Below are 71434 nucleotides of genomic sequence, written 5' to 3'. Positions count from 1 at the left end.
TACAAATGGCTCCGTATTGATGAAAGTGCTAGCTAGTATGCTGCTGGTAAAGTCTCTAATTGGTTGTAAACTTGTAATGAAGACCTGGGCTTAAACCTGGCAATTGGGTTGGTTGGATCAAGACAATTCCTTGTTGATTCGGTTTGGATTAATAATGCTGAACCCTAGCCCTAAATTTTAGGTCAGTTGGTTCACAGGGCGAACAAGTTTGACCAAATCAGTGGGTTTTTATCAAAAACATAGGGTTCTAATTGAACCATTCGGATCAATTGCAAGTTGAAAACATTAGTTAGAAAATGGGTGACCCAGTGGGTTCCTCGTGACCTGACCCAACATTTTTCTGAGTTGGGTTGGGTTTGGTCATTTTCCATTTCAGGTTGCTACCCTGCTTTTTGGGTAGGATAGGATCAGATTCATGGGTTGGATCAACTTTTTGCAGGTTTACTTGGGATTGAGCCTATTACAGACTGGAGGGGTTTGGGGGGTTGGGTAAGGGTTTATCCCTTATTATGGTGACAGGATTTGAAAGCTTAAGCCATGCACACACTCTGCAAGCATAAGCATTCAATTGCAATTAGATTCTGTATTTTTTTTTTTTTTGCTTTCTAGAAATGCAGGCTCGCTGTTGTGTAGCGCATTACAAAAAAAGGGATGAAGGGAACATTTATGATATTCGTATGGCAAATAGAATTGGAAAGGCAATTCAGAAATTTAGATGCATTTCAAGAGAGTTTGGAAATGCATGGATATAGTGAAATGATTTGGATAGGAGAAATTATGTTATGGAATTTCTTAAATCTCATATATCTTTTGATAGCAAAAGAAACAGAATTTATTGAAACTAAAAAAGATTTTTTTTGTGAAGATCTTTTTGAAAATAAAATTATTAGATCTGCAAACGGTAGCAGAGCCAGTAATTAAAAGCTTATATAAAACCCACAACTGCATCAATAACAAATTGGTATTACCGTATTACATTAATATAAATTCTTTTGATACTAATTTTTTTTTTCAAAATTTACTAGTTGAATAATGACCTGTTCAATATATGAATGAGAGAGAGAGAGAGAGAAATTAGGGTTTCTTTCTTTCTCAATTGTTTTTATATAACAAAATTAAATTGACCTATTTAGACATTATGGACAAATATTGTAGAAACAAGTAATTAAAAACATGTAGCATTAAAATAGAATTATGATATGTGATTTTAATAATAATAGGAGCACAAACGAAGATGAACTCAAGATTTGAGATCAAGAGATAATGCCATGTGACCTTTTCTGATATATAGGAGTGTAGACATCAAAATTTTCATGGGTTTCATTTGGGCGCTACCCCCATAAACTTAAATTCGCTCATGGGATTCACTATAAAGTCAAGTTAAAGTTCAAATTCAAATTCAATGTGAATTATAAATCTCATTGGTTTATGAAAATAATTCAAATAGAACCCATCTCATTTCCTAAAGATGGAAATCTAGTCAATAATTAAAAATTATTCTCTCTGGTTTTCTAGATCACTTTCCAATAAAACATGTTTCAACCCCTTATCAACATGATTTGACACTACACATCTCATACATGGCAGGTCCCACTATTATGGTGGGTCCCATTTTCATGGTGAGATGTGTGGTGCCAGATCATGTTGGTAGGGGGTTGGAATGTGTTTTATTGGTAGGAGATCCCAATCTGCATGTCCCATTTCTGACCTTAAACTCAAGTACTTTGCCTTGAATATCACGGAGGGCTAGAAATCTTAATACCATTCCCATCATTGTAGGAAATAGGGATCCCTGATTTTGCCCCACCCTGCCCTACCCCAGTACGCCTGTCATAACCGGGGCCTGCTTCGTGGGGACATGCCATCTCTACCTCCGTAATCACAAAGGCAGTAAGGTTATGTTTGGTTGTACTGGTTTCACCTTTCCCTACATTTTCCTTCAAACCAAAACATAGCATAAATTTAACACTTAGATGAGTGTAAAGGATCCCATACGACCTCAGATATTGGTATACGTGTATGGAAAGCATGGAGGCATTGACTAGATAAAATAAGGGTAAATTTCTTAAACTATCATTATGGTTTAGCTAATTGACTAACTCTGCCTCTACTGTTTACATGTTGTCTTAAGGTATCCTTACTATATTTGACAATTGTCTAAAACCTCCCTTGCTATTAATTTTTTGACACACTCTATTCACATGTGACATCATATGATTGGTATTTTTAAAATTCCTAAAATACCCTTCTTATTAAATTGTTCATCATCCTCAACCTTGAGACTAATAGTAGAGTAACGGTGAGTTTTCCATCATGTTCTTCAACAGCTACCAAAGCATAGCTGATGAAGGGTGATTTGGCCCGACCTCATAATCAGGCGACACATGTACGTGACTCGACATGAGCAGATCGGCACGTGGACATGACAACGTAGATGACAACTTAGCAAGTATCAGCTCGCTATGGAGTGAGTTTGGGTACGATAATGTCCTGAGCTGAAGGTACTTTGGGACGAGTTCATCCCAGTTCACGAATTAAGATGATAAAGTTTGTGGCAGTCTAGACCTAGGCAAGTGAGCCGCCTCAGAGACGGCTCACCTTGGCAAAACCACCTTGGCACGTCACCAACAGTTCATCACAAGTAGCTCGCCACCAGGTAGCTCACTACAAGGCTGCTCGTTATCGAGTAGCCTAGTGTCCGCGAGAAGCTTTCTTTCTGACAACCGTACCTGCCAAACCCGAAGGTTGCTCCCACGTCTCTTGTCTAACGGCATAGTATCTGACAACTCTGAGGACTGCACTCATTGTCTCTCGTCTAGCGGTGGCGTGCCTGCCAACCTCGGAGGATGTCTCCTGCCTGGCGGGACTATACCCTACAACAGTCGCATTAGCTCACTTGCTCCCCAGTCCTGACGATAACAACCAATCGCTCCGAGGCGTTACCTAACAACAGATCGTCGTGGTAGAGATTTGGGATCAACCCCTCCAAACCTGCCAGAATGTTAGTATATAAAGACTTCAACCCCCCAGGGGCCAAGGTATCGCATATTCACCACTCTCTAGCTTTCTCATCTTCTTGCAAAGTCGTTCTCTTCTAGCTTGCAATCGAGTACTAACTTAAGCATCGGAGTGTTCCCGCCGGGTAAGCAACCCCGGGTTCCTTCGTCTCTTTTCAGGAAGGTATCTCTTGCCCATCGCCATCTAGAAGCATAGTCACTTCCAGCTAGGAGTGGTTGGATTGCGCATCATCAATTGGCGTCGTTTGTGGGAATCATTTCAAAAAGCCTTCTCTACCGAACTTTCACCAACATTAATGGCGTCTTCTAGCAACGCCGGGCAGAACAATGGAACGAACACTTTTGGGGGGCACTCTCAGGCTCCTGTCGTGCGTATCGGCCAGTTTACTGTACCTCTCAGCACCTTCGGGGTCCCCATGCTAGACCTACCCCAGGTCGCCGAGGCGGTGAACACCCCATTCCCTTCTGCGGTGAACACTACCTTCGCTGAACCCTCCATGGTTCCTCCCGCCGTGGGGCAAAACCAGATGGGTGACCTAGTGCAGTGCGTGCGGGCCATTCAGGCCCAGATGTAACAAGTCCAGCAGCTTCAACACTACCAGCAGCAAGTCCTATGTCGTTTCTAATGATGCACGATTCGGTCACTCCTAGTTGGCGCTCATGTGCCTCCTGGAAGATACCCGAGAAGAAGGAAATTCCCGGAGGGAGTTACCCGACGGGAACACTTCGATGATTAAGTTATTACTTGGTAGGAGAAGCAAGGAGGAAGATGAAGACAAAGAGTGAGATAGCACGTGTACCGTAGATGAATCCCCCTCCCATCTTGATGCTAAACTCCTTATAGTAGAAATTTGTTACCTCTCCCCATCGTCCTCTGACAGGGCGGGTATAACCGTCACTACAAACCTGCCGCAACCGTTATTGGCAGGGCTGAGGTGGCACGCGCGGGCCATCACTGCTGGGTACGTGTCTTTCAGGTGTAGGACACCTTCTAAAGGTGGCAGTCACGATGCTGCCTGACGAGGGACACGACCGCTGCCACCAGATTTGTCTAGTATGGCAGTTGGGCAGGAGATCTTTCTGCCTTTCCTCATGTGACTCGCCGAGCTGCCACAAACTGGGGTGCTTTAGGGCAGATGGGTCCCTTCCTCAAAGCACCGAGGTGCTCCTTCCCAGGTGGGTAAAAGCTTGGTGTCCCTTAGGGGAGAGCCCAAGCTCTTCGAGCTGGGCGGGGGACCGACTCACCGAAGTATTAGCCCTCGACGAGTTGACTGTCTTTGACTTGGCATTTCCTCCATACCGAGTCGAGATCGTGCTGCTAGGTTGGACTGTTCACCAAGCCAGGTCATGCGCACGTGTCCTAGGTTCACGGGGTTGAGCCAAATCATCCTCCATCAATTGCCCCCCACTCCCCGTGCTGGGGACGGGGGCCCCAGTGCAGGGAGTTCATGGTTCATTGGGCGGATTTGGCTCAGTTGCTCACACTGTCGTGCTAGGCGGTTCAATGGCTGGATCGGTCGAGCATTTGGTTCTTTACAAAAAAAAAGCTTGGTGTCCCTTAGGGGAGAGCCCAAGCTCTTCGAGCTGGGCGGGGGACCGACTCACCGAGGTATTAGCCCTCGACGAGTTGACTGTCTTTGACTTGGCATTTCCTCCATACCGAGTCGAGATCGTGCTGCTAGGCTGGACTGTTCACCAAGCCAGGTCATGCGCACGTGTCCTAGGTTCACGGGGTTGAGCCAAATCATCCTCCATCAATTGCCCCCCACTCCCCATGCTGGGGACGGGGGCCCCAGTGCAGGGAGTTCATGGTTCATTGGGCGGATTTGGCTCAGTTGCTCACACTGTCGTGCTAGGCGGTTCAATGGCTGGATCGGTCGAGCATTTGGTTCTTTACAAAAAAAAAGCCCACGTCTCGTGCAACTCACGCGCGGACGTCAAGCATTTTATGCTGCGCGGATGCCAAAAAACACGCTAAATTAAATTCACGTTGGGAGCCCCACAGCCGGTTTCTTTGAGGTTCATTGGATTTATCCAATCCTGACTGTTGGTCGCTGGGTCCCGCGTCTATAAATAGTGGGGTTCTGGCATTCTTTTTGATGCTAAGTAGCTTTCGCTTTGAGCTCGCATCTGAAGTCTCCAGCTCGGGTCTTTTCAGTTCATTTTCGCCTATTTTAGGTGAGTCTCCGAGTCTTTCCTTTTCTTTCTTCTTTTCTTAGCCCGTCCTTATGTCTAGCGAGAGTAGCTTCCCGGATGAGCCCGTGGTGGGCACTTCGAGTTATGGTGACCCTTCCCCGGCCCGACGTGTCTGCGAAGCACGGGCAGCTTTGGGTAAGTTGGCGTCCACCTCCGTTCGAGGTCGGGTGTCGGACTAGTTCAGTCCCTCTACTTTGACACCGGAGAGGCTTCGAGACCTCATCCAGCAATTCATCGGCGGGCTTCGTCTCCCTTTTCACCCCCTCATCTCCAAGGTGTTAAGGCGTTTCAATATTACGCTAGATCAGCTCCACCCCAACTCCATTCGGAATTTAGTAGGGACCATTTCTCTTTGCCATGAAAAGCGGTTCTCTTTGGACGTGGACATACTCTGCTCCATACTGCTGATAAAAAAGAGTGCATCTAGCGCTCCCCCTAAGCACGGGCAGGTCTACTACTTATATCCTCGCCCAGGTTTTAAGCTACTGCATAAGTTCCCGAGCAAGGTCCCAGCTTGGAAGCGGGACTACTTTGTGGTCCGGGCCAGAACAAGATGGCCCTTCCTTACCAACTGGAGGGTGGCTACCCAGGCAGCATCGCCCTCAACCAGAAGACGTGGAAGGCTTTCCACTTGTGGGCTCAGGCTGAGCTCGATCATCGGGAATACATCACCGAAGAGAAGCTCGCTCAGGCCAGTTTGAGCTCGGGTAGGTCTATTTCTGTCTTTTGGCGTTTTGTTTTTATTTGCTTGTTGTTTTTGGATTTACTAATGCCAACTTTGTTGTAGGCCCCATGGACGAAGAAGAGAGAATCACGGCTACCCAGCTCGTTAACCAAATGAAGAGGAGGAAGAAGCGGACCGCGAAGAAGGTTGCCAAAAGGGCTCGTGTGGAGTCATCGAGGGCTCCCTCCCCCGAACCCGATCATTCCCGGGCTCCTACCCCTGAGACCGAACTCAACAGTGCCCCTCCGGTGATAGATCTGGAGGGTGACTTTCCACCCCAAAGACCTGAGGCTGTGAGGGGGTTGGAGAACGAGCCAGCTGGGGCGGCCGTCGAGGCTACAGAGGGGTCGGCTCAGCATACTGTAGATGTGGCGGCATGTAGCTCGGGGACCGAAAAGGAGGAGTCCATCTTGGATCCTGAGGTCAGACTCGACCAAAGCAAGAGGGGTGTCATTAATGTAGAAGTCATGAGCTGGGCCGAACTCTCCCCAGGTCAGCTCAGAGGTCGCACGGCAACCCACATCATGGTGGTAAGTTCTTTTTTTTTTTTTGCTGACTAGTTTCCTTCTGTTAAGCGAACACTGACGTGCACGCTTTAACTTTCCAGTCTGATAAACACCTGAGGCGCGCTTTGGCTGCTGAGGAGTCATCCCGTGTGGCCCATGCCGAGCTGAAGGCAACACAGGACAAGGTCCATCAATTGGAGAGTGTTGCCTCCGCCCAGAAAGATTTGAACGACACCTTGGCACTAGAGAGGGAGGAACTGGCCCGGGAATGAGACAGGTTGAAGGCAGAGGTGAACGAGCTCCGAGTTGGTCAGGAAGCCCTAAAGCTCGAGGTGGAAAGCCTCAAAATGGCCCAGAAGGATTCACAGCTCGAGATGCAGGCCCTCAATGGAACCAAGGAGGCCCTAGAGCACGAGGTGGAGTCTCTCAAGGCCGATATCGAGGAGAAGACGGAAATCTTTCACGATGCTCTGGAACAAACCAAGGTTTAGTCCGTTATTGACTACGTAAAGTCCTTGAGGTTCGACAACGTAATGTCGAAGGCCTACCGTAGGGGGTTCAAGCTTGGCCGATGGTGGATAAGGCATACCTACCCCGATCTGGATATAAGTGCCTTCACTTCTTTCAACATCACAGATGACATGGCATGCCAGGCCGCGGATGACCCAGACTCTGAAGACGACGGCAGCAACAAGGAGGCTGACGCCACCAATCTGACTAATTCTTCTGAGGGAACCCCTGAAGAAACCCCGAGTAAGGTCGATGAGCCTCCCAAGTAGTCAGGCGCTCCTTGTATCCTAGGCCTGCAAGCTCGATTTCCCTCTCTTTTGTATTGAATGCATTTATGTAGTGTAATAGAGGTTATATAATGAAGAACATTTTTCGCCAAATACTTGCGTAATTTTCTTTTACTTGCCGAAGTGGTTGTCTTACTCTGAACTGTTAGGCTACTAGGCTGATTACCCGGAGTGTGGGTTCCTCAACCATCGTGGTCCCGAACTGTATTCCAACACTTAGTAGGGGTAGCCTTGTGTACACGGAGGTCAGTGACATAGTAGGGTACATGCCCGACCTGTCTGCACCCGGGTTAAGTTGGCATTGGTTGTCTCTTATGGGTTTAACTTGTTGCATGCCAGGACGGGCTATCCGCCACAGGGTTCCTGGCCGAAGTGCCTGTGCCTTAGGTATTACAAGCATTTAGCCTATGCCGATGAGACAACTAGATATTGTATGTTGCCGAGGTCTTTTCATTATCTCGGCGTTCTAGCCCTTAGGCTGGAGGAGTGGATCGTGGTCCACTCTCGGAGTCTGCCCATGCCCTAGAGGCGGCTGGGTCCTGTTGTGCCGAGCTCATGTCAGCTCGGCGTTCTTTGCCCTTAGGCTCTGGGGGTGACTTATAGTCTACTTTTGAGGTTTGCCCATGCCTCAAAGGTGATCGGGTCTTATTGTTCCGAGGTCATGTTACCTCGGCATTTTTGCCCTTGGGCTTTGGGAGCGGCTCGTGGCCTACTCGGTTGCTACAGATAGTATTGTCTTAAGTTGACAATATTCCATGCCCGAGGTAGTTCTTTCCTTTCGAGGGTCTCGAGCTTATATGTTCCTTCCCAGAGCACTCGCTTCACTCGGTAGGGACCTTCCCAGTTGGACCCGAGCTTGCCAACACCGGGCTCAGGTACCATAACTTTACGAAGGACTAGGTCGCCGTCGCGGAGGTTCCGCCTCTTGACCCTGGCGTTATAGTACCGAGCTACTCTCTGTTGGTAGGTTGCGGTCCTGATGTACACGAGGTCCCTTACTTCATCGAGTAGATCAAGGTTGGTGCGCAGCTCATCTTCATTCGTTTGATCACTGTATGCTTCTAGTCGCAGTGTAGGCACTTCGATCTCTGTAGGGATTACTACTTCGGTGTCGTAGGTGAGATTGAAGGGTGTTTCTCCCGTAGCGGTCTTCTCCGTGGTTCGGTATGCCCAAAGAACATTGGGTAGTTCATCTGCCCACAATCCTTTAGCTCGGTCCAATCGTGCCTTTAATCCGCGGAGGATGGCTCTGTTCGTTACCTTTGCTTGACCGTTTGCCTGAGGGTGTGCGACTAAATTAAAGTTCTGTTGGATTCCCATGTCTTGGCACCAGTCTTGGAATTTGATGTCTTCGAACTGTTTGCCATTGTCAGAAATCAATACCCGAGGTAATTCGAAGTGGCATATGATGTTTTTCCAAAAGAAGTTTTGGACATTTCGGGCTGTTATCGTTACGAGGGGTTTGGCTTCTACCCACTTGGTAAAATAGTCCACTGCTACCACTAAGAACTTCCTTCCACCCGTTGCTGGCGGGAATGGCCCGAGTAAATTGATGCCCCACTGTGCAAAGGGCCACGGACTAGTGAGATACTTGAGGTCGGCAGCGGGTTGGTGGTGAATATTGGCATGTCTCTGGCATTTGTCACATTTTCTAATGAGTTCAATGGCATTTGCCTTCTGCCCCTCAAGTGTTCGCCGCACTGACCCTCATGAGTGTCGCGGAGTATGAGCTCGGCTTTGGTAGGTCGCAAGCAACACAGGTAGGAGAGCGTATAGGATCTCATGTACAGTCGCTCGTCTATCATGACGTATTTGGTTGTCTGGCACTACACCCTTCTGGCTGCATTGCGATATGCAGGGAGGGTCCCATGTAGCAAGAAGCTCACGAGTGGGTCAATCCAGCTCGGCTCTGCTTGAACGACGGGAGCGACCTCCTCTGCCCCCCCGAGAATGCTAGGCTGAGATAGGTCCTCCATGTACACGGTTCTCATGGTGATGTTGCTAGTGCTGGCTAACCTGGACAGGGCATCGGCCTCAGCGTTCTCCGACCTAGGGATTTTTCTGATGAAGTGTGACTGGAAGTTGAGCAGGGCCTCTCTGACTTTGGCTAAGTAGGCGACCATGGTCGGATCGCGAGCTTCATATTCGCAGGGACCTGGTTGACCACGAGCTGGGAGTCGCTGTAGATAATAATGTGCTTGGCTTTTACTTCTCTGGCTAAGGCTAGTCCAGCTATCAATGCCTCGTACTCTGCTTCATTGTTAGACGACGCGAACTCGTAGCGTAGTGCGTACTCCAGTTTCATGCCACTTGGGCTGGGTAGAACCATTTCGGCTCTGCTGCCCAGTTGGTTTGAGGAGCCATCTACGTGAAGGATCCAGGGCTCTTCATCCCAGCTCGAGGTTGGCCGAGCTAGGAGAGATGCCACACTGGCTGCTACCTCACGGGGTTCGGACCCGATCGACCTGGAAGCTTCGGGCTAACCTGAGTTGGGAGCCTTGTGCTCAACCGACCTGGGGACTTCGGAGCTGAATGTGCATTCGGCTATGAAATCTGCTAAGGCTTGGGCCTTAATGGAAGTTCACGGCTTATACTGGAGGTCGTACTCGCTGAGCTCAACGGCCCACTTCATCAACCAACCAGAGACCTCGGGCTTAAGCAATACTTGCCTCAAAGTTTTGTTGGTGAGGATGATAACAATATGAGCCTAGAAGTATGGTCGGAGCTTCCGAGTTGCGATTATCAATGCAAATGCTAGCTTTTCCATCTCCGGGTATCTCGTTTCTGCTCCCTACAATACTTTACTAACATAATAGATGGATCGTTGGACCCGATCTACTTCCTTTATTAGTATCGAACTGACCATTTCATCGCTCGTCGAGAGGTATAGTTCTAAAACATCACCCTCCTCGGGCCGGGTTAAGGTTGACACACTAGCAAGGTATTTCTTGAGCTCGTCGAACGCGAGTTGACAGTCTTGGGTCCATTCGAACCCTTTGCTTTTAATTGCCTTAAAGAACGGCAGACAATGGTCCGCCGATTTAGACATGAAGCGACTCAGGGCGGCTATGCGGCCATTCAACCTCTGAACCTCATTCAGCTTCCGAGGTGGTCTCATATCTAAAATGGCTTTAATCTTATCCGGGTTGGCTTCGATGCCGCGCCGGCTAACGATGTATCCTAGGAACTTGCCCGAGGTCACACCAAACACACATTTGTTTGGGTTCAGTCTCATATTAAAATTACGCAGAATTTCAAAAACAGAATGCAAATCTTGTATTAATTCATGTGAGAATTGAGTTTTGACGACCATGTCGTCTACGTAACATTTTACTTTCCTGTCGATTAACGGCGCAAACAACTTATTTACAAGCCTTTGAAAGGTTGCCTCTGCGTTTTTCAACCCGAGGGGCATAACCTTGTAACAGTATAGGCCAAATTTCGTGATGAATGCAGTCTTTTCTTCGTCCGTCGGGTTCATCTTGATTTGGTTATAGCCCGAATAGGCGTCTAAGAAACTCAGCAACTCGTGCCCTGATGTGGCATCCACCAAATGGTCAATTCTGGGGAGCGGGAAGTAGTCTTTCGGGCAAGCTCAGTTTAGGTCAGTGTAGTCAACGCACATGCGTCACTTGTCGTTATCCTTCTTTACCAGAACGGGGTTGGCTACCCAGGACGGGTAATGGAATTCTCTTATGAAGTCAGCTGCGAGGAGCTTCTCGACTTCCTCATCGATCGCTTTCCACCGCTCCGGGGCTAGGCTGCGTTTCTTCTACCTAACGGGCCTAACTACAGGATCAGTATTCAGCTTGTGAGTTATGAGTTTGGGGTCTATACCGGGCATCTCTGCCGCAGACCATGCAAACATATCTAAATTTTGAAATAAGAAGCTTACCAGTTCAGATCACAAAGGTTTCTGGATGGAAGCGCCGATTCGAAGCGTCCAAGCTGGGTTTGCCGCTGAGGTCGGGACTACGACAGTTTCTTCTATGGGCGCGACTCATTTTTTTGCCTTGCTCCATAGGTCGCTCCAGTTCGAGGTCGTCGGCTACCTCGGTGACATAGCACTAGCGGGACTCGAGTTGGCCGCCCCGTGCTACCCCCACACCGAAGTCTGTAAGGAACTTCATAGCCATATGGTAGGTGGATACCACCACCCGCAAGACATGGGTGATCGGTCGACCTATTATGGCATTCTAGGGGGAGGGGGTCGCGACCACCAGGAAGTCGTGTTTGAATCTGACCACACAAGGCCATGTGTCGACTTCCACAGGTACTGTTACTTTCCCAAGGGGCCGGACTTCTTCTCCACTGAACCCCACCAAAGGAGTGTTTGTAGGCTTCAGGTCACCTCTCTACAACTGAAGATGGTCAAACGCAATTTTGAAGAGGATGTCGATTGAGCTGCTTGAGTCAACGAGTATGTGCCTGACCTCGAAGTCATTGATTCTTAGCTTTATTACGAACGCGTCATCATGGGGGTAGTGGACTCTTCACGCATCATCTTCTGTGAAGAAAATCGGTTCTTCTGTTCTTGGCCGCTTTGGGGGGTTCTGCTCCTCCCGGGTGGCCTCACAAACCGACGTCCAAGCTGCCGCTGAAGTGCAACCCACAACGATCAAAGCCCCCAATATCATGTGGATTGTTCTCCGAACTAGTCTCTCCTCCGGAGGCTATCTCTGCGGTTGTTCGGCCGGCCTGCTGCTGGACCTGTGCTCCCCTTGCTGACATGTTTTATTACTATTATTATTATTGTTTTGTACAAAGTTTCTCAAATATCCGTGACGGATGAACTCCTTTATCTTGTCGCAGAGGTTTTTACAACTCTTGGTACTGTGACCGTAATCTTTGTGGAAACTGCAATACAGGTTCTTATTTCTTTCATTGGGATTCCCCCTCAAACAGAGTGGCCACTTCACGTATGGGGCGTCCTTGATCGCCATCAGGATTTTGGCCCGCTTCGCATTCAGTGGGGTGTAGTCAGCTCGGTCCGCTACGGGAGCTCAGAACAATTGACTCGGCTTTGCCCCCCGAACTGTATCCTTTTTCTTTCGGCTGTCCCCTTGACTAGAAAGCTCCCCTTCCCTCTTTCTTTTTTCAGGCGCCCCCTCGCCCTTTTGGTTGATCTCCTCTTCAGTGGCTATGAATCTGTCCGCAAGGTTCAGAAACTCGGTTATGGTCGCTGGTTGGTTTACGACCATGTGCCATTTGAACTCTTTGTGTGTCACACCTTTCTTGGTTGCTGCAAGGCGTACAGCGGGGTCCAGGCGCGGTATCTGCATACAAGCATCATTGAACCGCTTGATATAGCATCGGATGAACTCTCCCTCTCTTTGCACTATGCTGATGAGGCTTTCTTCAATTCGCAGGCACCATTTGCTGGTGACGAAGTGGGACGTGAAGGCTTGTGCGAACTGCGCCCAACTTCTTATCGACCCAGGTGCCAAGTTTCGGTACCACGTGCGAGCTGCTCCTCTAAAAGTGGTGGAGAAGCCCATGCACATGCATGACTCACTAGCTCTCGCCAAGTGCATCTATGATTGAAAAGCGTCCACGTGATCGTTTGGGTCGAACGACCCATCGTACTTGTCAAGAGGGGGGAGCTTGAAGTCTTTAGGCATTGGGACTGCCAGGAGCTCGGGAGATAGGGGAGACTGGACTGAAAAGAGGGGTGCCTTGGTTTCGCCTGATCTTACCTCTTCTTTGCCCCCGAGTTCGGGCAAGTCGTGGGTGGCAGATCGGCGAGCTCGGCGGCGACATCTCTGCTTCTTGGCGGGCTCGGCATTGGTGCTGCTCACCTCCGTGCTGTCAGGAATGGTGTGTGCCGGAAGTAGCTCAGGCCGCTAGTGCTGGCTGCAGACAGAGGGATCCTGCTTGGAGTCTGCGGCTAGGATCTCGAACCGGTTCTCTAGGAATAGGGTATCGGGCTTCGAGGGCTGAGGAGACGGGCTCCTAGCGAGCTGGGGTCCTCCTGACCTGACTACCCGCGGTGAGGCCGGAGTGGCTGTTCTTCCGCGTATGCTGCGGGAGGAGGCCTGGCTCCTAGGAGGGTTCTGGGGGCCTCTCATTGGTGAGAAAGGTGCTCCTCCTGGCGGCAAGACCTAGCTTGTTGCGAGGCCAAGTTCCGAGGAGGGAGCTGCGGCTACTAATGCTAAGGTTGGGGTAGCTGAGGGAATTGCTGCTGATACTGGTACTAGGAAACCTGGTGTAGCATGTGCTGTTGATAGATCTAAAACTATTGAAACTGCTGCATTTGAGCCTGCATGGTCTGCATGCACGGCACCAAATCTTCCAGCTAGTTCGGGTTGGCTGCTGGGGGCACAATCGAGGGTTCAATGAAGGTGTTTCCGACTGTGGTTGGGAGTGGAGCAATGACGGGTGCCCTTGCAGGAGGCAAGTTCAAACTAGGGATTCTGTCCGCTGAGAGGGGGACGGTGAACTGTCCGATGCAGACAGTAGGAAGCTGGGGCTGTTCCCTAGAGTTATTCATCTTCGCGCTTCATCCGATATTGCTTGAGGACGCCATGAGCGTTGAGTTTTTGGAGAGTAAAAAGGTGTGAAAGTTTAGAGAAAGGTTTTCCGTAGCGTTTCCCACAAACGATGCCAAATGATGATGCACGATTCCATCACTCCTAGCTGGCGCTCACATGGCTCCTGGAAGATACTTGAGAAGAAGGAAATTCCCAGAGGGAGTTACCCGGCGGGAACACTCCGATGATTAAGTTAGTACTTGGTAGGAGAAGCAAGGAGGAAGATGAAGACTAAGAGTGAGATAGTGCGCGTACCGTAGATGAATCCCCCTCCCGCCTTGATGCTAAACTCCTTATAGCAGAAATCTGTTACCTCTCCCCGTCGTCCTCTGACAGGGCGGGTATAACCATCATTGCCAACCTTCTGCAACCGTTATTGGTAAGGGTGAGGTGGCACGCGCAGGGCCGTCACCGCTGGGTACGTGTCTGTCAGGTGTAGGACACCTTCTAAAGGTTGCAAGCACGATGCTACCTAATGAGGGACACAACTGCTACCACCAGATTTGTCTGGTACGATAGTTGGGCAGGAGATCTTCCTGCCTTCCCTCATGCGGCTCGCCGAGCTACCACAAACTGGGGTGCTTCAGGGCAGATAGGTCCCTGCTCCTGCCTTCCCTCATGAGGCACGCCGAGCTGCCACAAGTTGGGGTGCTTCAGGGCAGATGGTTCCCTGCCTTGAAGCACCTAGGTGCTCCTTCCCAGGTGGGTAAAAGCTTGGTGTCCCTTAGGGGAGAGCCCGGGCTCTCCGAGTTGGGCGGGGGACCGACGCACCAAGGTATTAGCCCTCGGCAAGTTGACTGTCTTTGACTTGGCGTTTCCTCCGTACCGAGTCGGGATCGTGCTGCTAGGCTGGACTGTTCACCGAGCCAAGTCATGCGCACGTGTCCTAGGTTCACGGGGTTGAGCCAAATCGTTCTCCATCAGTTTCTATCTGCAACAGTTCCCAACGCTGTAGCAAAGCCGACAACCAGTCCAGCTGTGGTGCCCAATAACGTCGCAGAACCAACAACCGCTCAACCACCGCCGAAGTAGCCATCCTCGCTAAGGAGAAACATCCCAAGCCTCATCTCGTAACAGGAGAGAGCCAGTAGCTCCTACCGCCTCGCGGCTACAAGGTGAATCAGAAAGTGCTCGCCCCACCAAGGTCGGTCTGTCCCAGTGCATGCAACCGGAAGCCTCACTAACGGGCAACCAATTCGAAGTCTTGGCCGCGAGCTTTAAGCAAGACCCTTCGATTCACAGAAGCTAGTACCAGCCTGATTCTCACCAGGCCACGACCCGGCCTGATAGCACTAAAGCAAGCAACACCAACACGGATTCCACCAAGAAACAATGAAGGCAGCGTCCCAAGGCTCATCGTACGATAATTCCTGAACAGTTCGCGAAGCCAAGTCAACCCGAGCAACCCAAAGGTAAGATGAGAACGAGCTCGAGAGTCACGAAGACCACCCCTCTTCTCTCGGTGCCATCTCCCCTCTCTCTTGATCTCCTGGCAGCTCCCATGCCAAAAGACTTTAAGGTACCTCCTCTAGACAAGTACGACGGGTCGTTTGACCCGAGTGACCATGTAGACTCCTTCCAGTCCCAGATGCACCTCGTTGGGGCCAGTGAAGCCTGCACGTGCGTTGCCTTCTCCACGACCCTCAGAGCAGTGGCGCACACGTGGTACAGAAACTTCCCATCCGGGGCAATATAGAGTTGGGCGCAGTTCATACCAGTATTCACCTTGCACTTTGTTACCTACAAGAAATGTCCGGGGTCGTAGAAAATTGTTCTTGGTATAGTCCAAAAAGCGGGATAGTCCATACGGAGCTACATCAAGCGCTTCAATGACACCTGCCTCTTGATCCCAAACTTGGACTCTACGGTGAGACTCGCTGCAACAAAGAGAGGAGTCACTCATTGGGAGTTTAAGTGGCACATAGCGATGAACAAGCCCAAGGACAACACCGCTTTTCTCAAGCTCGCTGACCAATTCATCGAGACTAAAGAGGAAATGAACCAAAAGGCTGGAGCTCTAGCGGAGAAGAGAATGAGGGACGATGACAAGACGCACCATGGAAGCGGTAAGAGGAAGAAGAGCAAGTCCCCGACCAAGGGAGACAACAAGTCAGGATGGCACCCCCGAACTCCTCCAGTGGAAAGGATGAGCTACACCCCCCTCAACGCGAGGCGAGGGAAAATTTTAATGATGATTAAAGACGCTCTGTTTGTAAGGTGGCCACCTCGGATGAAGGGGGACTCGGCCACTAGGAATAAGAATGTATATTGTCATTTCCATAAGGATCACGGTCACAGTACTGAGAACTGTAAAAGCCTCCACGACAAGATTGCGGAGCTCATCCGTCGTGGATACCTGAAAAATTTTGTACAAAAGAGTAATAAAAACTAGGCAGATCAGCAGGGGGAGCAGAGGAGAGATGCTCCCGAGTCTAGTAATAGACAGACTGATCAGGGACGACCGCCCGAGGAAATACCAGTCCGCGGAGTGATCAACGCATCTACCGGTGGGTCCATCGTCGCGGGCTTCACCTCGGCGGCAGGAAGAACCTCGGTCCGCGAAATGGAACGTGAAGAGCAGAATCCGCTGAAGTGCCCACGGCCCACGGACCCCATATCCTTTACCGAGGATGATGCGCAAGGAGTCCAGTATCCCCAAGATGATGCGTTGGTCATCAGGATGAAGATCAACGACTTTGAAGTTAGACGCGTCTTGGTGGATTTGGGGAGTTCGGCCGACATCCTGTTCAGGAGCACCTTCGACTTTTGCAGCTCAAGGAAAGTGACCTCTAGCCCGCAAGTACCCCTCTAGTGGGTTTAGTGGAGAAGAAGTTAGGCCCCTTGGCCGGGTCTCGTTGCCTGTGGAGATCGAAACTTGTCCTAGCACTGCAAGGTTCGAGCACACCTTCCTAGTAGTAGCGACGCCTTCCCCATACAATGCTATCATAGGACGGCTCATCACCCACGTGCTTCACGTGGTGATATCGACCTACTACGTGACAATGAAGTTCCCCACTGACTTCGGGATAGGGGTAGCCCAGGGCAATCAGATCGAGTCACGGAAGTGTTATGTTGCGGCTCTCAAACAGAAAGCCAAGCTAGCAGAAGGTGTCGAGCTCGAGCGGCCCATAGAGTACCCTGAAGAGCAAGCTATGCCAACCAAGGGAACGGTCCCCGTCCTGACGTCAGAAGAAGTCCCGACCAGGATCCTCTAGATTGGAGCAATGGTAGGAGAACCCCTTCGAACTCAACTGGTAAGTTTTCTACTAAAAAATTTAGACATATTTGCATGGTCCGTGGCGGAAATGCCTGGCATAGACTCGAAAATAATAACTCACAAGCTAAATACTAATCCCTTAGTCAGGCCCATTAGACAAAAGAAACACAACATTGCCCCAGAGCGCTAGAAGATAGTTGATGAGGAGGTCGAAAAACTTCTCGCAACTGATTTTATCAGGGAGGTCCATTACCCGACCTGGGTATCTAACCCCGTTATGGTAAAGAAGGCCAACGGTAAATGGCGCATGTGCGTCGATTATATCAACCTGAATCGGGCTTGTCCAAAGGACTATTTTCTGCTCCCCAAGATTGACCGTCTAGTGGACGCGACCTCAGGGCACAAGTTGCTGAGCTTCTTGGATGTGTACTCAGGCTACAACCAAATCAAGATGAACCCTGCCGATGAAGTTACCGAACTGGGCCTGTACTGTTATAAGGTCATGCCTTTTGGGCTAAAAAATGTCGGGGTGACCTACCAAAGACTTGTGAATCGAATTTTTGAGCCGCTGATCGGCAATAAAGTTGAATGTTATGTAGATGGCATGGTCATCAAAACCCAATTTTTGAACTATTTAATAAGTGACTTGCAATGTGTATTCGAAATCCTGCGCAAGTATAATATGAGACTAAACCCTAACAAATGTGTTTTTGGTGTCACCTTGGGAAATTTCCTAGGTTACATAATTAGCCAACGTGGCATCGAAGCCAACCCTAAAAAAATAAATGTCATCTTGGACATGGAGCCCCTTGCAAGTTGAAAGAGGTCCAGAGGTTGAATGGTTGTATGGCTGCCCTGAGCCGCTTCATGTCCAAATCGGTAGACCGTTGCCTACCCTTTTTCAAGGCAATTAAGAAAATCAAAGGCTTCGAATGGACTGAAGAATTCCAGTTCGCCTTCGATGAACTAAAAAAGTACCTGACTAGCATCCCGGTTTTGACCCGACTCGAGGAGGGTGATGTTTTAAAGTTGTACCTCTCCGCGAGAGACAAGGTGGTCAGCTCGATATTAATAAAGGAAGTAGAACGGGTCCAATGACCTATCTACTACGTAAGCAAAGTTTTGTAGGGAGCCAAAACTAGTACCTAGAGATCGAGAAGTTGGCATATGCGCTAATTACAGCAGCTTGGAAGCTTCGGCCATACTTTCAAGCCCACATAGTCATCGTTCTTACCAACCAACCCCTGAGGCAAGTCCTACTCAAGCCTGAGGTATTCGGAAGACTGACGAAATGGGCTATAGATTTCGGCAAGTATGACATCAGGTACGAGCCCCGAACAACAATTTAAGGCCCAAGCTTTGGCTGACTTTGTGGCAGAATGCACTTTCAACACTACAACACCCGAATTGATGGAAATCAAGCACACAAAGAAAGCCTCAACTAGCACAGAACCAGTCCCAATTAGGACGAGGTCAACTTGGGACGAGGAGCCTTGGATCATTCACGTAGATGGTTCGTCGAATCAACAAGGAAGCGGAGCCGGAGTCATCCTATACAGACCAGGCGAAGCGAAACTGGAGTACGCACTCCGTTTTGAGTTCGCAACATCTAACAACGAGGCAGAATACGAAGCGCTAATAATAGGACTCATGCTAACAAGCGAAGTACAAGCGAAGTGCCTCGTCATCTGCAACGACTTACAGCTCGTGGTCAACCAGGTAACCGGCGATTACATAGCTCACGACCCCACCATGGCCACCTATCTAGCCAAGGCTAGGGAAGCTCTACGCAGTTTCCAATTGTACTTCATCAAACAAATTCCAAGATCTGAGAATGCTAAAGCCAACGCATTGTCCCAATCAGCCAACACGAGTAGCAACTCCATGAGGACCGTGTTTATAGAAAACCTACCTCGGTCTAACATTCTCGGGGGGGCAGAAGAGGTGGCTCCTGTTGCACAAGCAAAGCCGAGCTGGATTGACCCACTCGCGAGCTACCTACTTCACGGGACCTTCCCCGCGGATCGCAACGCAGCCAGAAGGGTAGAGCGACAGGCAACCAAGTACGTCATTATAGATGGATGACTTTACAGAAGGTCCTACACGCTCCCCTACTTGCGCTGCTTACGACCCTTAGAGGTCGAGCTCGTTCTCCGCGATACTCATGAAGGATTGTGCGGTGGACACTTGGGGGGCAGGGCCCTTGCCAAGAAATCCCTATGGCAAGGATATTACTGGCCCACGATGAAAGCATATGCACTCGAGCTCGTCAAGAAATGTGATAAATGCCAGAGGCACGCCAACATCCATCATCAACTCGTTGCCGACTTGAAGTACCTCACCAGCCCCTGACCCTTCACATAATGGGGAATTGACATTCTTGGACCATTCCCACCAGTGACAGGACAGAGGAAATTCCTAGTGGTAGTAGTGGATTACTTTACAAAATGGGTAGAGGCAGAACCCCTACTGACAATCACAGTTTGAACGGTGCAAAATTTTTTCTGGAAGAATGTAGTATACCGCTTCGGACTACCCCGAGTACTCATCTCCGACAATGGCAAGCAGTTCAAAGATATCAAGTTTCATGACTGATGCGCCGAGATGGGGATACAATAGAACTTTACTTCGGTGGCACACCCTCAAGCAAACGGGCAAGCGGAAGTCACGAACAGAGCCATACTCTGTGGACTGAAAGCCTGCTTTGCCCGAGCTAAAGGATTTGGGTAGGTGAGCTGCCCAGCGTACTATGGGCCTATCGAACTACTGTCAAGACCGCCACAGGTGAAACCCCCTTTAATCTCACCTACGGCACGGAGGCAGTAATTCCAGTCGAAATCAAGGTACCTACATTACGCTTGGAATCATACGACAGAGAAGCGAACGATGACGAGCTCCGCACTAACCTCGACCTGATAGAAGAGGTACGGGACCTCGCGTACATCCGGATTGTAGCTTACCAGCAAAAAGTAGCTTGGTACTATAACAACCGGGTCAGGAAGCGACACTTCCGTGTCGGTGACCTAGTCCTTCGAAAAATAGTGGTGCCTGAGCTCGACATAGGTAAGCTCAGACTGATCTGGGAAGGTCCCTACCGAGTAAAACGAGTGCTCAGGGAAGGTACGTATGAGCTCGAAATGTCGGAAGGGGAAGCAAGTACCTCGGGCTTGGAACATCAACAATCTAAGACAATACTACCTGTGACCGATGAACCAAGGGGGCGGACTGAGAGTCGCTCCCAGAAATCCTAGGAGTGGATGAGTTGCTCCCAAAGTCCATGGATTGACGAACTCGTCACTATACAAGTCTCAGTCGCCTCTTCGGCATGGGCACTTAAGTCCCAGTCGCCTACTCGGCATGGGCACCTAAGTCCCAATCGCCTCCTCGACATGGGCACCTAAGTCCCAGATGCCTCTACGGCATGGGCAAAGCCTAGGAGTGGACTCCAAGTCGCTCCCAGAGCCTAAGGGCCAAGGTTCTGAACTGATAAAGACCTTGGCACCGTACAAACCCAAGTCGCTCCCCGAGCCTAAGGGCTACAAACACCGAATTAATGGAAACTCCAACGACGCATAAGACCTCGTTGCCTCGCTACTAGAATCAAGTGTAGATAGCTCGAGCATGAACCCTATGATGTCTATACCACCTCGACAACAATCATAGTCCAAGTTCGTCAGGGGACCAACGTCCAAACAAATGGCTTGTATGTGGATAGCTCGAGGTAAGAAACTTGGAAAATTTTCGCTGAGGTTACCCTTACTCGTTACCAAGCTTGGTAGCCTAATAATTCAGGGTAACTCGCGCGATTCGGAATAACGATCCCTACTTCGGCTACCCCCGCTTGTCGCCAGCTCAGTAGCTCGGGTAACCTATGCATGTGTCACTTAGATTGGAAAAGAATCATTCTAAGCAAAAAACATTTCATTAACAAAGTTTTCAAGCTCTTTTACAAAAAATCGAGCTCAATAGCCCGGGAGAATACATTTACGGCCCAAAAAAGAAGAAAACATAAAGACATCATACGGAGGGATCCACCACTTCCACCTCGTCATCACCCTCCTCTTCTGATGAGTCGGGCTCCTCGTTCGCTGCATCTATTGTCTCCGGAGCCAGGCCCTTCATTGTGATAGTCCTAAGGTCAAGGTCAGGAAACTCCTGCCGAATCAGGTGTCTGTAGAGCTTGAACCCAGAACGGTAAGAGCTCATGCCATACTCGACCTGGAGATCGCAGAACTCCGAGGATGCCTTGAAGCGATCTACAGCCTTGGCCCTTTCCTCCGACCAAGCCTCCTCAACGGTGATGTCAAAGGCCCGAGCTTGCTCTTGGATCATGGCTTTGAGACCCTGAATCTTCTGTTGGAGTTGTGTCCTCTCCTCGGGCATCTTCGCAGACTGCTCCTCCTCCCTCGCGACCATAGCGAAGACCTGCTCCCTGAGCTCGGTGTTCTCCTCGGTCAGTGAAGAGATTCGCCCCTCTTGCTCCTGGATCATCACCTTCTGGGCTTCATTCCCCTTCTTCGCTCGAAGTACTTCACCCCGAGTTAAGCCTAGCTCACGATGGAGCTTTCGTGCCTCCACCTGAGCGTCCCGAGCCCGACTGGACTGGATCGCGGACTGACACGCCAGCGCGTGAAGAGCAGAGTTCACCTGTCAAAGGAAAATTGAGGTAAAAAAAACAGAGAGAGATGAAAAGAGGGGGAAGGAAGAAAAAGAACGAAATACTTACGATCATACAGTGTGTGGTGCCCAGCCCTAGAAGCCGCTCCGGGACTATATCAGCCCACCGCGCGACCTCAATCAGAAAGATCGTGACCTGACTCTTTTGCATTGCGAGCACATGGTTCGTGATATTCTCCTCTCCCGCAGTAGGAGCAAGCTCTGACTCAGGAGCAGGCCCCTTTGAAGTTGGAGTGGGGGCATCCTCAGACTCTTGATGAGCCTCCTCATCACCACCCTCTATGATCTCCACCTCGGGCTCCGCAGGTTGGGCCTCCTCTATGGGGAGCTCGATAGGAACTGGCTCTGCGACCTGGGCCTCGGATGCCCTGGACATTGAAGCTTCGTCCAGACGCGGCCTTTTCGCCGCTCTCTTCTTCCCCTTCCGGAAATTCATCAAGAGACTTCGCACATCGACCTCTGGCATTGTAGTTGCAAAAGACAAAAATAAGGTTAGCGTGAGCTATTAAAACCTTAAAAAAGGAAAAACCCAAAGCAACCTACTAGGACTTAAGCCGGCCTGCACGAGCTTATCTTCAGTGAGGTAGTCCACGCAGATAAGGCCGAGCTCTGCCCAAGACTGAAGTGCCTCCCTCATCTTCAGGTCTAGCCTAACACTAGAATCCTGAATGGCAGCCCTTCAGTGGGTTGGGAAAGGCCATCCCTCAGGGTTGCGGACCACGAAGTAGTCCCGTTTCCAGGCTGGGATCTTATTAAGCAGCCTGTGAAGAAGCTTGTAGCTCGGGCGGGGAGACAGATAGTAAGATCGCCTGTGCGTAGGGGCACCGTGGGAAGCATTCTTTATGGACAAGATCGAGGAAAAGATTTCAAGGGTGATAGGGAGACAATACTCGTGGAAAAGGGAGATAGTCCTTACCACGTTTCAAACAGAGTTCGGATGCAATTGATCTACAGTAACATCAAAAAGCTTAAGGACCTCTATGATTAACGGGTGCAAAGGAAGATGAAGACTAGTCGCAAGCTATTCTTCAAAGATCACGATCTCATTATGGTCGTGCTCCCAAGGGAAGTTACCCTAATGGAGACTGTAGGAAAGCCCCCTCGAGAGGTTGTACCGAAGTACCAGAGCCCGGAGCCTATCCAAGGTCATGGAGGAGAGACCGAAGTTATTTGGCACCCGACCTCGATGAGAAGCGGATGCCAGGTTACTGTAGGCCTCTGGGGGAGACTGACCCTCAGGAAGACCATGGGCTACACCTGAGCTCGAGGAAGCTTCATCTCGACTACTGACCCGGGCAGCAGCACCCACCTCGGCCTCATCCAAAAGGCTATCAAAACTAGACATAACTAAAACCAAACTAAAATGAAAAGCAAATGAAGACTCACCAAAGAAGGGTGACCGGACTGAAGAAATGACACGAACCGGAAAGACCCGAGCTAACAAAGCAAGAGCGCGACCTCAAAATCAAAGGCAAGTAAGTTTGGTGTGAAAAATGAATCTCGACACCCCCTATTTATAGCCACTGTATCAAAGAAGCAATGGTCCAGATCAAAGCAATATGATGACACAAGAAAATTGGCTGCATGACCCTCGAGACCAAAGATAGTTTAGCACGTTCTTTTGGCGTCCACGGGACTTATAGTTCGTGTGACGTCCGCGTGTAAGCCGCACACGATCTGACGGGGCAGCCTAAACTCTGAGCCAAATCAACTCGTCACATCATGAACTCCCCGCACCAGGTCAGGACCCCTAGCTCGGGGAGTGGGGGGCAATTGATGAAGGGTGATTTGGCCCGACCTCATAATCAGGCGACACGTGTACGTAACTCGACATGAGCAGATCGGCACATGGACATGACAACGTAGATGACAACTCAGCAAGTATCAGTTCGCTATGGAGTGAGTTCGGGTACGATAATGTCCCGAGCTGAAGGTACTTCAGGATGAGTTCATCCCAGTTCGCGAATTAAAATGATCAAGTTCGTGGCAGTCTAGACCCAGGCAAGAGAGCTGCCTCGGAGATGGCTCACCTCGGGTAGAACCACCTCGACACATCACCAATAATTCATCACAAGTAGCTCGCTACAAGGCTATTCGTTATCGAGTAGCCCGGTGTCCCACGAGAAGCTTCCTGTCTGACAACCGTACCTTCCAAACCCCGAAGGTTTATCCCATGTCTCTTGTTTGACAGCGCAGTATCTAGCCACTCTAAGAACTGCACTCATTGTCTCTCGTCTAGCGGTGGCGTGCCTGCCAACCTTGGAGGTTGTCTCCTGCCTGGCAGGACCGTACCCTACAATGGCCGCATCAGCCCACCTGCTCCCCAGTCCTAACGATAATAGCCAATCACTCCGAGGCGTTACCTGACAACAGATCGCCGCAATAGAGATTTGGGATCAGCCCCTTCAAACCTGCCTTAATGTTAGTATATAAAGACTTCAACCCCCCAGGGGCCAAGGTATCGCATATTCACCACTCTCTAGCTTCCTCATCTTCTTGCAAAGTCGTTCTCTTCTAGCTTACAACCGAGTATTAACTTAAGCATCGGAGTGTTCCCGCCGGGTAAGCAACCCCGGGTTCCTTCGTCTCTTTTCAGGCTCTTGCCCGTCGCCAGCTAGAAGCATAGTCACTTCCAGCTAGGAGTGGCCGGATTGTGCATCATCAATAGCTATTTGTGCTTGCATTGTAGGCTATTTTGGAGGAAAAAAAGTATACACTGAGGCTCTTTCTTGTGTTGTGTGGTATTCAGGAAACAAATAAACCGGGAAATAGAACCAAAGAATTAAAGCAAGAAACCATCTATGTCTCCCACCTATGTAGCACTCTGTGAATTAGAAGTTTAAAACTTCAAAATTCCAAACGGATTTCAAGTTTTTGGTGTTTTTCAGAAACATTAATTTTATATAATTCTAATAGATAATCAGAGGAAAAAAAGGAGATAAAAAACTGCATTTCTTTATTCTTAACAAAATAAAGATAAGACAATCAAGACTTGACTCAAATTACCTTCCAATTTAGAGGGTTATACCTTATAAACCCAAAACATGAAAAGCTTTATTCTTAACAAAATAAATATATTAGAAAAAAACATGAAAAATAAAGACAAAATCTCTTGACAACCCCCCCCCCCCTTATTTTTCTGATAATTCATAAATAGGAAAGTAGGAAACGGAAAAAAAGACCGAGTTGACAATGACCAATGGCTCAGTCACGATTATTGTCAATCCATTTACCACATACAAGATACAACAAAGATATCATATCATACAAAGAGAAATCCCTAATAAGGGAAACCATCAAATCAAACAATAGGATCCACATTATAACTGATCAAATAATCAAAGGAAAGAATAACCGGGCATTGTTGGGGACATGTTTTTTTTTTATAAGCAAGGATCCATTAGAAACACCAAAATCAAGGATACAAAATCAGACCTCTATTACAAAAGTATGAGTGATTTTTCTGTGGCAGAGGTCTAGAAATAAAAAACTGAGTTTTATTTACATTTGCCCTTGTCGCTATAGCATGAGTAGGGCTAACATCCTTATTGTTTATATATATTAATTTTAGGTCAACAAAAAAAGTAAAGAGATACTTAATGTGCTCTAGCATAGTCTGTTAATTCCATCTAATGTTTTCAATGGTTCCTTTGAGCTTTAACAAAACACCCTTTGCATCTGATAGAAGAGTGGCTTTACTGTTTCCCAACAAAACAAGTCTTCTTAGGCGTCTGATGACTGCCCAGATTTCAACTTCTATGGTGTTAATGGCATGGCATTGTTGTCCTTCTACAATGCAAACATTGCGTGCATAAGACAATTAAGTACAAACCTGTAGAGGCTGAGCAAGTATTTGAGTTTCATGATCCGTCAACTATTGCTAGCGAGTGTGAATTGAAGGAGAACTGATGGGTAGAGAGAGAAGAGTAATTACTAAGATGCTGGGAGTCAAACCGTTAGTATTCCTCTGTATTTGGAACATACTTATCCGCAATGTTTGGACATGTTAAGATATCAAGTTCCCTTGTAACCGGAAATATCTCTTGCACTTCTTCAAATTTTTCTTGAGATTATTAAATTCAAGGTAATTGTTTTTCCCGCCCTCACATGTATTCTTACCTCTTACAGAACTTCATTTCTGTTCCTCTTCTTCTTCTTTCTGAACCAGGAACTTTCAACAAAATCTATGAAGATTTCTCACCGGTGGCAGAAATTCCTTTTCTTGTTTTAGAAGCTCTCGAACACTCAAAATGGTGCAATAGAGCAATCAAAACGATAGTCTAGAAGTTGAAGGATCTGAAGGATCTATGTTTTGGTTTCTCTCTCTCATGTGGATAACAATCCTCACTTCCCCTTTTTCGGTTTTTTTCCTTTGGTTGGGGGAAGTTGCTTTTGGCATATTTTGTTATTGGGAGTTTTTTTGCATCTCTGAAACATCATTGTTGGAGTTGCAATTCGCTTCCTCTTCGTAAATTTTTTCTTCCGCTAGGTTTTATTTAAAAAATTGAGGAATAGTGGAGGGCAAATTTAACATTTTATTTCTTTCTTTTGACACTTAACTGCAATGACAAGTTTCATAGATGATAGGAGTAATTAGAGACAATATGTAAATATTAAGAATAGAGTTAGTCAATTAGTTAAAACTATAAGGGTAGTTTAAAAATTTTGTCCATAAAATTACAAAGGGCCCCTGTACTATGGGGTCAGTGATAAAGACCCCCTGTACTTTGTTTTGTGACAAAGACCCCCCCCGGTGCTATGACCATGAGACAAGACAAAGACTCCCTTCCGTTAGCTTTCTCTTGAAATCCGCCGTTATAATACTTTTTAATCCCCATACTACCCTTATAATAACTATTCGGACAATTGAGAGAAAAACATTGTTCATCTTCCTCGACCTCACGATACACGATCAACAATGGTGGTAATCCCTTCTACCTCAAATTCCTTTACATTTCTCCCTCCCCACCCCCCAATCTCTCTTCTTCCCCTTCCCCTTTCTTCTTCCTGCTTTCCTATGTTCTGTCTATTTTGTCCAAACTGTCTAGTCGTCAGACTCTCCTTGGTCTTCTCTTTCCATCACATAGGTTTAATCGTAACCGGCTTACCATCAAAAATCCGACTATCAAATGCCCCCTGTCAAATGCCCTTGAAGAAGGTAATTCTGTTCCGAGTAAGCAAAAAGGCAAAGAGGTAGAAGATTGGACAGTCATGCTTGTGCTGGATGGTAGCCTCTGCATAGGCAGGAATTTCATTCTAGATAGCACGAGGAGCTCTCATCACTCTCCACTAGCTTTCATCAAGATAATAAATGAACAACGGATAGTAAGGCCCACGCAATCATCATTAAAGCGAATCTTGACCTTTATAATAAGTTTGATAAAGAACAAAATTGCTATAGCCTATAGGTTGATCAACTCTTTTTAGGTTAAATCATAGCAACCAATGGGGGCGGTTCTGAGAAAGCAAGGCCGGAAGACTCGGCACCACAACCACCAATAGCAGAAAGCCAGAAACATGATTTGGTCTTTGTTATGTTTGGACTCTCTAGTGATTTTATCACTGAACTCTGGTGTTCTTCATGATGGGTCTAGTGTTCTTCAATACAAACAAAATACTACTGTCTTGAGAGGTTAATTGTTATGGTGGTCAACCTAATAGAGTCCTTACCATTAAACTCTGATTTGAAACTTGGAAGAAGAAGAAGAAGGAAACTAGAATTGAACTTGTGATTAGTGTGGAAGATGAGAGGTAGGAAGGCTTTATTTTAGTCCTAACTCCTAAGAACTTGGTCAAGCACAAAACAAAGCTTCCTAATCCGAACAAAATAATTTACAGTAGTATGGCCTAATGATTTATGTGCCTAGGAGTTCTAGATATAGAAAAAATGGGTTACTTTATCAAGTTCTAACTTTTCTCATGGTGGAATTGTAGAACTAACAGCTTAGCTTAGGCGATGGAGAGAGAAAACTAAGGAGAGTCTAAAGACTAGATAGTTTGGACAGAACAGATAAAACAGAGGAAAGTGGGAAGAAGAAATGGGAAAGGGAAGAAGAGATATCGGGGGGAGAGAGAAAGAGAGAAATGTGAAGGGATATGAGGTAAAAGGGATTATCGCCATTGATGTTTGTGTATCGTGAGGTCAGAGAAGATATAGAGTAATTTTATTCTAATTGTCTGAATAATAATTATAAGGATAATATGGGGATTAAAAAACATTGCAATAACAAATTTAACATAAAACTAATGGAAGGGGTCTAAATAAAGTAGAGGGGTGTTTGTAATTTACCATAAAATAAAATAAAAAAAGACAACTAAATGAGTACAGCTTTCGCTGCTTAACATGGAAAAAAACTTGCGGGTTAGACTATGATATGAAAAGGATATTATATCGGAAAAATATCTGACCAATAAATTGAAATTAGAAACGTGATAGCGAATCAGGTATTATTTATGAAAATTCATGGGTGGGTTTATTGGTCAAAACACTTGCCATTGTAAAGCAAATTACGTCGTTACCTTGCAATAAAGGAGGCTGCCGCTTCTCTCCGGAGAGTCGTAAGTCGAAAGCCAAACCATCTCTGAACATTGTTTTTTCTCGTTTTAACTCTCATCTCTCCCTCTCGCGCAAAGTCCTAAAATCCCGTAAAACAAGGCAGAAGCCCTAATTTTATAGTTTTGTCCATCTCTGCCTCTCCTCTTCAAGGCCCTAATCCTAACTTTGAAACTTTTATCGTAGATGTCTTCTACGTCGGGGCAGCCTCAGTTCCGGTACACGCAGACCCCGTCGAAGGTTCTGCACCTACGTAACCTTCCATGGGAGTGCACAGAAGAAGAGCTTGTTGAACTCTGTAAGCCCTTCGGCAAGATTGTCAACACCAAATGCAACGTCGGCGCCAATCGGAATCAAGCCTTTGTTGAATTCGTAAGTACTTCTTTTCTATCCTCAAGAGTCCAGATTGGCTTTTCTTCTTACCTCTTGTGCCGTCGATTTCGATGCGCATTGAGATCGTTTTTTGCTTTGGTCTATAGTCCATGAGTTTATTCGATCCGAATTGCCGTCCATCTGGTAGATTCTTCTAATAAAGTATAGAAATTTCTGAACATGGAAGGTTCTTATTCTTGGATCTTTGCTATGATGCGTTTGTATATACTATTTTCAGCCATGGAAATTGCTGAAATGTTGCCTTTGCTTCCATGGCTGCCCTTTACGACGTACAAATAGAATTAAGTCTAATGACTTCGCCAGAATAGGATTGGGTAATTTTCCAACTAAAATACGCAAGGCTGAAATAGATTAATGGTGGAAGCAAGGGTAGAGTGAACTATTGCCAGAAAATAAATGTTGTGAGAATAGGCTTAGCTTGTTAGCCCAGGCAACACAGAAATGCATTTTGGTAGGTTCTGTCCTTAATTGGAAGTTGCTAGTTCATATTTGGTGGTCCTTTACTTTTGAAGATAAGCTAGCTGTTTGGAAGATAAAATGTCGGATAATTAATAGCAAAACGTTAACCCTTACACGTATAAAATCAATAGCGAAGAGAAATAACGTTTCCAACTCTAGTAGGCTCGTGTTATCCTTTGGTTTGTTTGCCAGTTACCAGTTTCAAACCATTTTACTTATTTGCTGTAACCATGTAGAAATCCTTTGTGAAGTATAGACAACAACTTGGGGTGTTTAATTTTATTGCTTTGATTTGATGCTATTTGGATATTTTGTATTTCTGTTTTCTACCTCCTGACCGAATGTACAATCTGGAACTTGTCAAGACTTGAAAGCTTAAGTCCAGAAAGTTTAACATGGAACCTTCTGTCTTTCAGATAAAAAAAACCTTTTTATGTCTTATTAATGCAGGAGGGAGCAGGAATCCCTTTAATATGCCAAAATGTGTTTCTAGAAAAAAGTCAATCGGCTAAATGTATGGTTTGACAAGCGGTCCATGTTCAAGTATCTTGATTACATTGTTGTCAGTGAGTATTTCTTGAAATAATTTCTATGAAAGACATGCATTTTTGTACCCCTTGTTTCTTTCCTTTCTTTTTTCCATCTGTAATGAACTTGTTTTTCCCCAGTTTTCCTTCCTTTCGTTTTCTTTTTGTAAGGCTCAGTTTGGAAGGAGTACAAATACAAATATGTACAGTGCTAATACATATAAAATAATACAAAATACACAGATTTTCACTGTAAATATTGTATTTGTACTCCTTCCAGACTGAGCCTAAATCATTGGAAGACCAATACTTATGTTATTCTCTTCACTGATTAAGTAGTACTATCGTCTCCTCCAACTGCAGCTAATTTTTATTGTATAGTTTTATTGCTAAAAGAAAATATGTAAATAATTTCCTCAACTTTGGATGCACAATGCTATTGTGTCATGTAGAACATGCCTTGTGGTTTGGAATTTTGTTGCTTGTGTTGCTACATGTCTTGTGATTTTAACCTTGCTTGTCCTAAATTGTAATTTTTTTTCTTTTTCTTTTTTGTGTAGAGCTACACATGTTCATAATGTCATATTTTTAGTTTTCCTTTACCAATTTTAAAGCAAGTGTTTCTTTTCTTCACTTTATTATGCATTAGATGAGTTTATACCATGTGGTGACTTAACCCTTTAAGTGATTGAAATGCGTTATACTTTATATTATGTTTTCCCAATTTCATTTATGTTTCTCAAGTAGCAACTGTATTTTGAAACGAGTCTTCCTTTTGCAGGCAGACCTGAATCAGGCAATCTCAATGGTCTCCTATTATGCTTCTTCTTCTGAACCTGCACAAGTTCGTGGTAAGACTGTGTACATACAATATTCAAATCGACAAGAAATTGTCAACAACAAAAGCTCTGGTGATGTTGCTGGAAATGTCTTACTTGTGACCATTGAGGGTGTTGAAGCTGGTGATGTCAGCATAGATGTTATTCATTTGGTTAGTTCTCAATGCACTAGAAATCTTTGACATGTTATTGGGTCTCATTGATTTTACCAACTGTATGAAAGACTTTCTTTGCCTGGTTGATCCGAGTGTAGGAAAGGATGGAGTACTTAAAGATGCTTTTTAATAGATTATTTCTGTAAGGAAAAAATGGTTTTACACTTTACTTGATTTTGTGAATTCTAGTTGACATACTCTGCATGGATCAGCAGGTCCATGTTAACACGGAGAAATCCTCGTTGTCAGCGTACTGCATTGGGAGAAATATCACGTGTGTTTTGCTTATCTCTTTCTTTTGATCGTTCTATTCTATGCATTGTGCACGTAATATCATACTGATGGTATTTCTTCTAACTGCTCTTCATGTGTCATGCTTAATTCAAGTTATAGACATGCGGAGCCATAGATTAGTTTTCCATCTCCAAAAGCTTCCATTGTTTATTGTCAGAATCCAGTGAAAGATTGTTGGTGGTGATCTTATGTTGTTATATAATCTTCGATGCAGTAATTTTGCCACAACTTGTTCCCATGGACTGACTTTTTCTTTTTATTATTCTTATTTTGTTTGAAGATGGTATCCTGATTTAGTTATGTGCAGTTGTTTACTGAAGTTGGTTGTGTCACTTATGGTGATGATCACTCCCATTTCACTTCTGTCATTTAGACATTTAAAAAAATATATTAATGTCCATATAGTCCTTTTTAAAGTACATTGGAATGATTTTACTACAGGTGCCCTCCAGCACTTAATTGAGATCTTTTGATATTCCTATTAAAATCTATTGTATCACTGACTATAACTTTTGCTGACTTCTTTTGAATTTTGGTGTGTAAATGTCCAACTCTTCTGTATTTCAGGTTTTCTCTGCTTTTGGATTTGTGCACAAAATTGCTACATTTGAAAAGGCTGCAGGGTTTCAGGTCATGTTGTCTCCAGTTGCAGTATAATCATTATTGATAATATGGGATAACTTGTCCGTGTCCTACTTCTCATGCATATATCTTTAACTTGACAAAATGTTTTTACATATTTTTTCAGGCATTGATCCAATTTAGTGATGCTGAAACTGCATCTTCAGCTCGGAATGCATTGGATGGAAGAAGTATACCAAGGCATGTCTTTATAGATATAATTATGTAACTTCAATTGTTTGCAATGAATCGATAAATGTGTCTTTGCTCTGACACATGTGACTGATTTTTGACTTTTAGGTATTTGCTTCCAGAACATGTTGGATCATGCCACTTGCGTATCTCATTTTCTGCCCACACTGATCTGAATATCAAGTTTCAATCTCATCGTAGCAGGTACTATGATGCTTATGTGGCAAGGAAGTTACTTTGTAATGATTAGTACTATAAGCCTCTTACATGTTTTTTGAATTTCTGATACATCTAGACATGCATTGTTGATTTTGGCTGTTGAGGTATTGCTAATTGATGTGTCTGCTTTGTTATCTAGGGTTAGTGAAGCCTGCTGGCCAGAATACAGATGTTTCTGTTATGCTCACTTAGTAATTTCCTTCATCTCATAATGATAATTTTAAGCATCATCTATGGAGCTGCTTTAATTAATTATCACTACTGTTGTTATTATTTTTTTAGTAATGTGTTGAGTACAGTCTGTAGAAATAGTTAGTAAGCCACGAGTGTGGGGTTCCATACCCACACTCAGGCTCTAGTGTGTGTGGTTCCATACCCGCACCTAGTTATTTTAATTCCTTTTAAGTTGGGCCGGCGGGCCTTGTCCATGTTATGTTTTGTTTTATTAGGACTGGGATTTTATGTTTTATCTCCTATTCTTGTAAGGAACCAAAACTATATATAATGAAGTGTATGGGGTGGCAGAATTCATCAACCAAACCCTTTTCTTCTCCTCTCTTCTCCTCACTCTCTCTTTTCCCTTCTCTTCAAATCTAGTTCTTTTCTTCCTTTTTCCTTTTAACACAGAAGTCCACTAGCTTTCTTCAAGTTGGTATAACAGCTATTGGGAGAAAAACTAGGATTCTCATGTCAGCCTGATCTGGTTGGCCTCATGAAAATCCATTAGATCAAGATCTCTACAGCAGCAGCCGTCTGGTTCTTGGAGATTACTGGAGTACTGAAGACTGCCCAAGAAAGTGAAAAGATTCTTGGAGAATGATCTGGTGACCAGGAAGAATCAGAGATCAGTTTCGATCAAAATAGGGTTTCAAACCAAGAGGACGATCAGAATTCTGAGAAAGAATTCAGATTCGATCAAGGTTTAAGGTTTCAAACCAAAGAAGTCGATCAAAGTTATTGTTGCTGAGAAAGGTGCAACCTTTAAGGTAACTTGATAGAAGTTATCGAGATTTCTTTTATGATCAGCTTTCTTTTCTGAAAAAGGTGCAACCTTTAAAGGTTATTCGATCTTAGATAACTTTCTTTTAGCAGCAACATAATAAATCTGAGATCACCTTGCTCCTTTTAAAATCAAGACTTGTTCCCTGCTGAAATCAGTTTCTGGCTGTTGTTCTCTGATGTTTTGATTAAAGTTAAAGTTCTGTTTCTTCTTCTTTTTTTTTTTTTTGCTGAAATCAGTTTCTAGACTGTTATTCTCTGGTATTCTTGATTAAAGTTACAGTTTTGAGAAGGAACTGTTGACTGAAATTAAGTTCTGGTTTTCATTCTTTGCCGAGATCAGTTTCTAGATTGTTGGTATTTCAGTAGAAAACTTTTTTTCTTCTTGGAGTATTGTGATCTACTTGGTATGGAAAAGGATGGAAGTGAGGTGAAAACTAAAGGGGAAGTTTTTGGGACTGGTAATATGACAAAATTCGTTCCGGATTTCCACTTTTAGGTTTGATGGAACAAATTACTTGGAATGGGCCCAATCGGCAATGACGGCCATTGGGGGTAGAGGGAAATTACGGTATGTAACCAGAGACACAAAAGAACCAACCAAGGAGGATATATCTCATCCAAGATGTGGGATCAAGAGAACTGCTTGGTGATGACCTGGCTATGCAACTCTATACAACCCCACATCAGCCAAAACTATCTCTGGGCAAAAACAACCAGGGAAATTTGGAATAGCATGAAGGAGACCTATTCCCAAGTCCCAACCCCTCAATGTTGCTAGAGCTTATGAGCTAAAATGTGAGGAGAAATACCTCAAGCAAGTGAGAAGCCTGTCTCGGTATATTTTGTTACTCTAAAATCCCTTCGGCACAAAATTGATCACTTGGAAACTATTGAATGGGATAGCCAGAAGGATGCAACAACATATAGAAAATTGATTGAAACAAATAGGGTTTTTGAGTTCTTAGCTGGTCTAAGCTCAGATTTTGATATTACAAGACAACGATTTCTCACTAGGGAGAGTGTGATTCTATCTCAGGCCTACTCATTAATCCACAATGACAATGACTTCTCACTTGTAGTCTATGTAGATGACATTGTGATAACAGGGAGTGACATTAGTGAAATTGAAACTCTTAAACAACACCTTCATAAGGAATTTGAAGTGAAAAACCTAGGGGAATTGCACTATTTTCTAGGAATTGAGATAACTCGATCTAAGCATGGCATTTTTATCTCTCAATGGAAGTATGCTCTGAACTTATTGGAAGAAATTGGAAAGTTAGGAGTGAAATCTACCGACACACCTATTGAGCTTAATCATAAAATAAGTGTAGAAAATGGAGAACTTCTTGAGGACAGGGCTATGTACCAAAGGATGGTTGGGAAGCTTCTTTATCTCTGCCCAACTCGGCTAGATGTTTTTTTGTGCTGTCAGTGTTGTCAGTCAATACATGCATTCTCTTAGAACCACCCACCTCCTTGCAGTAGAAATGATTCTTGCCTACTTGAAGAGATGTCCAGGGAGAGGTATACTCTTCAAGAATAATGGTTACATGAAAATAGAAGTGCATACAGATGCAGAATGGGCTGAATGTGTTGATGACAGGATGTCCACCACTGGATATTGTGCATTTGTGGGGGAAAATCTTGATTCCTGGAGAGGCAAGAAATAGAATGTTGTTGCTCGCTCCAATGCAAAAGCAGGATATAGATCCATGGCCAATGGTGTTGCAGAAGTGTTATGATTGAGATCCTTGCTTGATAAGTTGGAAATTGATTATGAGAAGCCTTTGATGTTGTATTGCGATAATCAAGTTGCAATTAATATTGCCTACGACCCAATACAACATGATAGGACTAAGCATATCGAGGTTGATAGACATTTTATCTGAAGCAAGTTGCATCTCAAGAAATATGCCTTCCTTACATTTGCCTCAGACATGCAGTTAGCTGATCTCTTTACCAAAGCAGTCAAAAAAATCAAATTAGATACAGATTTACACAAGTTGGGCATGACAAATATCTACTCCCAACTTGAGGGGGAGTGTAGAAATAGTTAGTAAGCCACGAGTGTGGGGTTCCATACCCACACCGAGGCTCTAGTGTGTGTGGTTCCATACCCAAACCTAGTTATTTTAATTCCTTTTAAGTTGGGCCGACTAGCCTTATTCATGTTATGTTTTGTTTTATTAGGACTAGGATTTTATGTTTTATCTCCTATTCTTGTGAGGAACCAAAACTATATACAATGAAGTGCATGGGGCGGCAGAATTCATCAATCGAACCCCTTTCTTCTCCTCTCTCTCTCTCTCTCTCTTCCCTTCTCTTCAAATCTAGTTCTTTTCTTCCTTTTTCCTTTCAAGACAGAAATCCACTAGCTTTATTCAAGTCAGTCAAAGCACTTCTTAACTTAAAAAGACAAAACTGCAAAACCTAATTGCTTTTTAATTTCTTTATTTGGATGTCAACAAAGAACTTCCTAACATTATCGCTCCCTCTATGTTCTTTCTTTTGGTCTTCTTGGTTCATGCCTACTATAATTTCATTCAAATGCAATCTTAAATTCATGTAGCCAATAGGGTTCACCAGCAAGGGAAAGAAATAAATGATTTGTTTATTGATGTTGGAGGAAGACAGGGGTGGTCGATGCTAACTATGGCATAAGAAGAGGTTACATTAAAGGAAAGGAAGCCAATGAAATTAGAGGAAACAACAAATTTGGGAGCAAAAGAACAGAAGATGGGGCTTGGACTCTAAGTTAGAAGATGTAGAGGTGAGTAACAAAAAGTCAATTATTCTTGCTTTGTAGTCCTGCTTGAAAATAATGTGGGAAGGAAAGAGAATAGATTGGGGAAAAAGGAAGGTAGTGAAGGCAAGAACTGAAGTAAAGGGTTGGAAGAAAATACTGGAAGAAATTATAGAGAAGACTTGCTCAAAGGAGAAGGTGATCCTTATTCCTTTCGATGAATGGAAGGCAATCATAGACATGGGGGAAATCCAAATGGAAATGACGACTTTGGAAACGCCTCTTGGTTTAGTTTTCATGGAGAACTGGTCAATTGCTTGTAATGAGAAGCTCCTCCTAGAAAGGACTACGATTATTAGGCTATTTGGGTTGCCATTTAACATTTGGCAGGAACACATTTTTCACAAAATTGTAGAAGTATGTGTTGGAGCCTTGGAAGTTTATTGTTTGCAAGAACTTCGAGTGGCCAAGATCAAGGTGGTTGGAGTGAAATAAAAAAGTCCCCCGAGCATTGGAAATCTTTACTTAAGATTGCTAGAGAAACTATATATGTGGTGTTGGAGATTGAAGTGAAACTTTAGCCTCCAGAGATGAAGGAAGAAGAAGAAGAAGCTAATGTGTGTGAATTGAAGACGTGGAAGGAATTGGGTGGATTGCCAAAAAGGTCAAATTAAGAAATTTTAGAAGTTGGAGGGTTGGAAGTTGGCTGGAAAATGTAAAATGGGCTTCTTTCCATTAAAGGTTAATTATTCAAATCTTTTTTGAATTTAATTTGATGGCCTAGAAGTTAATTTAAGTGCAAGTGTTAAAATCAAGGGTTTCTTGCAGATAAGGGCAACTTTTCGCCTTGAATATCAATAAAAAGTAATATTTTTATAAATTAATAAAAATAAGATAACTTTTTTTGCAAAAATATCAAGAAAGGGCAGTACACTGTTCATCATCTTCCTCTGCCTCTATTCAAGCGAAAAATATCAAGAAATGTATGCGATGGTTCCACTCTACTTTGCTATGTTGGTGGTGTATGGTTCATTGAAGTTGAAGATATTTATGTCGGAGCAATGCTCCAACATTAATCGTTTTGTTGCTATGTTTTCTATTCCGGTGCTGTCATTCTTCATATCTCAGAACAACCCATACCAAATGGACACCAAGTTCATATTGGTTGATACTGTTTCTAAGATCTTGGTGCTTGTTTTGCTTTCCCTTTGGGCCATGATCTTCCATCGAGTCGGTTGGCATTACGGTGACTTCAGAGTGCTAGATTGCATAAGACTCCCTAGTGAGACTGACATGTGCTTGCAACATGCTCGAACCTGAACCATATTGGTTGCAACTGACGACAACGGTCGCATTCAGTAAACACTCCAGCCCCACCTTGCGAGTTCAACCACAACAACACTGATATAGCTTTCTTAGTGATTTAAAAGACGTGCCTGAGGCCCACCTAGGCACACAGGCAAGACGCATTTTGGGGTATGCACCTTGCCCAGGTCCTAGGCGCACCTCGAGGGACGTGCTACAGAGGCAACTCATAGAACCAAGAATGCAATATGTTTTACATCACATTAACTACTTGAAGCAATGCAATTAAGGAAAAAAAGAGATTGTGGGTTTTACATGCTTGAAAATGCTTTATATGTTTGCTTTATTTTTAAATTTTCATTTGAATAACTTTACATGTTATGTTTATGTATTTTAATTTTAGATAATAGGTTTTTTAAATCATTTATTTTAAAATTTAAGTTTATATTTTTATAACATTATGTTTAATATTTTTATTTTTTTTGCATTTTTTGGCATTTTTTTTGGAATTTTGTGCCTTTCTTAAAAAGGCACACACCTCGCCTTGTGCCTCAGGCGCAACTTGGCCCTTGCACTTTTTTTGCACCTTGTGCTTTTAAAACACTAAGCTTTTTGCAATGCCGATTTGGCATTCGGCTACCACTCGACATCCAACCCCCAGTTATCTGGGTATGCAGCATTCGACGCGTACTCCCTCCAACCAATGCCATGCGCATCGGTGACAACATCAAATACACCGACGTGGATCAGATCTCCGACAGTTGGGAGAGTTTTCCAGTAGACGTCACTGGCAATCTCCGGCATGAAGATTGTGTGGGAGTCACTAGGGAAGGGTCAATCTGGGGGTGACAACATCAAATACTCTGTTGTATGGCTCGCTGTCTTAGCTTTCATCGTTGTGTTTTTGTCAAGAGAGAGAATAAGTTAAAGAAAGAGAATATAAACAATACAGGCCATGAACCTACTATTCTTTCCAGATTTATATATTTTTTAGCTTTTTAGATTTGTATTCGCATGAAGGCAGAGGAAGACGATGAACAATATTACTGCCCTTTCTTGATATTTTTTCAAAAAAAGTTATCCTATTTTAGTTATTTTATAAAAATATTACCTTTTATTGATATTCAGGGCAAAAAGTTGCCTTTATCTGCTAACAAATCCCAACAGTCCATGTGGAGACTAAGGTTGAGAAAATTCTAGAAACTGCTAATCAAATGAATCGATCTAGCCTGTCTTATGGCCTCGATTGGGTAACTCTTTGGAAGTTGGGTCATGTGTCATTTTAATGAAACATGTGACAAGTACTAGTCTTAGCCTCTTGCGGTTTCTCCCTTTTGTAGAAGTGGTCTCCCTTCCTCCTTGGTGATAGTTGGATCGAAGACCCCATGTAACGCTTTTATTGGGAAGACCTGGGGGTGAATAACTCAACGACTCTAGAAAAGCCTAACCCTTGTTACAATAGAGCACTACATGAGGAGTTAGAGGGTGAGACTAACTAGGAGGACCTCAAGGATATTGAAGGTGAAGAAGTTGACCAGCCCTCAAGTGTATGAAGCATTAGTTCAACGTAGGGATATAAAATTACAGACTTGGATTTTTTTGGAACTAAACTACTAATTCTTTTTTATGAATATGGAACTGAACTATTAATTGGAGAAGATTTTGGTATTGAGGTCCTAGAATTGAAGTGGGAGTGGGATCTTCTATCGCAGATTGCGGGGTTCTATAGAGGAACCCTAAAGAGGACACATGTACAACTCAAGCACAAAAATAGTGTGTTAGTAAATATGATTTGGGTCTCCAAAACAAGGCGAACTTGGTTTCACCTAAGGAACAAAATCGTTCTGCTATATAGGTGTTTGCTAAAAAGGAACTCCACCGTTCACAAGATGCTTCTAGGCGGGGAGGTTTTTGCTAGGATAAGGGAATCTCTTGTCCCCTTCTTTCTTCCCCCTGTCCCTCTCCCACTGTCTCTTCTCTTGCTTCTATCACTTGTTTTCATTGTACTAATCCTTCCCCTTTGGCCTTTGTAGATCCTATCTTGGAAACCTCACCTAGTGTGAATATTTACCCTAGTGCCACAAAAAAGGAAGGGGGAGGTGGGGGTTTGGAGGTAGAGGAGAAGGAAATTTTGAATTTAGTCTTAGGAAACTTAGCCACCCTAGTTGAGTGGGAATAGAAGTTTGAGAAGAGATTGAGAAGCAGTCATGTGGGGGATCAGCACAGACCTGTGAGAGAGTAGAAGGGAGATTGAGTTAGCAAATGAAAAAGAATGTAAAATTAGGTTTTCACCAAAAAAGGAAGGGTATAAACCAAAAAGCTTTGGAAAAGAACAAACTAAGCTGAAATCTTAGGAAGGATATTAATGGAATTGAAAAAAGATGGAGGAAAATGGGTGATGTGGAGAAGTTAGCATGTGGAGTTTCCTATGACAAGGTTGAGAACCACAAGAGGGAGAAAAACAGAAGGGGTTTAGTAGTTGGGGTAAGAAGGGGTTTGGGTTTTCCAAATTTTTTGTAATAAAGATTCTTTGTTGGAATGTAAGGGGTTTAGGGAGTGTAAAAAAGAGGAGAATTGTCAGAAATGTTTTAAGAAAAGAGAAACCAGATGTTGTAATGATGCAAGAAACAAAAGCTCTCTAAACTGGGAAAAAGGTGGATAAGAAACGTTTGGAGTAGTAGGGGGTTGAGTTGGTCTTTTGCCCCTACCTGGGGTGCTTTTGGGGGTATTTTTACAATTTGGAAGAATGAGGTGGTGGAGTGTCAGGAAGAGGTGATTGGACTATTTTCAGTGTCAATAAAAGCTAAAAGAATGAGTGGTGGAAGAGAGTGGGTTTTAGCAAATGTGTATGACCCTAATGCCATAAGATACACAAGTGATACTAATAACCCAAGCCATAGTTGTTAAGGCGACGCCTAGGCCACAAGGCACCCTTGGAGGCTTGTCTCGCCTAATCGCCACACAGTTTTGCCTAATCGCCACACAGTTTTGTACTTTCTATTATTATTTTTTGATCAATAACTGTGAAATGTGTTAATTAAGATTAAGAAAATTACAAAGTAAGGGGGCTAAACAATCTTAGCTCCCTAGAACAATCATTTGAGCACCAAATACAATTACAATACTGCCCAAAATAAAGAGTTTTTGTTCACCCCTTACCTAGCTAGATCATCTGCCAGCGAGTTTGCACTTCTCTTTACCCATTTGTACCGAATATCAACATCCTTAGTCAGCCACTTAAATTTTCTCCTTTCATAGCTATAATTCCATATCCTAGAGTTATCCTCTTTTATCTAGTTCACCACAACTTCAGAGTCTCCTTCTATGGTCAGCTTACTAAATTGTATCTCCTTGACTCTTTGTACCCCTTCAAGAGCTGCAAGTATCTCAGCCCTCAAGGAATCTCCTTCCACAACTTCAGAGTCTCCTTCTATGGTCAGCTTACTAAATTGTATCTCCTTGACTCTTTGTACCCCTTCAAGAGCTGCAAGTATCTCAGCCCTCAAGGAATCTCCTTCCCCTATTGGTCCTGAAAACATAGCTAACATATTCCCATGTTCATCTCTTATTGCTCCCCCTATTCCGGATGGCCTTGGATTACCCATACTGCTGCCATCAAAATTCAGTTTAATAAAGCCATGAGGTGGAGGAATCTGTAGAGAAGATAGGCCAAACGTCCCATAGGCTGTTTATCCTTTTTTATCTTTTATGTTCTTTGCTGTAATGGGCCTTAATCTGGGCTTTATTCTTTCTTATGTTATGTCTTTTTAATTCTCTGCCCAACTAGGGGCTTCTCTATAAATTACTAAAGTTTAACCTAACGAAATAGAATTAAGGGAGTAAGAGAAGAGATTATGTTCGAAAATCTCTCTCTTTGAACCCAAGTTGCCGCCACCTTCTTCTTCTTCTTCTCTCCTTTGATTTCTACTACTTTTGATTTTTTGCAACTTTCTAAATAGTCCTTTCTTCTCAAAAGGCTTTTTTTTTTCTTGGTATCAGAGTAGGCTCGTTTTTCCCTTTTTTTTCACCTTTTTTTCCCATACACAGTGTGTATGGAGAACTAAATTGTATGAATAGTTAAATAAACCTATTTCAGCCAAGTTGTTGGTGGTTTTTGGAGAGAAGGGGACTGGTTTTGTCGTCCTCTTGACATATTCAAGTGTGTTTCCCAAAACCCTAATTTTCTGGAGAAATCTGATTGTGGGCCCCACAGGGATTTGACCTGGGCGTTCAGTGACTAAAGGCCTTCTCATTCTTCTTCTTGAAGATCGAATCAAGTGGATTGGTGTTCCATGAAGTCTACAAGGAGCGATTGAGTTTTCTCTGTTTCTCCCAACTTCCGGGTGTGACGCAGGTTATTGATACGACTGCATAGAGGTTGGCTCACAACACAGTTTTTGTTTTGTCTTCATTTGTTGTTATTCGAAGTTTTTTGAAGTCATTTTTGAAGTATTTAAGAAGATGAACTCCTTGGACTTTGAAAAGAAGCATGTTGCTGAATCCAGACAAGGTTCTTGTCCTGGAGTCTCTGTAGACTCTCTACTGGCTGTGACCACTGTCAAGCTGGATGGAACTAATTATCCGGCTTGGTCACAATCAGTAAAAATTCATATTTGTAGTAGAGGCAGATGGGGTTTTATCTCCGGGAGCAAAAAGGCTCATCCGGAAGATGATCCATCATATGAAAAGTGGATGCAAGAAAATTACACTGTTATTGGATGGATTGTGAACTCAATGCAACCACAGATTAGTCAGCACTATTTGTGGATGAATTTAGCAAAGGAAATTTGGGATAGTGTTGCTGAAACATAGTCCAAAAAATTAAATGTGGCCAGGGTTTACAAGTTGAGAAGTGATGTGAAGAATTTGAGACAGGGGGAGAAACCATTGGCTGTATACTTCTCAACATTGAAGTCTTTATGGCAAGAAATAGATTTGATAAAAGCTATAGCCTGGGACACCACTAAGGATGTTGAGACCTACAGAAAACTGGTTGAGAGAAACAGGGTGTTTGAGTTCTTGACAGGGCTCAATCCAGAGTACGACATTACAAAGCAAAATATTTTATCCAAGGATAGTGTTTCACTGTCTCAAGCATATGCCTTGGTAAGTAGTGAAGAAAGCAGAACACTTGTCCAGGTCCAAGGGGCTGGTCCAAATGATCACTTTGCTAATATGAGAGTGAAACCCAAGGGGGTTGCAGGGACTCTAAGTAGCTCCGGGAAGAAAGTTTATCTGTGAGTATTGTAAAAAGCCAAAACACACTAAAGACAAGTGCTGGAAATTTCATCTTGAGCTCCTACCACCTTGGTTTCAGAAGAAGTTTGATAATATAAAGGTAGGGAGTGCTAATGTTGCTGTTGGTCCAGATAGTGACGGATACCGAACTGAAGAGATGACGGCTAGTGAGCAGTTAGCAACTATGAAGGCAGAATATGAGAAGTTTGGGAGGATGATCAGTCACTTACAAGGTGTGACATCTTCTTCCAACCCTCTAGGAAATTCAACCTCTTCTGCATTTGCTCATTCAGGTATATGGGCTTCTGCCAATATTACAACCATTTTAGGTAATCGTAGGATCCCTTGGATTATTGATTCTGGTGCTTCTGATCATATAACCAACCTTTATACTTTGTTTGTTTCATATGCTGTTCTCACTGCTACCTACCTTATAAACCGTATGCCATCCAGGGTTTTAGGGTTCAAGTCTCCCTTCAGTCTTCTTCATCTGGACAATGATATTTTTTCTATTCCTCTTCGTGTCTTTGGCTGCACTTGTTATGTACATATCTCAAGTGTCCAGAGACATAAATTTGAACCAAAAGCCCACAAGTGTATCTTCTTTGGATATTCCCCTACACAAAAGGGTTATTGTTGTTTTGATCCGAAGATTGGCACTCGGTATGTCTCAATGGATGTCACCTTCGTTGAGCTTTCTTCCTTTTATGGTTCTTCTCTGGAGAGACATTGTCCAAAGGGGGAGGATTTGTCACATGTGTTTGCTCTTCCTCTTCCTGTCCCAATTGAGTCTTTTGCTGAGTCTCTTCCTCCAAATGTGTCAAGGGAGATTCAGTCATTTCACTCTGATTCCAGTGTTCCTATTCGTCCTTTACCTTCTCACCCTCTTTTTAATCCCAGGTTGTACCAACGGTAGGGAACCAGAAATGAGCAGATTGTTTCCCCTCCAACACATGAGCCTCATGCACTTCTAGTTACAGATGAGACTATAGGTACTGTTACAGGTAGTTTGGAGCCATCCTTCCCAGACCTTGATATCCCCATTGCTATTAGGAAAGGAAAAAGTGTAATGCACATTGCATTTCTAAACACCTTTCTTATAGCAACTATGAAGGCAGAATATGAGAAGTTTGGGAGGATGATCAGTCACTTACAAGGTGTGACCTCTTCTTCCAACCTTCTAGGAAATTCAACCATTGAAAGGTACAAGGCTAGGTTGGTTGCAAAAGGTTATACACAGACATATGGACTTGATTATCTAGAGACCTTTGCCCCTATTGCCAAGATGATGTCTGTGAGAGTTTTGCTATCTTTGGCTGCACACTTTGACCGGCCACTTTATCAACTGGATCTAAAGAATGCATTTCTGAATGGAGAGTTACATGAGGAGGTCTATATGTCTCTTTCTCTAGGGATGTATGAAACAGATATGAAAGGAAAGGTCTACAGGTTGAAGAAATCTCTTTAAGGACTCAAATAGTCCCTATAGATAATCAAGTGTAATGCACATTGCATTTCTAAACACCTTTCTTATAGCAACTATGAAGGCAGAATATGAGAAGTTTGGGAGGATGATCAGTCACTTACAAGGTGTGACCTCTTCTTCCAACCTTCTAGGAAATTCAACCATTGAAAGGTACAAGGCTAGGCTGGTTGCAAAAGGTTATACACAGACATATGGACTTGATTATCTAGAGACCTTTGCCCCTATTGCCAAGATGATGTCTGTGAGAGTTTTGCTATCTTTGGCTGCACACTTTGACCGGCCACTTTATCAACTGGATCTAAAGAATGCATTTCTGAATGGAGAGTTACATGAGGAGGTCTATATGTCTCTTTCTCTAGGGATGTATGAAACAGATATGAAAGGAAAGGTCTACAGGTTGAAGAAATCTCTTTAAGGACTCAAATAGTCCCTATAGCATGGTTTGAAAGGTTTAGGGCTGCCCTTGTTAGCTTTGGCTATGTACAGACAGTCTGATCATACCCTTATTGTGAAGAGAAGAGGAGGATCCTTGGCCGTCTAGCTGATTGTGTACATTGATGATATTGTTGTGACTGGTAATGATGTCTCGAGGATTAATGATCTCAAATCTTTCCTTCATACAGAATTTGAGATCAAAAATTTGGGGGAATTGAGATACTTTCTTGGCGTAGAAGTTGCTAGATCCAAGTATGGGGTCCTTATCTCTCAGAGAAAGTATGTTCTTGATTTGTTCTCTGAAATAGGGAAGATGGGTGCTAGACCAGTTGCTACTCCTATCAATATGAGCCATAAACTCTCTGCTTCAGATGGAATATTGTTAGAAGATAAGGGAGTCTTCTAGAGACTACTTGGAAAACTTCTTTATCTATGCATGACTCGGCCATGCATTGCATATGCTTTCAGTTGCATCAGTCGGTTCATGCATGCTCCTAGGGATACTCACATGGCAGCAACAGAGTGGATTCTGTGTTATTTGAAGGGCTCCCCTGGAAAGGGAATTCTATTTGTTAAGCATGGCCAAATGAAACTTGAAGCCTACACAGATGCTGACTGGGCCGGAAACATTGATGACAGAAGGTCTACCTCTGGGTACTGTAGCTTGGTGGTAGGTAATATTGTCCCTTGGAGAAGCAAGAAACAATCAGTTGTTGCTCGATCTTCAATCGAAGCAGAATACAGAGCCATGGCTCATGGAGTTTCTGAACTATTGTGGCTTAGATCCTTGATGGAGGAACTGGGTATTGAGCATGATAAATCAATGATGTTATACTGTGATAATCAAGCCGCCATCAACATTGCTCACAACCCAATGCAACATGACAGAACTAAGCATATTGAAGTTGATAGACACTTCATTTGAGAAAGAGTGGCTTTTGGAGAAGTGTGTCTATCTTTCATCACCGCTGAAGGTCAGTTAGCTGATTTCCTCACCAAGGGCATTCCTAAGGCTAAACTTCAGCATGATACTGGCAAGCTTGGCATGAGGGGGAGTGCAGAGAAGATTGGCCTTAATCTGGGCTTTATTCTTTCTTATGTTATGTCTTTTTAATTTTCTGCCCAACTAGGGGCTTCTCTGTAAATTACTAAAGTTTAACTTAATGAAATAGAATTGAGGGAGTAAGAGAAGAGATTATGTTCGGAAATCTCTCTCTCTAAACCCAAGTTGCCACCACCTTCTTCTTCTTCTTCTTCTTCTTCTATCCTCTTGAACTCTGATTTCTGCTACTTTCTTTTGAATTTTTGCAACTTTCTAAATAGTCTTTTCTTCTCAAAAGGCTGTTTTTCTTTTGAATCTAACAAGAATTTGATGCCTTCTTAGCTGAAGCTAATTCTGCAATTTCCTTCTAGTTTTTTAGCATCTCATCTATTGAGAATTCTGCAAACAATGCCAAAGTTTTCAGCCAATGTATTTCCCTAACATGGATTACCTCCAATATTACTTCCAAGCTTCTCTCCTTTTTTGAGAAGATCCATGAGTTTCTCTCTTCCCAAATAGTCAAACAAACTGCAACCCTCATACATCTCCACATAATCTTGGTCTTTTTTGTTGGCCAACTCGGCATGGAACTAAATAAACTTTGCACATTCGAAGGGGGGGGGTCCACTTGCACCCAAACAAAGAAGTACACCATTCCCAAATGACTTTAGTAAACCAATAGGAAATTAGTAAATGATATTTAGACTCACCATCAACTTTACAGAGAGCACACCAGTGAGACACAAACAACTGTTTTCTTTTTAGAAGTACATGATTCATTTTGTGTGCTTGTATTATTATTTTTTTATTATTTTCTTATTTGTTAGGTTTGATCAACACAAACATTGCTAAATGCTGTGTTGATCCCTCAAAGACTTAGAAACCTGAGCCGACAAGTCTAATCAACACATTTTCTTCTTCTTCTTCTTCTTCTTCTACCTTTTCTTTCATATCTTCCATACGTTCTACTTTTTCTTTTCTTCTTTTCCTATAACAAAAATAAGGGTTCATCCCCATTTCTTTTCAATTTTCTTATCTTCTTTTTCTTCTCATGAACTTGTTGATTTTCTATACTTCAACATGAACTTTGTACTTTTCTTTTGAAAATTATGAATAAATTATTAAGGAAATATGATTATGGTACCTAGGGAACTACCCTAGGATCTATGTTTTTTACATAAAAAAATCCATCTCCTAGGCAACAAGGTGCCCCCCTGTCGCCTAGCCTTGCCTTGGTGCCTTGAAAACTATAACCGAAACTAGACTATAACCATGAGTATGAGGAAGTTTAGTACCTTGGTTGACTCCTTAGAGCTAAATGTTCCCTCTTTATGTAAGCTTCCTTCACTTGTTTTAACTTCTTCGAAAATCAAGTATGCTCAAAATTGAACATGTTCCTTTTTCCATTGAGTGGGAAGAGTTATGGGGACACCTAGTGGTGAAAGCACTCCCTAGGGTCACCTTATAATCATTGTTCTTTTGTGTTTAAAAGAAAAAAAAAGTAAGGATTAGAATAAATAAGAGTTTGGGAGACTAGAAGAAAGAAAGGAGGGACTTGCTAAAAGGAGTAAGGAGCTTGACAAAAAGGAAACTCTCTATTGGTCATCTCTTGGTCATCTCTCTATTGCTAAAAGGTGGAGTCTAAAAGTGGATTTTGAGGAGATCTTAGGAAACGAAGAAATTTCTTGGTGATGGAGATCGTGATAGCATATTTTGGATAGGGATGGCACCGGGGAGGGTATTGTAAATTCTAGACCCTATCTGCCTCCCTAAACCTCCCAACTTGTACCTAGTGATTCAATACATGTTGAATCTCTAGCCCTACTTCAAGGTCTAAAGATGGTTGAGCAGATAGGAACAACAGACTTAGAAATTGAAGGAGACTCTCTATTGGTCATCTCTTGGGCCAAAAACATCACATCAGCACCTTGGAAGCTCAAGTTTTTTTTCGAAGAAATTGACACACTTGCAAGGAAGTTCAACACTCAGTTTGGTTGGGTTAGAAGGGATGCAAATGGGATGGCGGATACCCTAGCAAAACAAGGGGCAAATAGATATTCATTGTATTGGGCATAATTGTAATTGATTTCTAGAGATTGCAATTTCCTATGCAATCTTTAGCTATTGTATCTTAATCTCTCTGTTATTAATGAAAATTTTTTACTGATAAAAAAAAACTTGTACCTAGTGATTTAAAAGGCACACCTAGGCATGCACCTTTTGAAAATTTCATGCTTTTTTTGCTTGCTTTGCTCGCTCATCAAAGCTTCCAGAATCCCCTATTTGCTAATGTTCATTAACTGATCCTAATAAAATATCTTCCTAAAAAGCAATTAAAATTATAAAAACATTATTTTTTGTGTGAGAACTAAGAATTTAGAACCATAACATGGACTTGTTTGGGCTTGCCTTGAGGGGCATGGCATATAAGCGGCTCGTAGAATCAGGAATGCAATATGTTTTACATCACATTAGGTACTTGATGTAATGCAATTGAGGAAAAAAAGAGATTGTGGGTTTTACATGCTTGAAAATGATTTATATGTTTGATTTTATTTTAAAAAATTCATTTGTATACTCTTTACATGTTATGTTTATGTATTTTAATTTAGATAATAGGTTTTTTAAAACATTTATTTTAAAATTTAAGTTTAAATTTTTTATTAATAGTATGCTAAATATTTTTTTTTATATTTTTAGCAATTTTGAAGTTTTTTGAATTTTTAGCTTTTTTTTTTGTATTTTTGCACTTTGCTTAAAAAAGGCATGTGCTTTGCCTTGTGCCTAGTGCCTCAAGCGCTAATCGGCCCTTCCGTGTTTTTTGCGCTTTGCGCTTTTAAAACACTATACCCGCCCAAAACGTATAGCGTGTTGGATTTTGAGAATTCATACCCCCTTCCCCACACATGAAAATGCAAGTCCCTCCCCGCATACAAGGGTATGTCGGGTTGGGTTTGGAACCCACATCTAATTTCCTATTATTTCTTGTTATATATAAACATAAAATAAGTAGGATAACACAAACAAACAACAAAATTTCCAATTATTTGGTTAAAACATGTGAAAACCACATAAACCATCAATTATCCTTCACATAAAATTCAAAATATTATTAAATTCAACACCTAACACATAAAGTTTATATGCTTTCCAACAAAATGCGGGTTGGGTTTAGCCTAATACCATACCCTACTCATAGAATCCCAAAACCCATCCTCCCCCCAAAACTCGTTCTCCAAGTAAAAAACCTGCCCCACCAGGGCATGTACCCACTAGGTAGGGTAGAAATTGCCATCCCTACTTTTGGAGGGTGATGGTAACAGAAAATTCTCACTCAATGGCAAATGGAATAATAAAAAACATGATCTCTAACAGAAAATTCTCACTCAATGGCAAATTTTTTATGGCTTTCTATTAGGATTGATGGGGAATAATAAAAGCTGATTTGATGGAGGTCTTTGCTGAGTTCTATCATAAGGGGGAAAGTTCACTGGGGGGGGGGGCAAATGCTACATTCCTAGCCCTAGTGCATAAGAAGAAAGAAACCAAGACTCCAAGGGATTATAGACCTATAAGCCATGTGGGTAGCCTTTATACAATCATTGCTGAAATCTTGGTTGGAAGGTTTAAGATTGTTTTGCTTTTTGTAATCCCCCAAAATCAAGGAGCCTTTGTGGGATTTGGAGAAAGACCAGGGAGGGGAAGGTCTAATTTGTAAGTTGGATTTGGAGAAAGCCTATGATATGGTGGATTGGACTTTCCTCTTGAGTTTGATGGAAAAAATTGGCATGGGAGAAAGTGGATCAAAGGCTGTATGAGCTTGGCACATCTCTCAATATTGAACGATGGAGTGGCTAAGGATTTTTTTCCCTTTCTTAAAGGGGTCTAAGTCAAGTAGACCCTATGCCCCCTTGTTCACCCTTATTCCTGAGGTATTGAGTAGGTTGATCATTAAGGCTGATGTTGAAAACTAGTTTTAGAGGTTGGAGGATTGGTAGAAATGAGGTTGTTGTAACTCACTTGCAATTTGCAAATGACATAATAATCTATTGTGAGGACTGTATAGAACTCAGATTAAGGAACTTGAAGTTGATCACTTCCAAAGGATATCAAGTCTAAAAGTCAATTGGGGAGAAAAGTTGTGTGGCTCCTAGAGTAACTTGCTATGCCTTTGGGAAGAAACCTGAGAGTAGATAGCTTTTGGAAACCAGTAGTGGAAAGATTTGCTAAAAAGTTAACCTTGCGGAAGAGAAGCTATATCTCTATGGGAAGAAGAATCACTTTGATCAAATCCACCCTAGCCAACTTTCCCACTTACTACCTGTCCACCGTTAGGATCTTGACAAAAATAGCTTAACAACTAGAAAAATTTATGGGGGACTTCTTGTGGGAGCCAAGAGATGAAAAGAAAGATCATTTGGTGAAATGCGAATTGAGTGTAAACCTAAGGAGCAAGGGGACTTCTTCTAGGAAAGTGGATTTGGAGATTTCCCTTAGAAGGAGATAGACTGTGGCACGAGGTTATTGGAAACATTCATGGAAAACTAGCACCTCATACTGCTTCAAACTCACCTTGGAAAGCAATCTTTGAGGTATTGCCTACCTTTCTTAACTTCATCCGCCTTCATGTTGGTTGTAATGAGTGTGAATCACTTATTATCCTACTCTTAAACTTGGAAAAGTTTTTTGTTTTTTGTTTGGACCATAGTCTCTAGGGTGGTAGGGTTTGGTACCCCTCACTTGATGGCCTATTCTCTTGTGCATCCTTCTTTAACCTTCTTGTCCGCTCAAAACCCGTGGGGGTGAATTTCTTGGTGAGAGAAATCTGGTGCAAACCAATCCCTCCTAAATTTGGGGCTCTTTGTTAGGAAATGTTCCTTGCAAAGATCAACACTTGTGACGTGCTATAGAAAGGAAGGCCAAGCAATTGTCTTTCTCCTTGTGTTTCCTTTGTAAGGTTAGTGGTGAGACCCTTTCTCATTTAGTAATCCCCTTCACTTTTGTGACTTGCATTTGGAAATATTTCTGTTCTCTCTTTGGTTACAGATGGGTTCCCCCAGGCCCCTAGGATGTGGTTTGTGTAACTCTAATTCTTGAGGCAACAGAAAAAAAGAGGAGATGTTTATGGAGGATAACAAGAACAGCCTCGGTATGGAGTATTTGGGAAGAAAGAAACCAAAGGATTTTCAATGAGAAGAGTAAGTCAAAGGAGGAAGTGATTGAAACCATAAAAGTTAGATCTGCACATTGGGAAAAAACAATGGAACTCTTCAGAGTTGTCTCTACAAATGACTTATTATGGAAATGGGCTGATGTTGTACATACAGATACACATAAAGAAGGATTGTGATCTTTCAATTTTACACATTAAACAAGGATTGCGATTTTTCTCCTTTTTTCATGTTTTTCTCTTTTATCTGGTTTTTGAACACATGACTAATCACTAGAGTCTGCCTCTCTCTCAACTTTTCAAGTTCTTGAAATTCCTACAACCTTTTCTCATCCTCTCCAAAACCATTTTTTTCTTAAAATTTCCCTCCTATTTATTCTCCTATTTTCTCTCATTCCAAAAATCTTTCCTATTATATTGGATTGTTTATTTTTCATTTTGTTTTTTTTTTTCTCAAGCCTATCCACCTTTAAAAATGCATAGCCTTTCCTGCCAGTCTGTTTGGAAAAACGAAGTGGGAATTTGAGTTGACGTGTGGACAACATTCTTGGTCGTCATGGTTCGGTGTTTGACCTTTCACATTCTATAATTGTCTGCTTTCACTTAAATGATCTTTTTGCTGCTGAGGTAAGTCATATCATTCCTACCTTCTTTTTATGAAGATATAACTAGGAACAATGAACTAGCAACAAAATGGGCCAAATGGGTATCTTTAGTGGCATTTATATATGGCCATTCATTTATGTGGTGCTTTTAATTTCTTCAATTTCCCCTAATTATTTGCGACTGCTTTTTGTTTGGTTGAACATGATGTTTATATGGAATTATGGCATGATGCTTGTATAATGTATAATACATGTCATGGAATGATTGGATCCTGTGTGCTTTATGTTGCAGGGATTACACAAATCCTTACCTTCCCGTGAATCCTTCTGCCATTGAAGGAACCATGCAAGTAGGTTTCTTATGTTCAGGCATCAATTGTATTTTGCTGTCATTAATGTGTACTAACAATTCTCTATATTCAGTCTACTATGGGTCCTGATGGGAAGAAAAAAGAACTAGAGAGTAATGTGCTTCTAGCTTCAATTGAGAATATGCAATATGCTGTCACAGTAGATGTTCTTCACACAGTAAGTATTTCCTTTCATGGTTTCTTTTTGCGGTTTCCTGTTTGCTTGTTCATCTACATCCTTAAAATGATATGAGCTGCACTCTTTGCAGGTATTTTCAGCATTTGGAACTGTCCAGAAAATTGCCATTTTTGAGAAGAATGGTGGAATGCAGGCACTAATCCAATACCCTGGTAGGATTATTTTTAAATTTATTGTAACTCATTTGTCTCTGTTTCGTGTCTTGTTTTTTTATTGTATTTGACTGCTGAGTGCTGCTGATGGTTGGAAATTGTATCTTCCCTTGGGTCCATCATGAATTTGGTTGTGATGTTCAAATTTTATTGGCTATTAGTGCAAATTGGGTTACATAAAGTAGTTGCAAAAGTGTTAGTTTATGATGTGGTGTATGCATATTTGTTTCACAGAGCACTAATTTTCTGTTGTTGTTACTTCATTCAATCTTGGATTCCTGTATGTGATATTTAAGATGCTTGGAATCAGACAATTCCATTATCTATCATGCCAAGTTCAATTGATTTATCACTTCACTACAACATCCATACTCATCTCTACTATAGGGGGTCTGGGATCCATTTTGATACAGGTGCAGCCTGAAGGAATTTCTAAAGAGTGATTATGCTTTCTTCATCAAAATTTGTTTAGTAACGTCTTTCTTTTATCCTTTCATTGTGCTTTGTTTTCGAGTTGCTAACTTCTCATGATCTGTACACTGTACAACTTTTTGAAAGATGATGTATATCCCTTTATGCTTTGATTGTGCCTCTCTCTATTCTCTGTCAGTCCTTCTTTTGATCTTTAGGCCAGGAAGGTTGTATGTATATCCTTTTCACTAAATCATTAAATCTCTCTGATAGCAATTGTTGATCAGAAGAAAAGGTGAAACTTGCCTCGTTGCTTTCTTTGTGTGGAATTTATTTTGTTGCCTTTATGAACTTTGGATTCATATTGTACTGTACTCCTGTCAAAAATGAAAAAGAAAAAATCCTGTGCGCTACTTTGTGGTATTTTTTTTCCCTGTCAGTCATTTTGTCTCATATTTTATTACTTTTATCCTGTCAGATGTGACAACTGCAGCTGTTGCCAAAGAAGCCCTCGAGGGACACTGCATCTATGATGGTGGCTATTGTAAGCTTCATCTGTCATACTCTCGTCATACTGATCTCAATGTAAAGGTATAGATAAGAGTTCGAAATTATTATGATGGTGCTTGGTTCTATTGCCGGTTATCTGAAAAAACGATGCCAGCTCAGTGCCATATAGGCATTTTCCCCAATGAAGCTTGAAATGTTGTTTTGTTAAACCGTTTATTAAAGAAATGTTGTCTTGGTTTGTGTGAGAGCCATCTGTTGGGGAAGCTTCTTTTTGGTGTTTTAGGGTGTCTTTCACTATTCAGCTTATGTGGTGACTAATGGCGTCTAATGGCACCTAACTGTTAAAAAACATCAAAAAAGTTATTCAACCTTTTTAGATGAATGCCGTGCAAAATGTTTTTTTTTTAAATAAATGGCAACGGAACCAAACAGCCCCTATATCTATGACCATAAGTAGGAGGGAAAGGTTTTACGGCTTTAGAGAAAAACAGTGGGTCCATTATTGTTCGGAAAAACCAAAAAGAGTTGATCGAGCAATGTATGCTTCTTGACGCTTGTTATTAACATTTGCCCGTACTCTTTTTTATGCATGTTTTCTGGAGTTTGATAAGACTGTTTATATGTATATATCCTTGTAGGCTCACAATGATAGGAGCAGGGATTACACAATCCCTGAATCTGGTATACTCCCGTTGCAACAGGCTGCTGCTGTGTCTAGTGCAGGTGGTTGGCAAACTCCTCAGGCTACATCAGTTTATCCCGGCAACATGCCCGCACAGCTTCCTGATGGACAGGTAGGAGGATCCTGGGATCCAAGCATGCAGGCCGCAGGGAGGCCAACATTTGTCTCAGTTCCAACGACATTTCCAGGTCAAACATATCCACCACCCGCTGTTCCTACGTATTCTATGGCAGGAGCTGTTCCAGGAACAATGCCAGTTCAGCATGTAGATCAATCTCCTGCTGGAATGGCCACTCACAGATCACCACAATATGGTCTCCAACTAAGTGTGCGTCCCGCAGGCCAGCCTCCATTTTATGGCCAGTGAGTTATTCCGTTTCTAGAATTATTTTGTGACCTATATAGCGTTTTGGGAATGCCACAAAATGGTTTTGTACCTTAATTGGGTTTGGTCCTTGGTTCTCTGTTGGTGCTGGGGGTCTGGGGCTTGGTCCTTGCGAGGCAAAAAATGTCAAGTGTATTGCCTATTACATCGCAACTTGCAATGTGGTTGCTTAAGGAAATTTACCATTTTTGGTGCACCGTCATGTCGGTAGGGATCCTTGAAATATTCAGTGTTACGGTTGTATTTGCTATTAAATATTTACTTGTTCCATGAGAATTAGATTATTTTTTTGTTTTATCTATGTAATTATCATGGTTTTCAAAACCGGATCAGGCTGGATGGTTGGATCGGAAAACCGGGAATCGTTCACTTGACTGGTTCTGTTTTTCCCCAAAATCGTCAGCAAACCGCTGAACAGGCTGGTTAACCATTTGAACAGTTTTTTTCAATTTTTTTATTTTTTTATTGTCAGAATGGGCTGACCATTTGGGTTGAAGGGTTGGATTGATCGGGTTGAACGGTCAGACCATTTGACCAGGTAACCGGACTCCTGACTGGTTCGGTTGCCAGGTTGGTTTTAAAAATAGCCGAGACTATTATTAACTCAAAAAATAGAATTGTTGCAATCTTGGCCGTAAATTCGTTATTTGTGTCAACTTTTGCAACTTGTACTGGCAGGAAATTAAGTTATGTTGCTATACCGTAGAAGATAAATATAAATATTATAAATACTTGCAAAAAAAAGATATTTAAAATCAATGTTACTCTATCAAGATGTTGTAATGGTAATTTCAGCCCCTTTGATTTTAACCACTAATCGGTAGTGTGATTTTTATATATGGTAAGAGTAATTACGAAATAAGAGAGAGATTGCAGTTGCAGGGGTAGAAAGTTGACGAATGGGCGACAAAGGTAATATATCATTCCCGTGATACTTTCGTATGGAAGAGCTTCCTAAAATCAATTTTTTTTTTTAATTTGTGTGGAAAGTTTCCTGCTCTGATGATATTATCATGGTCACGGGAATATCACCATCATATTAATGGAAGTATTTGTTGAATTTTTTGTATTGAAGCCGGATTGCTATATTTTCATTTGTTTATGGTTTTTATTCTCCTGATTACTTTAGTTCTAGAATATTTTTGATAATGCATTAATGCCCCCCCTTCCACTAATATTATTACTTAAAAAACTTTGGTCGACGTCTCAACAATCAAAAGTTTCTATAATCTATTCATCCATTTCTTTTTTTTTTTTTGTTTATTGATGTCTCCACGTTTCCTCCTTGTTTCTTCCTTAATGGATTTATTACTTTAGAGCTGGACATGACTCACTGCCTACACGTAAAGAGTAAATATTCGATAATAGTCCTTTTATTTTTCGTCAGATATATAGCAAGCTAATATATTAATAATATCATGAATTCATGAAGCCAAAAGCCTGTGAGTGAGAATTTGGTAGTCAGGTACAACGTCATCTTTTTATCTTCTTTATTGTACCCCATTCTTTAATTTTCAGTAATGAATGGTTGAACCATTCATTTGACTAAAATATCAAGGGTCCGTGTTAACCTGGTGAACTGTCCACGTCAGAGAAGAGGATTGGAAAATGAGTCAGATACTTAAAGAGAGTTAAGACCCATCCACCATAAGGAGCTCGAGTGTCCTAGAATTCTGCTGCATTTATGGTTTACCGTAAGATTGTCTGCCTGTCTCATATAACTGTGAACCTATCATTGGTGAGCTTAGTTACAACCTGACAGAAACATTAATGAAGCATATTTTCATAGACTCAAGGGATCTGGATTCTGGAGCCAAATCCCAACGATTTGGCTTTGGTTATCACTTGGGACTAGGGGAGTTAGTGGAGAAGATGCCCATTCTTTTTGGTGGTACAAGGGGAATGCATAGCTTTTGATAAATTCCACTCTAGCTGTAGCTTGAAATGGGTTATCCATCCACAAATCACAATAGCCAGAATCCGACTCCTGAAAGAAGGGACAAACAAAGGAAAGGTGGGAGTTATAACTACTTAAGAGAAGCACAACTTCGCAAGTTGGCAGTAATTGGTGTTGTCCTGCGTTATCATTCATCATTCATCATTCATCATTGTGGTCGCTCCCTCCTGAATTTATTCAAGATAAACTTTACAATGATTTAATGTAACAATAAAAAAGAAACTCACTATTCTTAAAAAGTATTTATATAATATTTAATACATACAAATATGAAACTAAGGCCATATTTAGGAATGCTTATGTTAAAAATAAGTGTTTATTCGAATAAGCACTTATTTGAATTTGACATAATTTTTTTAAGTGCTTATTTTAAAAAATAAACACTTCTTTTATATCGGGTGTTTTGGTGGTCTTTTTCTCCAATAAGCACTTAAATAAGCAATTGTGACTCTTTTGTCCTTTATTTTCTTTCAAATTTTCAAAATATCCAATCTAAAGTGTGAATAAAAGTATTTTGATAAATGTGCTTTTATAAAAGTACTTTGATAAAAGTGCTCCCGTAAAATACTTCTATAAAAATGCTTTTATAAAAGCGTTTTCATAAAAGTTCTTTTATAAAAGCATTTTCGTAAAAGCGCTTTTATAAAAATACTTCTGTAAAAGTACTTTTATAAAAGCACTTTTGTAAAAGTACTTTCATAAAAATACTTTTGTAAAAGTGCCTTCGTAAATATACTCATAAAAGTACTTTTACAAAAGTTCTTTCATGTAAAAGTACTTTTATAAGTTCTTTTGTAAAAGTATTTTTATAAAAGTGTTTTTGTAAAAGTACTTTTATGAAGTGGCTTTCATGCAAAAGTACTTTTATAAAAGTGTTTTTATAAAAATACTTTTATCAAGTGGATTTCATGTAAAATTACTTTTATAAAAGTGTTTTTATAAAGTATTTTTATAAAAGTGCTTTCATAAAAGTACTTTCGTAAAAATATTTAATTTCATAAAAATACTTTTCAGAAAATTACTTTTATAAAAGTGCCTTTGTAAAATTGTCTTTGTAAAGAGGTATAATTGGTATTCTAAAAATTCAACAGGGACAATTATGGGAGAAAAAAATTGAATAAGTGCTTATTGTATGAGCATTAAAAAAAGTTAGGAATTTGGGCTAAAAAAATAAGCACTTATTTTAGGCTTATTTCCCAAACAGCAATAAGTACTTAATGATGTGGTCCCTGTCCAAATAAACACTCACAAACATGGCCTAAATAGGGTTTGGGTCATCACATCAACCCTAATCCTAACCTTCAACCGGATTCTATTCAACCCAACTTTTGCAGGTTGGTTGGGCTAACCTAACCTGGCCCAATAGCAGCCCCATGTATTTGGCTACAGGAACCAACATTTTGGTATGATCGGTTGACTCACACTAATAAATAATAAATGTTAAAAATAAAAAAATAAAAAGTACATAATTCTAAGTTATCTTACAATGGAATAAATTTGCTACACTATACACCATAAATTATAACAGAAAAATTTTGGCATCCAAACGAGCCTTACACAGCCGTGAAACTTGGACAGCGAATTTTTGGTAAAGGTACCCATTAGAGCATGTATTTAGCGAAATTTTAATCAAAGTAAATATTTCTAAGAAGTAAGAAGTAAGAACCATGCATCCCAAAGATCCGTTTTGGCTGCTATTCTCGGTCCCAACCGCCCGGTTCTATCCGGGTTTGACCAACACACGTCACAAGACTCACAAGTCACAACCACAACAGTTCCTTAGGACAGAAACGACATTTTCAGAAAACCCAGGGGTAGTTTTTAGGGGACACTTTCTGCTTATCATAAAGCTACCAATATTAGTTGATTGTTGATAGGTAGAACTAAATCACTTCCTTAATTTCTTCTTCCCTCTTTTCTCTCTCCTTCCTTCCTCAATTTAGGGTTTGTTATCGTTTTCCCCATCTGCATTCCAATTTCCGCTGCCTTCTTCCGGTAATGTAACTGTAAGCGCTCTCTCTCATTCTATTTATTTTAGTTTCCTTTAAATCATGTTTTTAAGTCAAATATTTATACGGAGCTGGATGTTATCCCTTTCGAACTTGTGTTTCAGTAAATTCTCTATTTCCAGTTACAAGTTTCACCTGATTGATGTTTGGGTTTTAAATTGCTTCCACATAACAAACTTGTATTCAGTCCGGTAGGTTTTTGCGCGACTTTTTAGGTCTTATTGTTGTTATTATCGGGCTCAGTCTTCAATGGTTTATCCTGTTTCACTGTCATTCCCTGGCGCACCTCTTAGGGCTTCGGGTTGCAAGGGTTGTTATGGGATTGAGCCTTGGCAGTAAAATAGTGGCTTCCTTTTATTGTTGTTGTTTGTGCAGATTTACTTGAAAAGACTTCATTTTGTTGTCCATTCGAGTATCATGAGACTATATTAGGCAGACAGACAACCCATTTAAATCCTTCAACTTTATAGTTTAAATTCTATTAGGGATTCTAGAATATGGTATTCTTATGGTGATTCTAGTTTTATTTTGTGCGTTCATCTCTTAGTTGTATAGCTAATAGTAATTCAGTGTATGGTGTTTCCTTATACTAATATTAGATCATTTTGTGAATAACCAAGATGCTGTATTTCATCCATTAATTTGCGGTGGATGTTTTCGAGATTGAGTGATTTTCTTCTGCAAATGCTCTGGTGTTCTTATGGTGATTCTAGTTTTATTTTTTGCGTTCATCTCTTAGTTGTATAGCTATTAGTAATTTAGTGTATGGTGTTTCCTTATACTGATATTAGATCATTTGTGAATAACCAAGATGCTGTATTTCATCCATTAAGTTGTAGTGGATGGTTTTCTAGTTTGAGTGATTTTTTCCTGCAAATGCTATCTTGTCCTACCAAGTGCCCTTTTGGCTAGTCCTGATTTTGCTGCAATACCTGTGTCAATGAACGTGAATTCATATCTATGCCCCACACAAAAAGGAATGAACGGTGGTGCTCCTTTCCTTGGACCTTACTGTTGGTTGTAGTGAACTACCTTTTTGTCAAATAGATTGATTTAGTTTCTCTTGCCTCCTCATATTCTCTTCTAGGTCTAACTGTTATATTAAACTGCCCTTTTGTCATTTAAAATTTTAAGAAGTAAAAGCTGGTTTTGTGGTTCCAAACCACCATGGAGGGACCATTCATTGGGTTAATGCTATGCAAACTTGATTTATCATTTGATTTAGTTTCTCTTGCCTCCTCATATGTAGATGTTATATTGAACTGTCATTTTGTCATTTAAAATTTTAAGAAGTAAAAGCTGCTTTTGTGGTTCTAAACCACCATGGAGGGACCACTTGTTGGGTTAATGCTATCCAAATTTGATTTATCATTTGAGTGGGTGCAGGGCCTAACTAGTTTTTGTCCAGTCATGTGCTTTCTGTATTTGGGTAACATAGGATGCATTGTTTGAATTTCTGGGGATGTTTAAAAGCCATGGGGACAGAGAGGTTTTCACATTTGTCTTGGTTTCAAATGGCCATGATAACTACTAATTTATTAATGCTGTTTGTTGCCAGGTTCTACTTTATGGATTTATGCAACTAACAGGCTCTTCAAGAAGCTTGAACATCCAGTAGAGATTGAGTTTGTTGTTGAAATTTAAAATTCGTTGGTAACATTTGGGGAAATAGATTCTATCAATGAGACCTGGTGTAAGTGTATGCCTGATGAAGAGTTGTTCTATCTGAAATAAAATTTTCTTAAATCATGAGTAAGTTATCCTATGGTGCTTCTCGTCCCAAAGCATTTTCTTAACATTATCATTGACTTCTGAATCTCTAGTACGTGGTGGTTTTGGATCAGTATTTAGAGGCCTGAGCTGGTATTGAGGTGGCCTCAATTGACATGTTACTAAAATATTGCACATGAATGATTATTATTGTGCTCTGAGTTGGTTGTCATCAACTTTTAGAAGCATAAAAACAAGCTTCACAAAACATAGCTAAGACGGGGTCGCTTTGTTGTGTGGCTGCAAGGCCACATGGATCCAATGCAGCCAGTGGAGAATGGTCCATTGGTCCCAATGAACCGTATTGGCAAACTAATACAAGTTTTTCACCACCCTTATCCAGAAGATGGGATCACAGGTTCCAATCTGAAGGTCTTCCATATGGATCAAATAATGCTGTTCAGCTCTATGGGTCTTCTATCTCATCAAACAGTAAAGAAAGCAGAGTGTGGATGAGAAGTGACCAATTCTCTCATCATCATTATTCTGCATCTGATGGTTTTGGATCTTATTTTAGTAGTCCATCAGATAGTTTTCAGACCCAACAGTGGACACCACCGCCAGTGCAAAGAGCCAGTGCTGATGATTATGTAACTGTGACACTGAGAGGTACGTCAAAGTAATGATTCATTTCTTCCGATATTAACTTGTATCTAAAGTTTGAACCCAATCTTTCTGTTCATTGCTCAATAGTGTCTGGCTTCATATGTGAACTGCTTAACATCTGCTATATGGTTTTGTTACAACTTCAAATTCTAATAATTAAGAAATTGTGTTGCTGTAAAGTTAATTTTGTTTTCACATTCCATTATGGATGGACTGGTGGAGATATAAAAGCATGAGTGCAATTACACTAATTAATGCATTTTTTATTCTATTCATGTTTGTTGAGAAAAAAAAAATCTCTTCAACCACTGGTTTTCTATGTTCTATCAATGGCCACTTTGCATTCGAAGCCCTTGAGAAAAGCTATGTGTTATGCTCTACCCCTTGTCTTATCATTAGGATAGCTCCCTCTTTTCAAACTTTTGGATTCATCCATCTTTATTCAATCCAAGATCCCCTTATACCAGAGACCCCAGATCTCCATGCTTGGATATTTTGAACTCATAAGCATGTGAACCAAAGAGGTTATTTTCTCTTTCATGTTTCATCAACTTTAACCTAGGTTGGTCCCTTCTAATTGCAGAGACTGAAGAAATTAATTTCTTTGATGCTTTCAAAAGGTCTGCACTTCCCTGTTAGGATTAGATGCTCAAATTTAGTCTTCTACCTATTCTGGCCTTTTATCCACTAATTATTTTATTTTATTTTTTAGAATCCATTACCTCTACTGGCTTTTCCCACTCTCACATCATGTGCTTAGAATATGGTGAATGTGCTAACTACCACCTTCATTTATTGGATATAAAGAAGCTTTGCTGCCTTTTCTTTGGCTCAGTGAGCATTGATGAGTGGCTCTAGGAGGAAGCTTCAATATTAGAAGCCTTTAAGGCTTGGTTGGTGGGCACTTTTCTATTCCAAGTTGTTGGGTTTTGACCTCTTAGGAAATTTCCTAATTAGTTTCATAGGTATATCACTTTAGAGATTTTTAAGTCCTGAATCATTCTCCTATGTAAAGGTAAGTAAAATTTAGTGACTTTTATGCCCATTTGATATAAATTAATGACTGTTAGTTGAGGTGCATTTTAAGTCTTCACCTTAACTGTTTTGTGTAATGGTGAAATCAAATATATATTTTATCCTAAATGAAATAAGGGAGGCAAAGAAGAATATTGGTTGGAGTACCAAAAGAAATATCAAAGTGTTCACAATTTCCATAGGATAAGTGGATTGGAAAAACTGAAATCTTGTAGTTGATTTTAATGATCAAAGGGAATTTTCTTAATAGTAGTGGGCCGTAGGGCATGGGATAGTTGTTGATTAGATGACTGGCTAACCTATTAAAAACTCTAGTGCTTGATTAGACAAAGTTAAGTGTGAAGTTAGGAGGTGCTGAGGTTAGGTGATTGCTTACGAGTGGCTAGATGATGATCAATACTAATGTTCAAGGTATTGATATGCAAAAATGGCCAGATGCCCTAACTCCCAGGATTTTAGTGTATTGGTGACCTTGAAATTCGATATGATATGCTTGATATGCCCTGTATTGTATTGATACTTTGAAGTTTGAACCTTGTCAAATACCAAGGTTTTAAGTGATTGCATAGTCTGTTTTGGTCATGTAGACCTCTTTATTTTGATTATGGTTTGGAGGTATGGAAGAGGGGAAAGATTAAAACATCAACTGCAGTTGAGACAATGTTGGCAAGGGTTTTGTCCCATTTATTGTTCTTTTGTGAACTAATTGATAAGCGAACACAGATGCGAAGCTGGCTTAGCTGAATAGCAAAGGCTGTAGTGTGGGCTGTGGAACCAATAATGCAACTCCATTACAGCTTTGAACATTAAGCTAATGTCCCATGCACAAATCCCTTAATTGAGACTGATGGAAGACTTTTTTCTTTCTAAAATCTCTCTCTCTCTCTCTCTCTACCTTACCCCTTCTTGTCCCCTCTCTCCTTTACTTTTGCTTCCACCTCTATCCTCCCCTGATCAGACAGCAAGGACCAAACCAACCCCTCTCCTCTCATATACTATCTCAAAACTTGGTTGGAGCCTGGAGGGAGCACCTATGCCTGATTTATGAAGCTCTGGTTTGAATCAACAATAGTACATGAAACTATGGTTAGGGAGTTGAACATGTTTTGCATCATTTTCAATATGTTTTACATGTTATGCCTATGATTTTTAAATTGAGATAATAGGTTTTTTTAAAACACTTATTTTAAATTGAGATAATAGGTTTTTGTATATTTTCTGATTTTTTTGGCATTTTTGCAATTTTGTGACTTGCTTAAAAAAGGCACGTGCCTCGCCTTGCATGTTTCTTAGGTACAAAATGCCCCTTGCATTTTTTTTTGCCTTGTGCTTTTAAAGCACTACATTAGGGGGGTTAAGCATTAACTATTTGAATTAAGATTGAGAGTTTTGCATGCTTGAATGCATTTTTTTTCGATATTTTTTTGCCTTTTTGTGCCTTGCATAAAGGCATGTTCCTCTCCTCGCACCTTGTGGCTCGGGCACAAAATGCCCTTTGTAATTTTTTTACCTTATGCTTTTAAAGCTCATGACCACACAATGAAACTTTGGAAGAGAATAATTGAGAAAAGTGTATGACATGAAACATGTATATCAAAGAACCCAATTTAGGATAATGCCAAGGAGATCAACCATGGAAGCTGACCTTCTTTTGAGACAATTGGTAGAAAAAGTTTAGAGTGGAAAAGAGAGATCTCCATATGGTTTTTATTAATCTAGACGAAGCATATGATAGAGTTTCTAGCAGATAATATGGTGGGTCTTGTAAAAGAAAGGGGGTTCAAAATTGGTATATAGGCTTAATTAAGGGTATGTATGATGATGCAACGACCAATATTTGAATACTTGTGGGAGAGACATCAGATTTCATAGTTTTGATGGGTCTTAACCATGGTTCAACACTTGGCCTTTATTTATATCAGTGATTTAAAAAGTGCACCTAGGCGCGTAGACGAGGTGCATTTTAGGGTATGTGCCTTGCCTAGGTCCTAGGTGCAACACATTCAAAAGGTGTGTGCTTGGTGCGCCTTGTGCTTTAGCCCATAATTGCTAATGTTGCTCATTCATTCATCCTAATAAAAGATAATTTTAAAAGACACAAAGTTATAAAACCTTTTTTATAGGGATTAAGAAATAGGACCCTGATATGGACTTGTTTGGGCTTGCCTTGAGGGGCTTGGTACAAAGATGGCTTGTAGAATCAGGAATGCAATAATGTTTAACATTACATTAGCTATTTGAAGTAATGCAATTGGGAAAAAATAAAGGGATCAAGAGTTTACTAGCTTGAATATGTTTTTTATGTTATGCTTGGTTTTATTTTTAAAATTTCATTTTAAATATGTTTTAGATGTTATATTTGTTTTTTTTTTAATTTGAGGTAATAGTTTTGTTACATATAGTTTAAAGTTTAAGTTTATATTTTTAGTTAATATTGTGTTTAATAATTTTAATATTTTGCATTTTGGCTTTTTTTGATGTTTTGAAAATTTTAGCATTTTTTGTATTTTTGCACCTTGTTTCATAAAAGGCGTGTGCCTTGCCTTGCACCTTGTGCCTCAGGTGCAAAATGGCCCTTGTGCTTTTAAAACACTGATTTGTATGAAATAATCATGGATGAAATGACTAAACATATACATGAGGAAGCCCTAAGTTGTTTGCTGACATTGTTTTAATTGATGAAACTAGTAAATGATTAAATGCGAAATTAAGTTTATGTGCAAATTCCTTCAGAGGCAAGATGCTTTAAAGTAGGTAGGACTAAAACAGAATATATGACATGTGAATTTAATGAAAATGGAAGTGCAAATCAGGGTACACTTAGGATTGGAGACCAAGAGATAACTCAATATGGCCTTTTTCAGTACCTTGGTTTGATAATTCATATAAGGGAGAGATTGAGGTGGATGTCACCCATAATATTAGAGCAGGATGATCAAAATGGAGGGGCGCATCTAGAGTATTATTTGATAGGCGAATACCACATAGATTAAAAAGGAAAATTATATAAAACAGTTGTAAGGCTAGCTGTGTTGTATGTATTAGAGTGTTGGCAATCAAGAAACATGTCTAGAATGAATGTGGCAGAAATGTATGCTGCGATGGATGAGTGGAAAAACTAGAAAGGATAGGAATAGAAATGAAGTCATTCATAGGAACTTAGGAGTGGCTCCAATAGGTGATAAAATGAGAGAAGGTAGGTAGACCATGATGGTTTGGTCATGTGCATAGAAGACCATCAACAGCACATGCAATAAGTGATTTGTTGCAATTTGAAGGGGCTAGAAGGGCAAGGGGTGGTAGACTGAAAAGGACATGGATAGAATAGTAAGAAATATTTTAAGTGCCAATAATTTAACAATGGAAATGGTGTTAACAGGATAGACTAATGAAATAGGATTCATGTAGTCAACCCATACAGTTGGGATGATGAATGCACGTATCATGTATGTGCCAAGAAATTTTCTACCATTTCTCTTGGTATTGTCTGTTGTGTATTTCTTCTTATTTATGGTTCCAACAATGCTGTATTACTCCTGTTGTTACTGATAATTTGTTCTTTTTCTTTTTCCAGAGCCAACATCAGGGCCCTTAACTTTTACACCGTTAATGGAGGTACTCATTGTTGCATTCAATGTTCATTTTTCTTAATAGTGTGTTAAAAACCTAAACTCCTTTGGGGTTTTTTACTTCGCAGGGATCTTCAGCTATCCCGTACAGTGCAGGATCCACTTCATCCCGTTCAGATGGTAGTGAATATGAGCCCATTACCAAGACACATGCTTCTTCACATCGTCGCTATTCTTTCATGTCCAAGCCTGTTCACCCTCTATCTTTTCCGACCTTAACTCTGGGTAGGGAAGCTGATGGAGCCATTGCCCCTGGAAACTGTGTTAATCAGCCAACTGTCCATGAGAACATGTCTCATCATTCTGATCTGAAATATGCTCAAAATCTTGCAGAGCTTCATTCTGCTTCTGGCTTTCCTGAATTTGGTGCTACTACTCCCCAAAGAGAAGCACTTCAATGGAGCAGTGCTAGCAGCAGCATTGATTTCACTGATGCTTCTGAGCAGTTGGATTCTGAATGTTTTGCACCTTCATGCAATCCACAGGAAGGATTCAAATGCGGATTGTGTGACAGGTTCCTGTCTCAGAGATCACCTTGGAGTTCTCGCAGGATTGTCAGAAGCGGGGACATGCCGGTTGCTGGAGTTCTTTCATGTCGTCATGTTTTTCATGCTGAGTGCTTGGAGCAGACAACCCCGAAGACACAGAAACATGACCCTCCTTGCCCACTTTGTGCAAGATTAGAGGAGAATGTACCCGAGCAGCGGTTGGTTTCCAGGCTAAAGAATGGGCTTCCAAGGCTTAGGCCCTTTTGTGAGGATGGCCCATCAAGATCTTGGGGCTGTGGACAGGTAGGGGATTGTGTTGAGGGTGCACTGCATGGACCCCCTCGCAATGCTATGTTGCTGCTGAACCGGAGCCGCCTAAAGAAGCACCTCTCCATGAAGGGCAGTTCAAGCAAGGAGATCCCAGAAAAGTTGAAGAAAAGTGGGTCTTATGTGTTGAGCAACTCCGTTGATCAGGGAGCAGTTGGGTGCTCAAGAACTGCAGGCCTTACACTGAAGAGATGGTGAATCTATTGACTATGATATGGATATAGGTAAAGAGAGGATCATGCAATTGCTTCATAGGGGGTTTGCATTGTCCTTTTTTCTTTTCATGGGCTCTCGGATTGTGACAAATATTGAGCTTAAAGTAATTAATATATGATATAGTTAAAAGCAGCATTAGCAATTATCGTTGTACAGATTCAATGCATGAAGGCTTGGTGGAACTGAAGGGGCATGCAGTTATTTGTTTCTTTTTCTTCCTTTTTAAGCTGAATCATGATTTTTCACGTGATGTTTTCCTATTCATTTTCTCTTGTGGTATTTTGTTAGTTGCGGCAGTTTTTTTTTATAATAAATTTCGGGTTGGGTAACCAATATATTTACTAAGGCTCTATTTGGAAGGAGTACAAATACAAATGTATAGAGCGCAAAGCCTTGTATTTTGTATTATTTTGTATATATTTGTATTGTACATATTTGTATTTATACTCCCTTCCAAACTGAGCCTCATTGACTCTATTTTCATAACAGAATAGAGTGATACATATTGGCTTGATAAACATAAATAATCTATGCTGAATAAATTTCTATTTTTTTGTATAGATATTGCTAGGTAGATCTTTCCATTTTTTTGGTATTGACAATTTGACAATACGGGATAGGATTTCCTGCAACCAAAAACTCTACACTGAAAGCATGGGAATTCAGCGGCAATCGGTGGTGGTTATATATACATGTTTTTTTTCAATGTACAACTGGATGTGATGTGCATAAAATTTTTGCTTACAGGAAATCCGGGTTCACACATTACAGAATCGGTGGTGGGTCAGATCACAGTGCCCGTGAGACCCGCTGGCCATAATCCCATATGGTGCATGAGTGGGCTATATGCTGGGTTGGTCGAGTCTGGTGCAAAACTTAAACGGATTGGGATAGTTGGGTCTTGTTCCATTTGACTAATTATAATGACAGTTATAATTATCTATGTTAATAACAATTTAAAACTTGATAAAATAGTAAATAGTTTATATGTTAATAAATCAAGTATTTTTAATAAAAAATATCTTAATATATTATCTATCAAATATATCCTTTTAGGCAGAATATAATAAAAGTCACAAAAAAAAAAAAAACTGGGAAACCTTTTATATATTATTAACTCAACAATCGGTTTGGTTTGGGTCTTAATTGATTTGGAAAAATCAAAACCAAAACCCCATATATATATAGCCCTATGGGTGGATGGGAGAAATCATTTAATCATTTAGCAGTGAACAATATAAAGTTAAAAAAAATGCTCCCCTCTTTCTCTGGGGAATGAGCAAAAGAAAGTGATGAGAATGGAATCTGCAGCCAAATGTAGATTTTCTTTGTTTGTCTGTCTTCAGCCGGTCAATATTTCGGTTACAGACCGAAAGGGAGGGGAGTTAGAAAAATAGTTGTGCAATCGGATCGTCTTCAATCTCAGGGCTCTCAAGCATTTGATATATCGAAAGACTATTTTCTTCAGTTCAGTCGTGAATCGTGTTTTAGAGTTAAAAGTTCAGTTATTCTTGCAGGCAACAAAGCAGCTCATCTCGTGGCTGTTCATGGTTTCTCCGCAAGTGCAGAATTACTTTATAATCCTCGTATTTGGATTTTGGATTGAATTTCTAATGTTTTAAATTTGGATGCTGTTACTTGTTAGGGGTTGTGCTGTTGATTGTATTTTTATGACTCTTTTTTGGTTTAATAAAGTTCTGCTTATTTACCAAAAATTGAAAGGTTGTTATTTTCAAACTAATTTGTTGACTTATTATCACTTCACATCAGACAAGATCTAACAACATTTTTATTTTTATTTCCAATATGTCTTTGTACAATTTATTCATACTTTATTATTAGTAGCATATTCTTGTTATACTTTATTAATATTTTATAAATAAAATACAACAACAAAAACACTTGTAGTAATGATGGTGATGATTGTAATATAAAATATTAATAAAATAATAACATAACAATAAAATATTTATGGAAATTCAAAAATAATATTAAAATAGTAACATAACAATATAAAATAGTAATATTATTTTATTAATTCTTATTATTATGTTATTACTATTTCATTATTTTGCTTAGTTAATACTGTTGTTTTTTATTAATATTTTAGTATTATTTTGTCTTATAAATATCCATTCTTAGATTCAATAGTGGGGACAAAATTGTATATTATCCATTTTCAGAATTTAACATTTAATTTTAGAATAACATTCTTTGCATTAAGATATCAGATCCACCAGAGATCATAAATTTTCACAGTACTTTCTTTTAGGATTCATGTTAGAGTGCAAAAATAAATATTTGCAACACATTAAATCTTGATTTCAGTTGATCACGTTTAAAACTTTACATGGTCTATTTCATTGGTTCATGTTTCACAAGGTGTACTTGTTAAAGACTTCAACAGCATTAAAGATGCCAATTATGTCGTGCTACTTTTATTACTGTTTTACTTTTTGCTTCATGATGTTTATGCTATAGATTTTGCCTTATTTCAAAGCTTTTTGCTTTTCAGATTTTAATATACTTCAACCCAAAGCATGAAACCTAAGTTATAGACTTTTTTTTTTTTTTTTTGGGTAAGAAACCTAAGTTATAAACTATGTCTATATTTTGGGGGTATTGACATTTAGCCCCTAAACTTTCATTTATGATAATGAACTTTTGAGATTCTAACACTTTACTTTCCCTCTAGTAATGAGTTTTAGGGTAAAGATAAAATTATGAAAATGTCCATCGAGGTTTTGTTTTCTTTTGTATTTTTCTCCTTATGTACTTTTCTATTTTTCTTTGTTGACATTTTTCTGTATTTTGTTTTATTTTCTCCTTTTTTTTATTTTGTTGTATTTCATGTCAAATTTGCAATTTCCTTCTTTTCTTTTTCTTTTATTTTATTATATTTGAGTATTTTATCAACACTTATAAAATAATATAAAGGAAATTTGGAGTTCTAAAAATGTTTAAACATGCAAGTGATAGGAATCTAGATCTACCGACTAAAAAATGTAATGCATTAAACTCTATAGCTTCCCGTGGAGAACATCTCTTGCACCATTTGTTGTCATTCATGGGGAGATGTTTCTAGTGTAGACTATGGTATCTTATGCATACTTTGTACCTAATGTTTACTTAAATTAAAAGTCACATGAGAATTTTATTCTTAGATATAGGTTTTCTTGCCTTTTTCTTCCTTTTCCTACATTTTTCTTTCAAATAGAACACAACATAGGGATGAAAGTAAAAGGCAAGAGGTTAATTGCTTAAGTATCTAAGCCTATTGAAAGGGATTTTGGAGCAGGATCATCTGTATGCCCATTTATCTTTGGGTGATAGTTGAGATTTTTTGCCAACAAAACATGTTCCAACCCTCTACCAACTTGATCTAATACCGCATAGTCTCAACCATGAGACTAGGACCCACCATAAAAGTGGGACCTTCCATGTATGAGATGTCATAGTTTTTGAATCGTCGTTGACCTGGATGGTCGGACTATTTAGCCCAAGAACCATCCAAGCAACCAGTTTCATTTTTACCCCAAACATGGTCCTTGGCCAAAATCTATTAAATTGGTCAACGACCCGTTGACCTGGGCAATCGAACGGTCAATCCGTTTGATCCATTCAATGGTTTTTGTCCATTTTTTATTTTAATTTTTTTTTGTTAGAACAGACCATCTATTCAAACCAGGCAGTCAAACCGTCAACCCAAAAACCCATGGCCAAAACGATTCTGGTTTCAGGTATTTTTTAAAACATTGTGAGATGTACAGTGTGAGATCATGTTGGTAGAGGATTGGAATGTATTTCGTTGGTAGGTGATCCAAACTTGGGCAATACGTGGTTATGAGCATTAAGCATGTGACGTCGATCTAGACTACCCTAGTCAAAATGTCAAATGGTAATCTCGTAAGTCGTGATTGTGGGTGGATGATAGTGGTGGCTAAGGCATTTGTTGCCCATTTCCTGCCAGTTAAGCCTATTGGATGGTGGAGAAGACATCGTGTGTCTCCACTGTGATTTACGGACCCTTATAGTCTGTTTGGTTTGTGCGACTGGAATGGGAAAATAAGAATATTCTACAAAGATTCCTATTTTCTCAAGTTTGATTTTGGACGAAATGGTGAGAAGCGACAAGAATATACTTAATTTTTGGGATGCGGGGTCTCACCAAATAGGTACAACCCCACTGAGAAAGGAAACAAGCATCATCTTCTTCTCAGACGCCGTCCAACCATTTACTCATCGGCGACACCATTCTCCGGTGACCTTCTTCTAAGACGTCGTCTTCTTCTTCTTTTTAGTTTACTCAGTCTAGGTGGGTTGCTATTGTTTAAAAATCTGCTCGATCTTTTAGAGCAATTCCATACGCTATCTTCTTCTTCTTCTCAGACATCATCTTCTTCTGCTCGATTTTTGTGTTCTAAAAGCAGTAGCCTTCTTCAGTATGTAACTGTTTTGTTTCATTTCTGGACAAAAAGAGAACCACAGGTCTGCTCTGATCAAGTGATGCAAAGAAGAACACAACAACATCTGATAGTATCTTTTCTTGGTTAAGTTCTGGTTGGGAGCAAGAATGTATGGTGGAGGAGATTGCCAGGTTCTGTCATTGATGAGAGGAAACGTAGTCTCCTCAGACCCACTCTTCTCGTCGCCAATCCGAAACTCTAATCTCAATTTCAGGTCAAACCTCCATTTCCATCCTTTCTTTTCCATCATTCCGGTAACTTTCCCTATTTGCTCAAGCAAAATCAATCAAGTCCCTCTCCATGATTTCATTCTATGCTAAAATGCGCTAGCTAGAAGGCTAACTGGGTACATTTTGCTTTGTTGCAGAAAGAAGTTGGGGTGGTTAGAGGGAAGGAGGAGGAGATGGAGAGAAGCGGGTCTGGTAGTGGGCATGTAGAAGGCGTGTCTGGTAGTGGTCTCAGCAACCAAACACAGTTGACAAAATTAAGAAAATAAAATTTTCTCTTATCTTCTCTTCCATCCTTTCTCGGCAACCAAACAGACCATTAGATTGGTAAAAGCAAAAAAAATGAATTGATGAGGCAGTGGTACTCACTACTGCCTAGTCTCGACAACCTTAAAATGAAAGCTGTCCAGACTTGGGAAAAGTTTACATCATGAAATTAGGACCCTATGGTCCGGTTTCAGTGTTTCATCAAGACTTCCCGGATTCTGTCTAGGAGTTTTGCACGAGCTTCTTTTAGGGCATTCTATAATATAAATGTTTTTGTTTTCATTTATTTTTAGAATTGTCATATCAGTGAAAAAGTAAAATTATGTATTAAAAAAAGCAAAATCATCTACTTCAAATGTTAATAAGATTCATATTAATTTTTTTTATTCAGTTTCCATACTTTCAATGGTATATGGGTCCCATTCTTTTAGATGAAATAGGTCGTCAGTTACAAAGTAAAACCTAATTTAATTTTCTTCAAAAAGAATTCTAAATTAGATTAATTTCAAACTAAATAATACTCATAGCTGTTCGTCCTGTATTCAGCACGGTGATCATTACCTAACATATATATAATGCATTTGCATATAGCAGTATCTCTAAGACAAAACTATTTATAATTTATGAGCAGTTTCTGAAACGGTTATAACTTATAGTGGGTAATTTCTGAACAGTTATGAGTAGGCAATTTCTGAAGTGAGAGTGAAGGACATATATAACCCATTTATGCCTGCTGTGTGCTTAGACAATAAGGGTAAAAAACATCCAATAAAAATTCTAGAAAAAAGGGGAATTCGTTCTTA

The 71434-nt window shown here is 41.3% G+C and overlaps 2 protein-coding genes across 6 annotated transcripts; both read left to right on the top strand.

Moving 5' to 3' along the window:
• The first annotated feature begins 28042 nt into the window (after positions 1–28042).
• On the top strand, positions 28043–53958 carry LOC148863176 (polypyrimidine tract-binding protein homolog 1-like). Of its 3 annotated transcripts, XM_088981319.1 has the most exons (12): positions 28087–28589; positions 30378–30587; positions 30803–30864; positions 31192–31222; positions 31452–31514; positions 31633–31706; positions 31806–31901; positions 51238–51295; positions 51369–51473; positions 51565–51646; positions 52536–52648; positions 53206–53958. In XM_088981319.1, the coding sequence occupies exons 1-12, from the start codon at positions 28404–28406 to the stop codon at positions 53614–53616; spliced, it is 1491 nt and encodes a 496-aa protein (XP_088837445.1). In that variant the 5' UTR covers positions 28087–28403; the 3' UTR covers positions 53617–53958. The 3 variants fall into 3 exon arrangements, with proteins under 3 accessions (XP_088837444.1, XP_088837445.1, XP_088837443.1); XM_088981318.1 differs by lacking the exons at positions 30803–30864; positions 31192–31222 and having other exon boundaries at positions 28043–28222; positions 28404–28589; XM_088981317.1 differs by lacking the exons at positions 30803–30864; positions 31192–31222.
• A 3496-nt stretch (positions 53959–57454) lies between these two features.
• Positions 57455–65935, top strand: LOC148863175 (uncharacterized). 3 transcript variants are annotated; one of them, XM_088981316.1, is made up of 5 exons: positions 57461–57597; positions 59159–59979; positions 64586–64626; positions 64709–64865; positions 64974–65935. In XM_088981316.1, exons 2-5 carry the CDS (start codon positions 59823–59825, stop codon positions 65651–65653), a joined length of 1035 nt encoding a protein of 344 aa, XP_088837442.1. In that variant the 5' UTR covers positions 57461–57597; positions 59159–59822; the 3' UTR covers positions 65654–65935. The 3 variants fall into 3 exon arrangements, with proteins under 3 accessions (XP_088837440.1, XP_088837442.1, XP_088837441.1); XM_088981314.1 differs by having other exon boundaries at positions 57455–57597; positions 64709–65935; XM_088981315.1 differs by having other exon boundaries at positions 57467–57586; positions 64709–65935.
• The last annotated feature ends 5499 nt before the right edge of the window (positions 65936–71434 follow it).

The sequence above is a fragment of the Nelumbo lutea genome, chromosome 3, assembly GCF_056320005.1.
Source record: "Nelumbo lutea isolate HS-2025 chromosome 3, American lotus-T2T, whole genome shotgun sequence".
Classification (NCBI taxonomy): Eukaryota; Viridiplantae; Streptophyta; class Magnoliopsida; order Proteales; family Nelumbonaceae; genus Nelumbo; species Nelumbo lutea.
The sequence above is the reverse complement of the archived record's forward strand: the minus strand, read 5'-3'. Positions and strand labels throughout refer to the sequence as shown.

What these genes read in the sequence shown, in the direction of transcription:
- LOC148863176 (XM_088981319.1), top strand. Translation starts at nt 28,404, where the DNA reads ATGTCTTCTACGTCGGGGCAGCCTCAGTTCCGGTACACGCAGACCCCG. An exon ending in GGCACTAATCCAATACCCTG is followed by an intron (nt 51,647 to 52,535) that starts GTAGGATTATTT and finishes TTATCCTGTCAG; the next exon opens with ATGTGACAACTGCAGCTGTT. An exon ending in ATACTGATCTCAATGTAAAG is followed by an intron (nt 52,649 to 53,205) that starts GTATAGATAAGA and finishes ATATCCTTGTAG; the next exon opens with GCTCACAATGATAGGAGCAG.
- LOC148863175 (XM_088981314.1), top strand. Translation starts at nt 59,823, where the DNA reads ATGAGAAGTGACCAATTCTCTCATCATCATTATTCTGCATCTGATGGT. An exon ending in TGTAACTGTGACACTGAGAG is followed by an intron (nt 59,980 to 64,585) that starts GTACGTCAAAGT and finishes TTCTTTTTCCAG; the next exon opens with AGCCAACATCAGGGCCCTTA. An exon ending in CTTTTACACCGTTAATGGAG is followed by an intron (nt 64,627 to 64,708) that starts GTACTCATTGTT and finishes TTTACTTCGCAG; the next exon opens with GGATCTTCAGCTATCCCGTA.